This window comes from Bidens hawaiensis, unplaced genomic scaffold, assembly GCF_021521415.1.
Source record: "Bidens hawaiensis isolate Kalapana, Puna unplaced genomic scaffold, B.hawaiensis_p1.1 tig00008556_1, whole genome shotgun sequence".
Classification (NCBI taxonomy): domain Eukaryota; kingdom Viridiplantae; phylum Streptophyta; class Magnoliopsida; order Asterales; family Asteraceae; genus Bidens; species Bidens hawaiensis.
This window is the reverse complement of record NW_027491615.1, coordinates 202,740-274,828: the sequence shown is the minus strand read 5'-3', so window position 1 is coordinate 274,828 and position 72,089 is coordinate 202,740. Positions and strand designations below refer to the sequence as shown.

Sequence of the window (72,089 nt, the reverse complement as noted above, 5' to 3'; positions counted from 1 at the left end):
TTGCGTGCGGGATGTTAGGATACATTATGACAGATAGAATTATGTATCGTATGGTATGATGTGTGTATCACCTAGACGGTAATGAAATACGAGATAATGTAATTTTGAAGTATATTAATGCATTCAGTTTTCTTTATAAACAATGTGGTTGATATCAGAGGTGTCTGTCGCATCCCGTTTACGTTTCCGCTGCGGTTGCGGGGTGTTACACATTTTGAGGTTTTGTGTGGAGCCCTAGGTTATGACCCTTCATTGTTGAGTTTTCGCCGTTTCTTTCGCTTAGCGAAGAACGGCGATTGGTACACATTTGAACATACTAAGGTCGATACGTTTTTGGTTTCCTCGGCGGTTACAACCCTCGGTTCTTGGAAGGACCGTTTTTTTTTGTTTCCGATTCTATCCTTCCGTTCAAGCTCGTTTGGAGACAACCCGAGGCTGTTGTAAATGAACCGGAACCAGCCGAGTCGGAGTTGAATGAGGCTTTTTTGAAGTCGATTAGGAAATGTCCATCGCGTCTTCGTCCTTTTCCCGAACACCTTCTTTTGTTGTTAGGAATTAGCAAACTTTGGGATAAGCCTAATCGGGATCCTGTGCTTATGAGGGATAATAAGGGTATGCATTTGTTTATCCCGCATTTGCTTTATCTTGTTGATATGTTTGTTAATGGGTTTCTTTTGTGTTTGCAATCATGTCGGCTTTGGACTTCTTAAAGAGCGATGATACTTCTGACGTTGGTTTTACTGATGATGCGGCTGTTGTTGGGGATGCTTCGGTGGCTCGGGGGAAGGAGGGTCGATTTGAGGACGTTGAGTATGTTGGGGTTGCAAACGTTAAAGGGTTCACCAAGACCGTTGTTCCGAAGTCTTCTACTCGTCGTTCCACACGACGTTTGCTGAATTCTGTTGGCACCTCATCTTCTCATGAACCGGTTGAGGTTAGTGATGACATTCAAGTTTCCGAAGACCAAGGTCCAACTGTGGAGGGTGAAAAGGAGCAGGGGTTGGTGGTTTCCAAGAAGAAGAAGTCGACTAGCAAGAAGGTTGTGATGCCGATCGTTCAAGGGTTGGATGGGAATGCAGTTTATGTGCCAGAGTGGAATGCCAAGGTTGGGGATAGTTTCAAAGATCCCGAAGTTTGTGCTGATGTGTTAGCCAATTTTGCTCCTCCGGGGGTTCGTGATACTATCTCCAAGATGGAGGGTGATTCCCTGTTGTCCAGGTTGATCTTGAACTCTTGTAACTTTTCTTCCCTTTTGGCATAGGGTGTTACTCGCTTTCGAAAAGGGATGGAGGAGTATGATGAATTATGAAGACGAAGGAAAAGATGAAGGCCTCTATGGCGGCCATGAAGAAGGAGGCTGAAGGTTTTTCAGAGAAGGAAAAGGTGTATGTGAAGAGGATTGACGAGTTGTCTCGTGGCCATGAGATTGAGATGGCAGGGTTGAAGAAAGCCATGGAGGCTGACAGGGCCAAGTTGGATGCTGACCGGGAAGCCTTTGAGGTGCAGAGGAAGGCCTTTGAGATGGAGAAGGAAGGCTTGAAGGCTTCGGTCACTCAGACCTCTGACGACAACAAGTGGCTGATTGAGCACGGATTCCAACAGGTTGTGACTTACTTGCTTCATTCTAACGAATTTAACTCGGTGTTGGGCGGTGTGTATACGAAGCTGTTGGCCCATGGTAAGCATTTGGGCTTCGTTGCCGGCTGTAGTTATCACGAGTCTGGCCAACCTTTGGAGAAGTCACCCCTGTTCAACCGTGAAGCTTACAAGCTTTTCATGGATTCAGTTCGTGCCATGGAGAGGCTCACTTACCCTTATGTGGGTGAAGTGTCGTCATGCTTTGGTAAGCCCATTTCTATGTTGCAGGGTTTGAAACCAGCCGGCCTTGATGAGAAAGTTGCTAAAGAGGTGCTCGAGTCTTTGTCGAAGAAACACTCCCGTTCTAGTGATAGTGAAGAGACTTTATCTGGGGGCAGCGACGGATCTCATGTGGCAAGCCTCGAAGGCTCGGCTGTTGCTGATGTTGGCCCGCAAGTCAAGAAGTCCAAGAAGGCTAAAGGTGGTAAGGATAGTACTTCAAAGCCTGTTTCTGATGTTTAAATACTTAATTCGTAGCTTTCTTAGCATCTTTAAACAATATTATGTACTTTGAATAATTTAGGTTGGGCATGAAACTCTAAAAGTTTCTGCCTTATGGTTGTCGTTGGCCTTGTTGGCCGTTTATACACTTTTATGGGAATCTTCATGATTTCCTTGTCTAGCCTTAATTGGCTTATTATGAATGTTGTAGTTATGGCCTTGGAATGGCCTTGTTTATAAATCGTATGCTCTATGTATTGTGTTATGGTTACTTGTCTTGTTAGTTTGATGTGTTTTTAGCTAATCTTCCTTAAGAAGTTTTAGTGATGCAGTCACTTTGGCTTCAAGGCTTCATTAGGTAAAAATCACATGTTGATTATCCTTTGTATCACTACTTAGTGTATGTTTTTGTTTCATAAACTTTTTCTGAGTTTAAGGAACGAATTGGTGTAGGCTGTTCAGACCCGTCTATGAGACAAGTTTTAGTTGAAAATTTTTCTAAGTCTCATGGAGTTGGATTGATATAGGAACTCACCCCTTATATAGGTCCATTTAACCCTTGAACCTATTGAGCGATGTGGCCTGGGAGCTCATCCCCTTACATGGCCCTTGCCATGGAGTTTCTTGCTAGGTTCTTAACCTAATTATAGGATTGTAAAGACAAGTTATGACAAAAACTTTATCATTCATTCAAGAGGTCGTTGTTCACAAAAAGGAGAATTATACATCTCTTGAAATACATATTTTGACTAGGCATGGAACCTTTTAAGGGTTTTGCCGTTCCAGTGTCTTGGAAGCTTTTTGCCTTCTGTGTCGGCCAGCTTGTAGGATCCACCCTTGTGAGCTTCTAGGATTGTGTATGGTCCTTCCCATTTTGGGCCAAGTTTTCCTTGATTTTCTTTCTTGCTGGCCTCATTGTTTCGGAGTACAAGGTCTCCAGGCTTGAAACGTTCATGTTTTACTCTTGCATTGTAATAAGCTTCCATTTTTTGCTTGTACTTAGCCTCTTGTATTGTGGCTTGATCACGAATTTCTTCAAGGAGTTGCAAATTCAACATGGTCTCATTGTTGTTTGATTCGAGGTCCATGTTGAGTGTTCTTTAAGTCATAACTCCGACTTCGGCTGGGATTACAGCTTCCGATCCGAACACTAGGCTGTAAGGCGTTCGTTTGTGGCTTGTTTTTTCGGTTGTTCTTATTGCCCATAGAACATTTGGAAGTTCTTCAAGCCAATTGTTGTTGTGCCTTCCTAGCCTTGCTTTGATTCCTTCAACGATGGTTCTGTTTGTTCTTTCAACTTGGTCGTTGGATTGTGGGTATGCAACTGAGCTGAACACTTGAGTGATTCTGAATTCTTTGCACCATGTGCTAAAAGGCTTCTCAGCAAATTGTTTCCCATTATCCGTGACCAACACTCCTGGCAACCCATAGAGACAAATGATGCTTTCCCATACGAAGTCAATGACTTGTTTGCCCGTTATTTTTGCATGTGGTTTGACTTCAGGCCACTTGGTGAAATAGTCCACGGCTACTAACAAAAATTTTACCCCACCCTTGGCTGGTGGGAATGGACCAACAATATCCATTCCCCACTTGTGAAAGGGCCAAGCCGAGGAGATGGGGACTAGATCGTGTCTAGGGCTTTTGGGAACCGGTGCATGAATTTGACAAGCTTCACATTTCTTGAGTTGTTCCTTTGCATCTCGGTGCATTGTGGGCCAGAAGTATCCGAGGTTCATCAGTTTTGCAACCACCGTTCTTGGTCCAAAATGAGCTCCACATATCCCCTCGTGAACCTCTTTGATCAGATATTGACTTTGTTCGGGGCCCACACATCTCAGTAGTGGTGCAAGGTAGGCCTTTTTATAAAGGATTTCTCCTTGCAAGACATACTGTCTGGATTTGATTCGAACCCTTTCAGCCTCCGTCTGGTCCAAAGGTAACTCACCATTTTTGAGGAACTTTTCTATGGGAGTTATCCAATTGGGACCTTCTTCAGTGATTACATCTTGAACCTCCAATTTTTGAATTGAAGGAGTTTTCATCACTTTCACCAAAACCTTCTTGGTGAGGTGTGCAAATGTGAGGGATGCTAGTTTGCTTAGGGCATCGACTCTTTTGTTTTGTGATCTTGGGACTTGTTTGATGGTGCATTCTTGAAACGCGGTTATCAACCCTTTTGCCTTTTCACGGTACTTCCTCATGTTGGGCTCGTTGGCTTCATAGCTATCTGATGACCATCGTTTGAGTCAATCAAAAACCTAATTATTCTAAATAGTTAGAGCAAGTAGGGTATCGTATCACAAGGAGTATGTGGTCAATGCAATTCGTGTAACAGATTTAATATTATTAAGTAAATGGTTTTAGTGCTGATCACACAAGCAATAGTTTAAATTAAGAGAACTAGGCAATGAACAAGTAAACGAGTATTAAGCAGTTAACAAAGCAAACCACACCCGGGAATTCAAGTAAGCAACCAAAAAGTATCTCATGCAACCTAACAGATTGATTATTAACGATTAACTGAAAAGTGATCAACCAGACAAAACCTTAGACGTCAACAATTACTTTACACACGGCACGGGTTATCAAACAGTCCTTGCCAGTGTGACTCAGTTAAGGGTAATTGTACGTTTTATCGTATTCAATATAACCAAACAGTTATATGACTAATTATCTAGCAACTGGTAACAGATCGTTCAGACCAACGTAAACCTAAACCGACCGAACACACAGAAATACTAAACATCAATAATCATATATCAATCTTCAATAACAAAACATAAGTATTCTTAATCACATGAGAAAAACTGTAAATGGTTACAAACTATACATCCCGGGTGCGATTCTAGGAGATTAGCTGAGCCGTGACATCATCAAATCTTCGATACGGATGATATGGATCATGTGGAAGGTCTTGGCACAAGCTATAATGGTGGAAATCGCCTCTTGGAGCTGCTGGAATCGCCTATGGTTCGTCAAAAAGGAGTTAGGATTTTCCAAGATGAAAAATACAATATAAACCAAAAATCTCGTCTGCACCTCCCGTCGCGGTACGCGACGGGGTCTTCTAAGGCCTATCGCGTACCGCGATTGACCATAAAGTCAACATATCATTTATCTCCCATCACGGTACGCTATGGGGACTTCAGCAAACCCATCGCGTACCGCGGTGGGACTCTGCTACAGCAAACTCCATTATTTTCCTCGTTTTGCGTGCCGGACATCCTGGGTCTTCATTCCGTGTCACAACAGGTCCATACTGAGTACTTTAAGGCCTATGACCTGAAATCCAATAAAACACGTATGAAGTATCGATAGTTCTAGAATAAACAGTTAAAACTAAATAATAAACAAACTAAAACATATACAAATTAACCGACCATCACATCCCCACACTTATCTTTTGCTTGCCCTCAAGCAAAACTCTAAAGCAAACATCGACCTCCATCATAGGTTTATAGATTATCGCCATTAATACTAGTAAGGTTTAAGGTCATACCCAGTTTCCCAGACTGTCACTGTTTTTAGATTGACATCTCACAAATACGGTTAAATGCTTTAATAAAAACAATAGAGCCGCCCAGACTGGTGTACTTTGTTTCCGGTTAAGGCACACATGCTCATACCACTCGTAATATAACATCTCTCCTCTCGGTTTAATATATGGACTAGCAAAAGATGTGCCAGTATCACTCAGCTCTCAATATCACTCATAAGTACATATTAATCCATCAACCTGCTTTGGCACAAATGCAAATCAAGAGGTCTTTAAAAGGGTTGTAATGGGGCCAGGTGTAAGGGTATGTAAGGGAAATATTTAAGTAGCTCAAACGATCCGACCCGGCTTATTACAAAACATCTAAGTAAACGAAACTACTATACAACTAACTGACTAATTATATACATCTAAATAAGCAAACTATCAACATACTGATTGCACACCATTTTTTTAAAGCATAATAACATGATTCTTAACAATGAGATAAGTACAAATACAAAAAAAAAGCAAATACAATTACAGTTACAAATAAACCTAGTAAGCCGGATCGTCTCGTAACATAATGTCGGGGTTAAACAAACGAAAAATAAGTCCAATAAATGTTTTCTAAGGGACCCAACCCCCCGCCCCTCACATTAATCTCACCTCATATGTGTAATAATGAGGCCCCAACCCCCCCCCCCAGTACCCACACTCACACTCATCCATACGAGGCTTAACCTAGTTGCCTCTATCACTTTTGCATTTTGCCAACTGTGATCCCGTAATCCATGAACATCAGTGAAAGCACTCAAATGACATGTGTGTACTATATATTATATGTGTATTATATATATTTGGGTCAACTCACACACGTACCGGAGGAATAGGGCTGACGATATAAACATGTGTATCTGTCCCCATGACTCGTTATCCCCGCCTAAACGACCCCATTTTCAACTTCTCGTTATAAAAACATTTGTAAGTAAGACTAATGAGACGCTGAAAAACTAACCATGACTAGAAACCTATGACTTGGTATTAATGGCAATAATTAACAGTTAACAACTTTGGTTTCTGAACACTCTTCGAGGTATTATCGGGTTAAAAATTTTCAAATTTCCCCCATCCCCACACTTGAGGTTTGCATTGTCCTCAATGTAAGAACACATAACATTATCCTCAAAGTTAAAAATGATAGAACGATTAATAAACATTTGAGGGACGGGTTTGAAATTGACTTTTTGACTATTAAGCAATTTTAAAATTTCGGGGCTCATGTGTGGCGGTTCTACTAACAATTATACAATTACACTTTTAACGTTTAAAATAATAAACAAAATAAAATTATGAAACTGAAATCACCTGATATCAACGTGGCTGGAGAAGGATCAGTCGACTCGTGAACTCTCAAAAACACTCGTGTACTCTCGTCTCATCCAATTACCAAACTGACAATCAAACCTGCAAAATCTCGAGATGTGTAGAAGCAAGCTTCTCATAAGTGTAAGACATAGGTCTTTTAAGAGTTATGAAAATGAATATTTTTTAATTTTATTAAACCAATTACCGAGCCAAATTAATTCGTTTCATGATAAAATCTGTTAAGTTAGTTAAAAACGTTAAAAGACCTAACTCACTTTCGTAGGAATCACGATTGCATTTAGCGTATGCAACAAGCCCTGTAAACCCCCCGGTAGCCCGGGAGGACGAGTGGGTCTCGTGAGGGTTTACAGTGATATACACCCACAAAGTTCGATTACAACAAAATATACAAATAAAATCAAACACAGTAGCAATCAAAAGATATATGAACATATAAGCCCAACCAGTTACCCAAACATGATTCCCCAAAATATAATATAATATAATACAGATCATGATACTAATAAAAACAAAATAAAGTGAAAAAGGGTAACCAAAAAGCCGCTGTACTGGTGGATCATCATCTGCCTCGTCCTGCGGATCCACCGGCGGGTCCACTGCAATGAACAATGACGGAGGGAGCGGTACCTGTGAAGCAACAAACAATAAACGAAAATACTCATCATATTGGGCCCAGCGGGCCCTCTGCTCCTCCTGGATCTCCAACTGCCGCTGATAAATCATATCCAATGTGACTGGCTGCTGCGGCTGGCGTGAGGAAGATGCTGAAGCCTCTCGGAGCGGATGCTGCTGCTGCGGTAGCTCGATATGTGGAGTCGGATGACGCTCCCTACGTATCGGAATACCTCTTTGAAGAGAAACTGCAGCCTCCGATCCCTCTGGTGGTGGTACCTGTGGACCCTGTCGGACCGGGACCAAAGCTACTGGATCCTGCTCCTCAACAATCCCGGCCCAACGGGCCTCCGATATCCCAAAAACACCTGTATCTGGCCCGCGTAAAATATCAGTCGGATAACGCTCAAAAACCCCAAGCTTCTCGGCGACACTCGTAATATAAGGCCCTAAAGGTAAGCGTGTCGAGGATCCCTGAAGTCTGTTACCCCGATCGAATGACGTGAGCAGGAGCATCGCCACATTGGCTGGTCGCTGGCCAAGGATGGAATATAAGCACAACAGATCTAAGTTGTTGCACTTCTCGTGGCCTGAATGACGGCCTACAAGCGTACAGGCAACGATCCCGTGAATGTAGCGATGGACGGGGTCCCTATTAGACGACTCCACAACAACACTGGAGTGGGCCCCGTCGGCGATCTCCGCCCAATACTGGCCGAGCTGGGTCTCCGTGAGCCAGTGCTCACGGGGCGCCTGAGCATGTATGGTGTAACCTCGTATACTCTGCAGAAATGCAGGTGCCTGAACCTCGTCGGCCGTATAAAATCCAGTGGCCACGGCAAAATCTGGGACTGACATCTCGTATAGCTGTCGTCCCAGTAAGAATGACACCGCGCGTGGCCCACTGAAGTCCGTGGGCGTAAAGTCAAAGGTCGAGTAGAACTCACGTGTGAGCTCGACATATGAACGCGAGTCACACGCGAGTACAGCTGCCCACGGACCTGTCAATAAATCACGTACCTGGTCGTGAATCCCCAACTGACGCAGCAATGTCCAATCAAATGAACGGTGGTGAAGAAGCTGCATCTGTCGGATCCGCTGTAGTTTGGTATACTCCTCTGATGTGAAGTCGAATCGAAGAACCTGATGAGGTATACGTCCATCTCCCATAATATCCGGTGGCTCGATGCCAGGGACAATCTGGACCTCGTCACTGTCATAGCGGATGACACGAGGGTCAGTCCGCTGCCTCTTGCGCCGTACAGGCGCTGGTGCATCAGCCATATCTGCAAACTCAAGCAAACAAGTTAGATATGCTAATATGGCGACGACCGTATAGCATTTCGGTCGCAGTCGTCCCATATAATAAAATAATATTAAAATATTAATTAAATATTAAAATAAAAAATAAATAAAGACAAAAAATTCGGGGACACCCTTTGCGTATATCTAAAAACCAGATTAATCCGCCCGAATGGAGATTGAGTACGGGCGGGTAATCAATTAGCAATTCAAACTGTCAAGGTATCCCCGAGACTCGTTTAACAAAACACAAGCAAACGTGACTCGACACAACTCGATTAACCACACACAACCAAACAAAACAAAAGACAAACTAACAAACTTGACACAAACTGACCAACTGTCTCGAAAAACATGCACAGCTAACAATTAATATGTCGAGTTGGATTTTGAAGTATTAATAAAATAATTTAAAAATACGTTCACATAAATCATTTAATTACGAACAAACACTATCATTTATTTTATAATAAAATAATGATTTTTAAATGTGTAAATCAAAACCCGACCCGAGATATTGAACAATTCCGATTACTCAACCAAATAACCAACCCAACCAACCCGACAACCATAATCCCAAAGTAACAACTAATAATCTGCCCATAACCCGGTAACTCAACCATGTTCATAATTTCCATATCGATCCGAAAATCCCACCACCTACTTTAACAAAGTAACACACGAACCCAAACTACCTAACTTCAACGTCGATCCCATAACCCGAATTTGTAAACCCAACCATCCCGCAATTACAACTCAATAAACCGACGAAAACTAATATAATAATAATAACCACTTACCTCGATGTCGGATCGGAAAGCCAAAAATAGTAATAATAATAGCGGAGACGTCGGTGGCGGTGTGGCTGTGGTGGCTGTAATTGTTACAGGGAACACGGCAGGGTGGATGGAAGTAGATGGGGGTGGTGGTGGTTATTAGGGCAGTGGTGGAGGCTGGTGGGAGATGGCGGTGGTTGTCGGAGATGGCGGTGGTGGGTGTTCAGAGATGGGAGGAGGGTGGACGGGTAGGTGTTGGTGGTGGGTGGTCGGAGATGGGAGGATGGTGCGGGGGTAGGTGTAAGTGGTGGGTGGTCGGAGATGGGAGGATGGTGCGGGGGTGGTGAGGGTGGTTGACAAGGGTTAGACGGCGGTGAGTATGTGGTGGTGGAAGAGTGGTGGTGACGGAGAAGGTTATGGTATATGTTCGCCAGAGAAGAAGGAGAGACGGGAAGAGAGAGATGACCGGAGAAGAAAATAAGTGAAAGAGAAGAAGAAGGGTTTTTAAACAACCGGGTCAGGCGTTTCTCCATGACCCATAGCGGTACGCGATGGGGTGTTATGCCAAGCCCATCGCGTACCGCGATGGGTTTAGAATTCAGATTTGAAATTTTTTGAAAACGCACCTGTTTTGGCATCCCGACATCACCCTGGACACGTTCAAAAGTGAAAATACCTTTACATACCTGGAATGACGTGTACTAAACTAATGCTTACCAAATTTCTCTAATTTATCATTCTTCAACAAGCTTCCCCACACTTGGCGTTTACTGCACAAAATTCGAGACGACACTAAGTACAAGATTCAATAAAACTAAAAATAAAACTGGACAGACAATTACAAACCCCGGGTTGCCTCCCGTAAGCGCTGAATTTAAAGTCTACAGCTCGACAGTGCCTCGAACTCAGTTATCTTCATAAACCGGTGAAGTCACAATAAAATTCACCGATTCCTTGTCCAGCTCGTGTACGTCCTTCATCTCCAAATATGGCTTCAGTCTATAGCCATTTACCACTTGCCTCAAATGATCATCGAAATCCTCAATCTCGTACTGACCATGATTTCCGACCCTTATAATCAAATACGGGCCCGTCCACTTACTTTTCAACTTACCTGGGAAGATTTTCATCCTCGTGTTGTACAACCACACTCGTTAACCAACTTCAAAATTCTTCAACCGGATATTAGCATCATGAACTCTCTTCATTTTCGCCTTGTAAGCGGACACGCAATCGTACGCCTCGTCTCTCAACTCCTCGATCTCGCACAAAGCCAATTTTCTCGCTTTACCTGCATCATCATAATCCATATTGACCTGTTTAGTAGCCTAGAACGCTCTTTGTGCAATTTCAACTGGTAAATGGCAATCCTTTCCATACACAAGTCTATAAGGAGTGGTTCCAATTGGCGTTTTATAAGCGGTTCGGTAGGCCCATAAGGCATCGGTCAACTTAGTTGACCAATCCTTTTGGTCCGTCCGAACAGTTTTCTGTAAAATCTGTTTAATTTGCCTATTGGACACCTCAACTTGTCTACTCGTTTGTGGATGGTAAGTAGTTGCAACCTATGATTAACACCATATCGTTTAAGCAATTTCCCGAATTTAAAATTCTTAAAATGAGATCCCCCATCACTTATGATGGTTCGGGGGACTCCAAATCTCGAAAAAATATTACTTTGAACAAAATTGCAAATGACTATGTGATCATTTGTCCTAGTGGCTATCGCTTCAACCCATTTAGAAACGTAATCGACAGCCACTAGGATATACAAATTACCGTGTGAATTTGGAAATGGGCCCATGAAATCAATCCCCCAGACATCAAAAATGTCAACAACTAGGATCGGGTTCAAGGGCATCTCGTCCCGCTTGGAAATACTCCCGAGTTGTTGACACTTGAAACAGTGTGTCGCGAACTCGTGAGCATCCTTAAACAATGAAAGCCAAAAGAAACCACTCGTTAAAACTTTTCTAGCGGTTTTCTGGCCACTGAAATGACCACCACACGCAGATGAATGTGCGTGTTCCAAAACTGATCTGACATCCTCTTCGGGTATGCATCGTCTGATCATCTGATTTGCACCAATTTTAAACAAATCCGGATCGTCTCAGATATACTGTTTAGCTTGGGTCATCAATTGTTTCTTCTTTCTCCTTGGCCAATGCTTTGGTAAATCACCTGCAACTTTAAAATTAACAATGTGAGCAAACCAAGGATTTGGTGAAACTGCCAGGATAAGTTCATCCGGGAAGGACTCGTTAATGGGCCCATCAGTGTTCCCATTTTCCACCATAATTCGGGAAAAGTGACCTGCAATAACATTTTCACTCCCTTTCTTGTCCCGAATCTCTAAATCAAATTCCTGTAACAACAAAACCCATCTGATAAGCCTCGGTTTTGTATCCTTTTTATCCATGAGGTACCTGACAGCAGAATGGCCAGAATATATAATAACTTTACAACCCCAATTATAAGACCGGAATTTATCTAGAGCATATACTACTACTAGTAACTCCTTCTCGGTTGTGGTATAATTTAATTGAGCATCCGAGAGGGTTTTACTTGCATAGTATATAGCAACGGGTTTCTTGTCAACCCGTTGACCCAAAACAGCCCCGACCGCATAATCACTTGCATCACACATTATTTCAAAAGGTAAACTCCATTCGGGTGATTGCAAGATCGGGGCTTCAACTAATTTCAATTTCAAAATGTCAAAGGCCTTAGCACATTCATCGTTAAAGTCAAACGGGGCATCCTTAAGCAATAAATTACATAAAGGTTTGGTAATGTCACTAAAACCCTTAATAAACCGTCTATAAAACCCGGCATGCCCCGGAAATGATCTAATGCCTTTAACATTTGTAGGATGAGGTAAAGTGGAAATAACTTGGACCTTAGCCCGGTCCACCTCAATCCCTCGACTCGAAACAACATGGCCCAATACAATTCCCTCTTGGACCATAAAATGGCTCTTTTCCCAACTAAGAACCAAATTCATTTCGACACATATTTTCAAAACTTTTTCGAGTTGGTTTAAACATGACTCGAAAGATGTGCCGAAAATCGAAAAATCATCCATGAAAATTTCCAAAGACTTCCCCACCATATCTGAAAAGATACTCATCCTTCACCTCTGAAAGGTGGCGGAAGCATTACATAACCCGAATGGCATTCACCTAAACGCGAATGTGCCATACGGCCACGTAAACGTGGTCTTTTCCTGATCTTCAGGATGAATAGCTATTTGGTTGTAACCAGAATACCCATCTAAAATATAATAAAATTTTTGACCAGATAGCTTTTTGACAATTTGATCGATAAACGGAAGCGGAAAATGATCTTTTGATGTTGCTGTGTTCAGTTTACGATAATCAATACAAATGCGCCACCCGGTTACCGGCCGGGTGGCGACCTCGTTACCTGAGTCGTCCTTGACGACTTGGATGCCCGCTTTTTTCGGTACTGTCTGTGTCGGACTCACCCACGTGCTGTTTGATATGGCAAAGATAATGCCAGCATCTAACCACTTCAGCACTTCCTTCTTCACCACTTCCCTCATGTTTGGGTTCAACCTCCGCTGAGCATCGTGCGCGGGTTTGACAGCCAGGTCTGTTAAAATTTTGTGCATCACAATTGAGGGACTGTTTCCCTTCAAATCCGCTACCGTCCACCCGATTGCTTCTTTATTCGCAACCAGCACCTCCATCAAAGCATTTTCCTGTTCAACAGATAAGTTAGAAGCTATAATAACAGGCAATGTATTATTCTTACTAAGAAAAGCATATTTTAAATGCTTTGGGAGCTCTTTCAGCTCGATTTCGGTGCTTCCAGCATTGACGGTTTCAACCCAGTATCAATCTTCTCAGGAAGCGGTTCCACCTGAACTGACCATAGTGGACGGTCTCCTCGCACAGCTGCGATCTCCATCTGTCTTTCCTCATCTTCTAGCAACTTGTCTGTTTCCACCTGTAACCTGTCAAACAAAAAACACGTCTCCGCTGTTCCATCCAAACTGACGACAGATTCGTATAGCGGAATGCACTCGTCAATGGCATCGGCCATAAAGCACTCGTCATCGACCGGAGAGTTATCTCCACGTGTGAAAACATTAATTCTCAACTTACGGTTACCGAATGCCATGTCGACAGTACCATTTCTACAATTAATGTTGGCATTTGCGGTAGCCAAAAATGGTCTACCGAGGATAATCGTAGGCTGTTTAGTCATCTCGCCCGAAACATAATTGAGAACTAAAAAGTCATCTGGAAAGTAAAAGTTTTCCACCTTGACAATAACGTCGGTCAATATTCCTCGGGGCAGTTTCGGTGTCTGGTCAGCCAGAACAACCGTGGTGGCAGCCGCACGAAGCGGGCCAAAATCGTACTGGTCGTATAAACTACCCGGGAGAATACTGATGCTAGCTCTAGGATCTAGAAGCGCTCGAGTCATTTTAAAATCACCCACTTGAATGGGTATAATGGGCGTTCCCGGATCTTGTAGCTTGGGTGGAAGAGCACCCGAAAGAATTGCACTCACATTGTCGGTAAAATCAATCTGTTTAGGAATCTTATGACTCATTTTCTGTGTGCACAGGCGGGAATTTGTTTTATGGCATCTAAAAGAGGAATGTTAATTTTTACTTGTTTAAACGTTTCCCACATTTCTTTTTGTTGAGGGCCTCGTTTTGATGCCATCTTCGCCTTTGATGGCGCCAACAAAGCATCGGGATATGGAACGGTTTTCACCATTTCCTTATCCTTAGATTTGTTGGTGTCATCCTTCGGAACTGATTTGTTATTTTTAGTTTCAATTTTGTTAGGTTTATTTAATTCAATCAGTTCCGGCTCGTTGTCACTGACGAGATTTTCTTCAATCTCTTCCACCACCCCATCAACCAAATGTGGTGGACCCCCAACCTTATTATCATACTTCTTACCATTACGTAAAATACTTACCTGAATGACGTTCTTTTTCGAACTTGAACTGTGATGATTCAGGTTGACTGTGGTGTCGCTCGGAAGTTGGCCCGCATTCTTTTGTAATTTTGCCATATCTGAAGCGAGCTGACCAATTCGCTTCATTATTGCCTCCGATGATTTATCCCGTAACTCGAACTGTTGCTTCGTCTCGGCCTTTTGATCAGTCATGGCTTTCAATAACGCATCCAACTTCGAGTGTACTGACTCATCCGAATTACCCGAGGACCGTTTCTGCTGATCCTGATTGCCCGAAAATTCCCCCCGGTTACAGTCTTTGTTATATCCCCGATTCTGATTACTCGAGCCCTGCTGATAACCGCTTTGGCGATAATTACCCTGCGATATGTTCTGACTCGATCCATGAAAGTTCGGGTTCAGCTGAGAAGACGCGTTCCCGTCACGCCCGGGTGATATGTGTTTGAATTGAACCATTGACCTTTGGAATCCCTGTAAGCATAATTAACTTCCTCGATGTCATCCTCCTCATCATCATCATCATAATACTCGAGGCAATTTGTCATAGGGATTTTAGTTCCCTTTCTTTCGGTTGGGGCTGTTGCCTCGCCAACTAGGAGCTCTTTTTCGCAGCTCTTTGAAATCAACGGCCTCTTCACCTCGAATATGAGCCTCAGCTCGTTCAAGAGCTTCTTCAATGGTTTTAGGCAGGCACTTGTTAAAGTCCCTTGTGAGGTGTTTGGAGGTGATGACATTCATGAAGCCTGCCACCCTCATTTTTTCATCAGCCCCCACATATGTCAACCCTTCTTTTTTGTACCTTTCGATGAAATCTCGAAGGCTCTCGTCATCCTTTTGTTTTATCTGGAAAATGACAGTGGCATCCTTGACGTACCTTCTTTGTTGTGAAAAGTTGGCCAAGAAGCCTTTGCTCAGATCGTCGAAGCTTCGAACGCTTTGAGTAGGAAGGTCATTGAACCATATCCTGGCTGATCCAACTAACGTTTGCATGAACATCAAACAACATTCAGCATGGGACCATTTTTCGATTCTGGCCGCCCCAGTGAAGACCTGGAGGTGGTCTTCGGGAGCCTCATTCCCATCATACGTTCTTATATGGGGTGGCATCTTGATTTTTGTTTGAAAGTCATAATCGGCGATTTGTTGAGAGAAACAAGATAGTTTACCGGGTTTGTAAGGTTTTGCTAGATCTTCGTCTAGCCTGGTAATGGGATTATGACTTGTCGTTCCTTGGTGGGTACCCAGCGCTTGGTTGATGATTTGGTTCCAAGGAAAGTGTGCCATCATTTGAGCCATCATCTGAGGCATGAGGTTAAAGCATTGATGGATTTCAGAGGTTGCTGCTGTTTGACTTGTTCCTATGGGAGTGCTCGTTGCTGCACTTCGAGCCAAGGGCAAAACCGACATGGCCTGCTCCCATGTAGTGGTTGTGGGAGGAACACTTGAAGCTGGTGACTGCCATATTTGGTCGAGAGTGGTCTCGTGTCTAAGGGATTGTGAAGTGAACAGAGGGAAAGCCATTGAGCTTGGTCTCCCATAGGTGTAAGGAGACGGGTTAAAGGGTTGGCAGGTTACACTTGGACCAGCTTCTAAATGAGAAGCAGCAGGTCGTGAGCTAGTTAGAGGGGAAGGTGGACGCCCAAGCGACAATGAGGGCACCGATTTGTCATACTCCAGCCTTATTCTTATCCCCTTTTCTCTTTCTTGGCTCACGTGTTGATTAAGAATGTGTCTTAGTTGCAAATGCCGAGACACTCCTTCCATCGTTAAGTCTACACGCTCCGGGGTGTTTACGACTCCTGCATGAGAAGAGGGAACTCCGGATCGTGAAGGGGTTGGAGTTCGAAAAGGTGAAAACTCGAGGAACAAAGGTTTCGTCGAAGTTCCTCCCAGGGTGGAAAACAGTGAGGTGGTCGCCGGAGTTTCTTGGTCGGCACTTGGTGTCGGTGTTCTTGACACTTGGTTGACTTCACCGGGAGATCCACCTTCTGACATGGTGATGGAGCTACACTACTGGTCTTTATGATAAAGTAAGCGGCGTAGCCCCACGGTGGGCGCCAACTTGTTGCTACAACAAAGATAAGACCAATGATAGTGAATGAGCTGGTTAGGCTAACAGGCTTCAAGGGTTCAGGTTAACCTAACGCAGGTCGTGGTGTCTCTCTACGTTTGCAAAACGTAGAAGGATGTTCACTAGTTTGTTGTTTTATCGTTACAGTTTACCAAGGATCCGGAACCGTGATGTTTGGAATCGGTTTTAGGATGATGTTCTTGGTGAAGCTATGAAGTTATTGAAGTAAGAAAGAAATAAGCTAAGAGCATATTTCTCAAGGAAGGAGAGAAGATTAGGGAGAGTATGATAACTGCCCAGATCTTGTTCTGTTTATGTTTGTGGCTAAGTCTTACATATATAGTAGAAGAGACTTAAGCCTTTCGTCCAGTTGTAACTAAACTAGTTCCCCTCCAGTTTGCCTAGAGAGTTGACCTTTGTGGGCGGGAAGCTTTGGACCGCTGGTCTATAATTAAAATAATAATACTTTATCTGAGCATGTCCTTTGCTCAGAGGGGACAAGGATGTGAACAGTGAGTTGACATCGTACTGTAGCACGTGGGTACTTGTTTACATAAGTTTGGGCGGGAAATGAAGCTTTTAACCTTTTAACCTTTTTAGCGTTAATGTGTTCCAGCCATTTTATTATTTCCTTGGGCTACCGCCGTCATCAGTACCAAACTTCTTAATTATTATATATAATTTTTGAAATGAATTGATACTTTTTATAATAACATATTTTAACCTGATAACCTTTCTGTTGATAGATTATGTAATATGTTTAAATTAAAAGGAAATTAGATATACTATTGACATTTTTTAACCTTTTTTATATCAAGAAAAGAATGATATTTTACGGTGTAAAAGCTCATTTAAAAAATTACGGTGTAAAAGAAGCAGCTTTTCATTTTAAGTTTTTGTTGTGAAGCAAGCCTAATAGCTAAATAATAAGAGATGGACTTGTAAGGAGAAAGGGAAAGATTTCATTAATAAGATATATTACAATTAGATACAATATGATATTATATAAGGATGGGAAAACTTGGAGAATAAGCCAAACCTATTTTAGGTGTTGATAACCATATTATAATTATTCATAATACTCCCCCTTGGTTATCAACTTCATACGCTTGGAGATGTTGCCTCATTAAAAACCTTGCTAGGAAAACCCAGTGGGACAAAACCATAGCTAAGGGAAAAAGAGTGAAACGCGTATTATCTCCCCCTGATTTAGATATCCGTTCAAATGATAAATATTGATCTTCTGTGAAAGTTGTCCAAAACTTTTGTAGTCAATCATTTGCATCTTCAGCCATTTACTTGCGAATCCTTAGGTTGAATAACGTTTCATGATCTTCATTTGAAAACTTCTATTGCATCATCTCGTAAACATATACCACTGTATTGATAACCCTGTTGTGTTTTTCTGCATCGACAATACTAGCCAAACTTGTTTTGATGAGTTAGTAAAATATAAGTACATATCTTTCATACCTGAAATATATATATTTTAACCCATTCTAATGTCTCCTAGCTATACACATGCTGATAAATATAAATAAAAGATATAGAAATCATGTATAGTTAGCAATAAATAATAATGTGCATATGCATTTAATTGTGATACTTTTGAACCCATAATATTTCATATTGTGATAGGAAATGATATAGAGTGCATTGTTGGGAATCCTTTAACGTACTCAAAGTATGAATCTTGTCTTTGGTAAATTGTCTCAACATTTTCATATGTACTTTGATAGATTGATAAACATATAATTACATATATACTCAAACCGCAAGTTGAGAAATAATCACGTACATCGTGTCAAGGTATTTCAAAAATTCTCCTTCTAAAAGTTCTGCAGTTTCTCTCGATGATGTGTACATCATCACTATAAACTGTGATTATATGAACTTTAAGAGTAAAATTTTGATCAAATTAGGACTAATGACATCCTACTTATCCCCCTCCTTATCAAAATAATTATTGAGTGTACCATGCTCAATCCGACTATATCAGTCCATACGCAATAAGCACAACTCTATGCATTTTCCAATCTATCATGAACTTCTTTCCAACTTGACAAATTATGCATGTGTATTCACTTTTCTAGGATTTTTGCTGCATAAACTTGCTCATTTAACACATCAATTTTGTATCACATATCAAAAGTCCATATTGTACCATTTCTTTGTTTATTGAGATATTGTACTCATCATATAGATTCTCTTCTATGTGTATGCTTATTAATGCACAGAATCAATTAATCTTTCAAGTATTCAGTTATCTTAGGAAACTCAGTAGGAGTTCCATTTATGTTTAACATAATCAATAATCGTAAAGTATTCAAATATGACTATATACACAACAATCATTATGTTCTCGAGAACTTACTTTACATGATTTGATAATTTAAATCCTTCATAGATTTTCTTGTAAAATCTCAGTATCAACTGAATAACAATATTTATTGGACGCATATCAATTCTCTCTTTATATTACCAGACTGTTTAGTTATTGGAAAATCATTGCTTCCACCATTGGAGAATGTGTCTCCTCATAATTAATCATGGGTCTTTGCAAAATTTATAGTACCATCAATTTTTGCCTTATATCATTAGATAAATTTTCATAACTCATATACAATACCCATTTGTATCTAACACATCTAACACATTTTACAACTTTAGTTGTACGGACTACTGGTCCAACAAACTTTCCGTTATTTAGAGAATTCAACTTTGCCATGTTTGCGTCTTTCCACTTTGGCCAATCATTTTATAGGCAGATTTAGAATCTTGATCCTCATCATCATCATTTCAAGCGCTAATTATACATATATATAAAAGTATAACGACGTCGACTTTATTTCGATTCCATATATCTTTGTAGACATGATACAATATAATTTATTGAGAGCTCTTTGTTTTCAGGTATCTAAGGTTCGTCAAGAACCATCATGTCTAATCTCTTTCAAGAGACCTTTTACTGCACCTCGACTTGACCATCTTTATTACTTGCTCCAATTTTCGAGGATATTTTAACTTTGGAACCGATCAATCTACCACGCTACAAGCGTGCATTAGAATTATTATCAATATGTGTTTGTCCTTCCTGAACATTTTGTAATTGGAGCATTAGCAGTTCGTATAGGTGTCTTAGTTAGACACTCTCTTTTGGTCAGTGAATCGTCTGGTAATTCATTCGTTAATCTTTATTCATGAATTATCCTTTGAACTTTTAGTTCATATAATTTAGTTTGAGGATCAATGATAATTCATTCCAACTAAATTTGTTTTCCAACTGCTTTATATCTCCCCCTAATGTTGGGAATGTTGATTCACTAAAGTGAAAACTAATGAGCCATAAGCAAATATCTCGTTAGTGGCTCTAAGTATATAATCATAAATAATATTTAATACCGACATAAATTCCCAACTTCCTTTGTGACCTCATCTTTGTGTTTTATGGTGGATTAATTTCAGTATATAACACACACTAAATATTAGATGAGAAATGCTTGGTTACTGACCAAAAACCAATTATAATGGGGAGGAAGTATCCTAACTTGTTGGCTTGATGTGAATTAGTTTCTAAGACATGTAACATCATATGTACTCAAATTCAAACATGAACCTTTGTTCTTGTGATATTGCCTTTGCAACAAATTGTAGACGTTGAGTAATCGTCTTTAACAAAACAATTTACGTAAGAACATAATCTGTTATGATGCTCAATACTTATTCCAATGATCATTATTAACGTGGGAATCGAATTAATTATTATAACCGAATGTAAAAATACCAATCTGGAATAATATGCTTGCTATCTTATTAGCTAAGTCATAGATCATGCTAACATCAAGTTGCAATCTTGATAACCATTTAGACGATGCATCGATTTTCAAAACACTAAATGGTATCATGTTAGGATATGTGTATCATTTTTTCAATTCCATATCTAGGGATTCACACCCTCCTTCAGTTGGTAAATAAATGGTTTCCCTTGAGAGCAATATTACATGTATAATTATTATGAAGAATTTTTTGATTTCTCAATAAATTTCACATCATTGACTCGGTATGGTCTAACCGATTATACCATCTAATTGAATAATCATTACTCATAAACTTCTGGTTGATGATCGTATATGTGTTATGCTTATTTAACACATGATAGAAAATACGATAGACCAATTTGCTATCATTTTGAACGATTACGTTCTATCACTTTATATCTCCATATTTTCTTCTCATATATGAGCAATCCGTTTTGCCACTTCTTGTGGTTGATCTCATTATTTGCAAGACCATCATTATAATTTCGATGGTCGATCTCAATATTAGTATAATCACTGTTATAATTTTCTCAGTTATGTCCATGATCACGACGATCAATACATTGTCACATTTACCTCATGGACTTGAGTAAACCCTGACAATTTCATGGTTTTATTTTATTATTTTGTTGGACTCACCAAGATGAATACATCTAAAATACTTCATATTCTTTTGATTGACAAGCAATCTTCTCATCATATAACAAGTATTGAGTAGTAGTTACATGAATGAGTCATGTAAGATTTATTAGCTAATATTTGATAACCTTCAATAATGAGATTTATGGAGAATATCACACTTCATGTATCATATTATTTTAAATAAATAGGTGGATCTTTTATTATAATCCAAACGTGATTATAACACTTCATAATTCTTGTAATAAATCACAATTTTGGTTTAACTGTTCTATTCAATATTATCAATATAAACAAATGATAACATATCAAATATACAATATTATCTGTATAAATAAACAATATCATATAAAAATAAAAGTTATACAGTACATGATATTATAACATCTCATCATACAAAGCGATTTTTTTCATAAAACGATAAGATTTTTCATCACTTAAAATCAAATATATATGTATATATTATGTATTTCTATCACAATATAACCATCACACAAGATATACTGTATTATATAAAAAACTAGTCACTAAATAAAAAAAAAGCAAATATCTTTATCAAGATTCCATATATGATATTCTAATGACATATGATTTTTTTTTACTTTTTTTATAAGCTTTTATTTATAATCATTTATGTGCCATATGAATTTAACAATATTGAATATTGATTGCGTGATATGTGTAACTTTTCAAAAATTTAACTTTTATATTATATGAAGTCCAAATATAACTCAAATGAAATAATAATCAAATCAATCATATGAAAAATAATACACACCTTGAGATCTTGATAGTAAACAAGAGAATATCTAAATTTTAAATTTACTTAAAGATGTTATAATGTTTTTGTCGTCACACGACATTCAAAATTAAGGATTTTCTATTTTCTTAACATATTACATACGCTACTTATTTTATAAGACCAATAAAAATAATAGTAATAAACTTGATTCAAATCTGAGTGTGTACCAATTCAGTGACAAAAATTGTATAGAAGTATCAAGTATCAAACAATTTTTTCGTATCACAAATGTCAAATCGTTAAATCTTTAACTAATTTAAATAATTTTCATCTCAAATCTTTGTTAGTAAACAAATCATGCAAGGTTTTCGTTCATTGGCAACTTAACTTTCATCTCAAATCTTTAAATAATTTAATAAAGGAAAATATTCATGGTTTGGTTCCCTCATAATTTACATTCATTAATCATTAGTTTAGATGGATCAATTAAAAACGTAACCAACAAATCATCTTTATATCAAACAATTTTCTTTATCATCTTAATTTAGAAGAAACTAATATTAAGTATTAAAACTGTTTAGTTTAATAAAATCAAATAAATTATTAAAAAAATGAAAGATTTATGAATAATTCTTTTACGTGCTTTATATAAATATATATATTGTTAACTTATATAAAATAAACTATTATAAAACCGTTACTTATTTTATGCATAAAAAACATAGTGGCCCAAAATTGAAGAACTTATATGCATTGGTTTCTGTAATATGATTTAGACTTCAATCTATTGTCAAACATAAATAAACTATATACTAGAAAGAGTGATTTAGAGTACCTGATATGGCTTATTAAAAATCTCAGGTTAAGATCCACTGCGATCAATGTTTTACGGAGTTTCTTTAGTATTAAATCAATCCACAATTTCCTTCTTTGAGCAAACAAATCGTGATCCGTTGCTGGTGTTGGTGACGAGCACTTTCGTGCTGATAACGTGTTGTGAAACAATTCTAATAGCTAAATAATAAGAGATTGACTTGTAAGGAGAAAGGGAAAGATTTCATTAATAAGATATATTACAATGAGATACAATATGATATTATATAAGGGTGAGAAAACTTGAAGAATAAGCCAAACCTATTTTAGGTGGTGATAATCATATTATAATTATTCATAATAGTTTTAACATTTTCAACCGGTCCACAAGTATAATTGTTTCTCAAAAGTCCTTTTTCTCTTCATACTTTAACAAATGAAATTATTAAAAACTAATAAACGATTCATATTACCGTTAAATTCTGTTGACTATTGCATTACATTATTTCCATATATACACACACACACAAAACCCCCTCATACATTCACAATCACATTATCCTTTTAGTGTAAACATGGTGATCAAGAACCAAAAAGTCAACATTGTGATCTTAATGCTTATTGCAAGTCAACTCTCACTTGCAATTGAATCAAACTCATGGGTTGGTTCTAAGTTTTTTTTTTTTTTTTTTGGAACGCAAATTTCATTAAAAACGAAAACAGCAAACCTCTATCTCCAAGATGGAGAAAGAAGCATACAACTCAACAGCCCAACCTATCACTTAAAACTCAAAACTACACCACTTTGACCATTCTATAGTACCTTTTTTGAATCTATGTCTATACCATAAAAAACCCAAAGTCTTCACCTCCATAATGATCTCCACCACATTTAAATCTTTACCTCCAAAAATCTTTTCATTCCGCGCTTTCCACACTCTCCAACTCGTAATGACTATAATACCATGGATAAGAGATTTTTTCACCTTGGAACCCTCAACATAGTTATATAGCTGAGCTAAATCTTTCACATCAAAAGCATATATATACGGTATCCTACACCACTTAGAAATACCTAGCCAAACCCCGGTAGTAAAAACAAACTCCGTCAGTAAATGATCTGTTGTCTCGTCCCTATCTTCGCAGTAAACACACAAACTATCCTCCACATAAATATTCCTTCTTCTTAACGCCATTTTCGTAGGGATTCGATCAATCACCGCCCTCCACATAAATACATTACATTTGCTCGGAATCCATTTGCACCATGTGTACCTCGACCCGCTTTTATCCTCTACCTTACCCAAGATCCACCTCTTTGCCGAAGCCACCGAAAAGCTTGTTTCATCCTCCAAGTTCCACTTCCATTTATCCTCTTCGTTAGACCTCCGAATTCCACCCAACAAATTAAGACATTCTGTGAGTTCTTGGTGTTCCACCTCCGTTTCTATCTCTCTACTCCATTCCCACCGCCCTGGCTTATCCCCATTACTGTTTCCAAGGCGATCTATCACAAAACAACATTTACTTTTTTCAAGACTAAACAGATTTGGGAATTTGTTTTTTAAAGGTTCTTGGCATATCCACAAGTCCAACCAGAACCGAATTGCATCACCTTTGCCGACCGATCCCCGCAATAGATTTTGAACTCCCACACCGTCCACTTTGAGCTTACAACTACTTGTTACCAAGTTCTTCCACACCCCCGTGAACCGTTTGATAACTGGAACGATCCCCCAACTTCTGATAGACCCATGTAACACATCGACTACTTTCCTCCACAGCGCATGCGGCTCGGTTTTATATCTCCATATCCATTTCAACAGTAAGGCTTCGTTACAAACATCTAGTTTAGATAAACCTAGACCTCCGTCGTTTTTCGAACGTGTAACTTGGAGTACCAAATCCAATGCACAATGTGTGCTGCTTGTGATAACCCATGCAACCAACCCATCATGTCTCCACCACCACCACCGCCGCGGCCACCACCACCTACATCAATTAACTGCCCACCACCGCCTACTCCGCCTAGCTCCAGCAGCAGCGGCTACTATAATCCACCACCAACAACTTACTACACGTACCCACCACCGGCACCGTACAACGACTACCCTACCCCACAACCACCCAACCCAATTATGCCTTACTTCCCATACTATTATTACAGATCACCACCGGCGCCATCAGCCGCCGCCCTCTTCCGCCGTGGATCCACCATTCTGTTGTTACTCAACTTTATTTTTCTTTTTCTTTTTCGGAATTAAGTGTTTAGAAATAGAATATTAATGATTAAATAATAGTAATTTTTCACAATTGCTGTTAGAGTTCAATCTGCTATATTGATTATTGCAATTTAGTTTTCATGGTTTTAATAACTATTTGCCAAGTTCTTGAAGTCATTTAATTTTATGTATCGGTGATTGAGCTAATTCAATTATTCTTAGTATCGACTAAATTTCATATCAAAGTTTGATAAAGTTTCTGTGTACAATACATATTGCTTCATAGTTCTACATAGAAGTTATAATGTTTGTGTGTGTATGTTTTATTATGTATGTAACGGGTCGAGCTAGTGAAAGAAAATCTCACCCATAACATATTTGTCTAGTGGTATGGTGTCTCTTTTATAATTGTGAGGTTGTGAGTTTAAATCGTTGAAAATGTAAGATATAAGTGGAATTTTGTTGTTAAAGAAAAAAATGTAAAACAAAAGAATTGAAATTTGATCAAGTCAAATTGATCTCTAAGATGACACGACACCAATTTCAATTTTTAGTCAATTATGGTTAACGGGAGCAATGGCCACAATTATTGAAAATGTTAATTCAATTATTCATTGTATAAATTTATTTTAGGAGGGCACAGCCACAGGCCCTTTGATTCTTTTTCAAATGTAAAAACATAGGCCCATATTCTTCATGGGCTTTAAGATAAACCCTGATTTATTATCCAACCCAAGCGTCCAAGGCTGTTTCCCAAGAACGCGATCTTTGAAGAAATAGGGAGGTGACGGTGGTGGTGCCGGTTATGGTCAGGTGGCGGTGGTAGCGCTGGTGGTAAGGTGGTGGTGGTGTTGAGAAAGTAGGGCGAGGGAGGAATAGAATGAAAAAAAGGAGGGTGAGAAGGAATGATTTTGATGGAATGGGATTCCATGTGTAATGGATGATTTCATTCCATTGAGTAACTAAACACCACTTTCTTCATTCCCACGTAATGAATCATTTCATTTCCCTTGTCATTCATGCATACCAAACGCTACCTAAATAAACAATGTCTAATCTATATGTGACACGTGTGAAACAATTATTGTGTAATGAAGAAAACTATTGATGGCTACAATGGACGAAAATAGTGAAGAACAATGCAAGAGTCGTGTTGCAAACGACACCCTAATTTGTGTTGGAAGTTAGGCATGATGGCTTCATAACTTTTCATTTATGATGGTGATAAGAACATGCTAGCGTAGCCCATAGATGACAACACTTCCTATATATACCACAGTACAATAATGTTTTCTAGCATGTGACGAATGAAGCAATTTATATGGTAATATAGCCCGTTCGTGTAAATTAAGGTTTGCGACACAAGGCAAGTAAGATTCTTAGTTCTCAACAACAACGTATACAAATCGTAGTTCACTAATTTACTTTTATAAAATATGACATATTTTCTTCTGAATTTGTTATCACTTGTAGAGTATAGTACAAGATGAGGATACGTTAAAGGGCTTGACACAATAATAGAGGTGTAACCAGGGTGTTATTCGGTTTGTATTTTCGGGTTCCGGGTCAGGTTCCTCGGGTTTGAAAAATTTATTTCCAGTACTCGTACCCGACCCTAACTCATATGGGTACGTTATTCGGCTAGGGTTGTTCGCATTTGGGTTTTATGATATGGGTTAATCGGGTTTCGAGTATTTGACCTAAAAAAACTATAAACACACACACACACACATATATATATATATGCTAAAAGTTAAGCAAATTTACATTCTTCAAATTTTAACTAGAGTGAATAACAAACCACATAACCCAAATACACAATCCTTTAACAAGTGAAATTAAAAGGTCCAATGACGACATGTGCTTGAAAAACCGTACGATCAATTGATTGGTGATAGAATTAAAAAAGGTTGGAATAGTAATCGATAGATGGGCTTGGAATTGGAATCTGAACGGAATAGGCAAAGTAAAAGAGAAATTGGATAGGCAACGATATTCATTGAATATGCTAAGGCGACATAATAATAATTGAATAGAAGACATAGTCGAACGGATTTTTCGGGTTTACCCAAAAGCCATTAAAAAATGCTCGGTACTAGACTCATATTAGTTCGGGTTGTATTCGGTTTTGCTAGATCCGGGTTCGGGTTTCATAAGTACGGTTACTTTCGGGTTCGGGCTAATAGTTATTTGGGTTGGGTTTTCGGGTTGCAGATAAAAATGACAACCCTAGGTGTAATAGATCTGAGTTGTTCATAAATTTCGCGAGATCGGCTTGTTAAAATCTCGAATCTATCCGAGCTTGGGCCCAACATCGAGCTTTTATTAAGGATCACTTAATTATCGAGGTTGAGCCCAAACTTCACATATCGAGCTAAAACCGGCTCGTGAGTCTAAACGAGTGTTTTATTTATATATTTATATAATATCTAATATTATATATATATACATATGATAAAATTAATTACAAAATATATACTGTATTATACATAAAATTTATTAATATGAATATATATGTAAATAGTTATATATAAACAATATAAATTAAATAATTAATAAATAAATAATATACGAGATGAGCTCAAACTTGATAAATTATTCACGAGCTGAGCTCAGGCTCTAACCCTTTTTAATTAAAAATACACCGAGCTTGAGCCCTACACAATATAGCAATCAACCTAGACCAATTAATAAATACCTTTATGCTTAAGAATAGTAAACTCTACTCTTTGACCAAACAATTATCATAAAAGAAACTAATATAAACATCCTAGAACATTAAGATCAATCCATTACAACACAAACAATATAAACATGTTATTAAACAAATAAAATTTGCATAGAGATACCTAAACACTAAGTCAAAAGGATATTCCATAATCTAAAACATAAAAAAAAAATTGTGAGTCACGAAGACCAATATGAGAATGAAAGTACAAATATGGTTAAAGGTCGTCCTCTAGATCGCCCAAAGTTGAGGAGGGCCATTATCCTTCTCCAACATAAGTACTCTTCCCTTTATGTTTTGAAAAGCACGTCTTCCTAACCAAAAACACTGGGACAGTCTGATGGAATCATTTTGATGCAATTAATAAAATTCTAAAACTTAATGAGACACCCTTGATTCCATAAGGCTTTTGCAACCAAAAAACAAAAGGAAAAGAGCAATACTAAATGTTTTCTTTTTACTAGCGATGTTAATGTAGCAACCAGAAGGTTGAGGGCTCGTGTCTCACTTGCGATGGAGATGGAAACAAGTGTGAAGAAACACGGATCCTCTCCCCGGGTATGGGTCCTGGATCCGATGAGTCAAGAGGGTAGGATACGGTTAACTGCCAAACGATATGAACCTAATTGCCTAAAGTCCAGTGACGAACACCTGCAAAACAGACACCGTGAGCTCGTTACGGGAAGGACAAGAGGGGGGGGGGGTCTTCCCGTAACCACCCTCCGGCGTGAGAATAAGTACTGTTCTGTAGAAGATAAGCACTTAAGTAAATTGAGAGAGTACAGTGGGAGTGAATGAATACCTCATGATGGTTGAGAGAGTATTTATAGCCGAAGGGTGTGGCAAGGTGATTGGGGCCAGCTGTCCTTTAAGAAGATGCCTGCATAACCGTCTGGACACATGTCCTTATGTGATAGGTTCCTCCTATACGTTGCATGTGCATGCATAACAACCTGGACACGTGTCTTTTTCCCATTGACTAATGGGGGAATATTGGCCATATGTACGGTTATAACGTCCTTGCCACTTGTCATCAATTGACTGGCCGGGGGCTCACGTATTGCCCAAGAAAGCATCTTGGTAAATCTTCTAAAAGGCAATCATGTGTTGACAGCTGTCCCGGAGCATTTACCTCGTGGTTATTTACGCGGAAGGATAGCTCTTCCCGCGGATGACCTTTGAGGGTGCTGTGGTGTTTCCGCATGCGCTATGAGGGTGTTTCTTCCTCAGATGATTATGCGGATGGTTTATATGTCCCGCGGGTGACTTATGAGGGACTTCTGATTGACCCGCGGGTAGTCCTTAAGGGTATTTGGGTCTTTTTGGTACCCTACCTCTATAAGTCCCCCCAGTCCAGTGTTTCTTCCGTGTGAAGTATTTTATGCGGGTGAAATTCTGGACTTATTGTGGATTTGGGGGGTTTTTGACTTGCCAGCTGGTGAAAATTATCTTTTGTTTGTTGTGGATAATGATAAAAAGGACAAGTTGGCCACTCGCAGGCACGTGTGCAGGTGACAGGACGTTTATGACGGCTGTAACTGTACCCGACAGTTCAATTTTTTCCCTTTTTCGAATTTCCCGCGTGACGTGGCAGTTATCTACTGGGTTGCCTTTTCTCTCTCTACTGTCTGTATCCCCTCGCATTAATTGCGGTGGGTATAAATACGTGGAGTTAACTTCTTTTGGAAGTTTAATCGTCTTTGCATTCTGATTATGTGGAGTTAAGACCAATGCGGGTGCTTCCTGAGGAGGCCCTTGTCTGGGCGGGAATGAGCCGTCTATGGCCTGCTCCCGATATGGAGCCTGTTTTCATCGAACCGAATGGTCGTATGTTTTATTGGTTTTCTTTATGTGATCTTCCAAAGTTTCTGTTACTTTAATTCTTACATTTGTTTTTCAGATTTCGGATCTATGCTTAACGTCTTGTATGACGACAAGGGGTGTGTTGGGAAAACTATCCGTGACGTTAAGCAAGTGTCTGTCATGGAGAGGAATGCCAAATATTTCCTCTTTCCTGTGAGTGTGCGGGCCGAGCCAGTTGTCTCGGATAATATCTTTGAAACAGGTGCGTACATCTTGAACCCTCCGCCTCTTAATATGCTGACCTCCGATGGGATAATCGTCATTCCAAGTGACGATTCTAATATTCTTGAGGGGGAAAGCTCAGATGATGCCACTGAAGTTTCATCTGTCTCTCATATGTTGGTAGAACTCTACCGGAAGAGGTCCTTTTATGCTTCGCAGGCGAGTGACGCGGGTACTAGCGCTGCGGACGCCGGGAAGGAGCCGAAAACAAAGAAATGCCGGACACATCGTCTGAGGAAACCACTACCACCCAGCCTTAGCGACTGGGGACCGTGACCGGTAAGTTCGTATATGTTAGCTTTTGTTATATAAGACAATGAGATCTGACTGTGATTATGCTATTCAGATCCGTCCATCGTTAAGGGTCACGCGTTTGGTATGCTATCAACGCCGAAACCAAATGTTGAAAAGCAACAGTTGCCTCCTCCGGAGAAAGAAACAGAGAAGTTTGTTACCCCTCCTGTTGGAATGACTGTGGAGGAGTCTAGCGTTCAACCGGCGACTACTGGGCCATTAGATTACCTTTTTCAAGGTGGGGATGTTTCTATTTTTCAACATGATAACCCTGAGGTTACCGCTGAGGGCTCCAGGGTTAATGAATCTCCCCTCCGATATGCCTCTCAATTTTATTCTACTTCTTCGCCTTTTATGTCGGGTGAGGAAGGAGAATTCCATTTTGGACCATCTGTCCATGAGATTGGGGGAGGTTCTTCGCAGAATATTCCCCCGCAGACTTCCTCCTCCCCTATCCGTCTTGGGACTTCAAGTTCTCAATTTTTTGGGAATGTTCTATTAGGAGGAGACTATGATTTGTTTGTCCCGCCTTGGGACATTGTCAATGGGTCGCGAGTTACGGACCCAAAAATTTGTATGAGTTTTGTCGAACACTGCATGCCACCCGCTGAGATAGCGTATCAGAAGACTCGCTCCCGCCAAGATCTTCATACTAACTTAGCCGTTTCTTTGACTAACAGCTTAGCTTGTAGTCAGGAGATCTTGCGGGAGCGGAGAACAATGGGTGGGAGGCTTGGTTCGGCTTCCGAGGCCGTGAAGGCTGCGGAAAGAGAAGCTGAGGAGCAGCGGAAGGCATCGGTTGCGGCAAAATGGAAGCAGGTCGATGCTGAGGCTGCACTCAAGCTAGAGAAAGACCGAAGTGCTGCTGCTGCCAAGAGTTGGAAAGAGGCCTGTGAAAGGTCTAATGCCACTCTTGAAGCTTCCCGAGCTGAGACTCAAAGGAAGAAGGACAAATTGTCGAGGGCACAGGATGAATTGTCTCAACAAAATGTCCGAATCCAAGAGCTCGAGGAAGCTTTGAAATTGCAAGGGGAGCAGGCTGAGTTGAAAGATAAGACGATTGTTGACATGCAGTCTGCGTATGATTACCTCTTGCAATCTCAAGCTGAGACAGAGAACCGCGCTTCCACCGAAATGCAAGAACTTCGCAACAGGGTGGAACGCGCAGAGCGGGAGAGGCAATATTTCCTTGACTGTGGCCTTGACTCTGTAAGTGTTCTTCACGTACATTTTATTTTGTGTGTGTTTGATCTTATGATGTTAACAAGTCTCGTTCGTAGGTCATCCGCCATATCAAGAGGAGTACGGAGCTTACCGATTGCTTCGTGAACCTGACTACTGATTCGGAAGGCGTTGGCCGGGTGAAAGGTTTTGATGAGGGATTGGCGTTTGCCCAATCCGGACAACCTATCGAGAGTCACCCGCTCTATGGCCTCGACGCGAAGCAGGAGTTGGATATGCGGGTTCAAGAGTATGTTAACCTTGTCTTCCCGTTACAGAATATGCTTCCGTAATTTGCTTCATCCGAAGACGGTGTGAAGCAATTACGGGTATACATTGATGACGAATCTGATGATGACAAGGCGGAAGACGAGACTCATACTACTAACCCTTAAGTTATGTGTAGGCGCTAGAATTTACACTTGTAATTTCTTTTCATGTTTTTGTAATCACTGTTTTTTGATATTAATGAAAAGAATTTCATGCACGCATTATCTCTTGTGGAATATTTTTCTTTGAATTTTGAATTTGTGCAAGTTGGGTAGATAATACTGATGACGTGGGGGAGAGAGGTTTTTAGCCGGTGGCTGACAGGACGTGTAAAACCCCTGTTTTGACAGCCTGTAAGCACTTGTTTTCGAATCTCCCGCCTGACGTGTCAGTCATCCTGTGGCCCAGAATTTCTCTTTCTTCTGTTAGTCTGACAGTCGTATTAATTGCGATGGGTATAAATAGGCCTTGAAGTCTTCGATCCATTCTTATCACTTACATATTTTCTCTCTTACTCATATCAAAGAACTTCTTCTTTCTGATATCTGTTTTACATATTTTCCATAAAAATGGCTGCCCAGAAGAAAAATCCTCCCTCTATTACTGAAGTCGGGTGTGATATCAAAGAGAAAGACTTCGAGGACGTACAAAACGTGTATGGCTTCCCTCCGGAATGGGAAGCCGAACGTCCGTCACGAGGGGCTATTGCAACGGAGCCCCCGGCGAAGAAAATGGCCGTCTACGTGGACCATTTTACCACAGGTAACTTTTGCTTGTCTGTGACGAAGTTCGTTCGATCTATAATGAGGGCCTATGGGCTCCATCTGTCCCAGATTCACCCATTTGGGATGTTGAGGATTCGTCATTTCGAGTTCTGTTGTCAATCTCACAACTATGACCCATCAGTTAATATGTTCGCCGTTTTCTACAAGATGACATACCGTGAAGGGTGGTATAGTTTCGCTACCACCGGTAAAGGTTCCGTTGGCTTTGAGTGGCTCCGGAGCCTTCATGGGTGGAAATCCAAATTCTTTTGGATTCGCGAGGACACCATTCCCTTTGCCATGACCCGACGGAAGACGGAAGATGCGGCCCCTGAGATTCCGGCTATTGAATATGAGGGTCAAAGATGGTTTGACACTTTGACCAAGACGTCGACGCCCATGCTCCCTATTCATGAAGGGGAGATGGTTTATGCGAGGATGAGTCAGTTGTGGCCGTTTCCTGCTTTGGAACCCTACTATGAGAACACTGCTGGAGGTAAGTTGATACTTGTGCTTATCGGGGCTTTTTCGTTCTGTTATTTAAACTTTTACACTGGTTGCAGGTGAAGATATAGTTTTGTCCACTTTGTTGGACAAGGTGGGGGCATGATGATGCGCCGCCCCATTGCCCGACATGACGTGTCATTTTTAGAGCGCACGCGGGACAACTTCCTGTTTCCACCACCCTCACCCCGGAGCCCATTGTCTCTGAGGCAATGTATGCACAAGGTGAGGAATTTGTCAAGAAGTGCGAAGGTATTTCCCAACCTCGCCCTGTAACCGCCGTTACTTCAAGCGGAGTGATCGTATTTTTGTCATCTAGCGAAGAGTCGTCACTCTGTGAAGGAGGGTTACCACTTAGTGCTACTAATCCTTCTCCCTCTTCTGCAGGTTTGACCCGCAAGCCAGATTTGAAGGCCACCACCGACCCAGCAACTGGTGAGGGAGGTGGTCCTCAGACCGTTGAGGGCGAACCTCTGGTAACGGAGGCGAAGGGCTCTAAGGCTGCTGGTAAGCGAAAAGCGCAGCCTGCCGACGTCGCGCATCCTAAAAAGAAGAAGATGAAGGAAAAGAAAACCGAGGTTCTGGACCTAGGTGCCCGCCTTCGGGAACTTGCTGCCCGAGATGTTTCTAAGGGTAACTTGGAGGATTTTGTTGCTACCAAACCCCTAACTCCACCGACCTCACCGATCAATTTGTCAGATTCTTCTCCGATTAGGGAGAAAGAGGTTGGTGGGGTTGATCAATTCCACGCATCTCCACCCCACGATGAGCATGATTTCCAAAAACAGGGTGGGGTTAATGTGTTTAGAAATAGAGGGAAAACTTCCTCTTCTCAAGTAGGTGAAGACACTACTCCGCATCATCCCCGATGGACGTTACGGCGGAACTCGGTGCTGAATGATGCGGACGTTTTCCAGGAATATCTCGACGAGAGTCTTCCCCCTGCAGAGAAGGAACGACAACGTCGCCGCGTCCGCAAAGATCTGTTCGACTCCAACTCTTATCACATGGCGAACGCTGTGTCTACCAACCAGGAACTTCGCCGGGATTGGTTAGCTATGAATGATGAGTTGGAGGAAACCAAGCGGAACTTACTTGATGTCAAGAAGGAGGCTCTCAAAGCATTAACTGATGCTTGAGACAGTCATCGATCTATGGAAGTGGCGAAGGCCGAACAACTTGCTGCTGAGAAAGCTAAGGTCGCTCTTCAGAAACAGCTGGATGACCAAGCTGAGCTGAATAGGACCCTTCAAGCCGATTCAGCAGCTAAGGACAAGCGCTTATCTGAACTTAATGCTAAGAGTCGAGACCAAGCACTGGAGTGTGCTAAGCACAAAATGGATCTTATCCGGGCTCAGGTGGATAAGAAGTGGCTTCTGTCCACAGCTATTCCCAAGGTACGAAGTCTGTTTGACTTAATCAGTTCAGATGTGTATGAGCTTACATCTGTTTGTTGTGCTTAACAGGTTATTGCTGACATTCGGAACAGTGATGATCTCGGGAATTGCGTTGTGATACTCCTCCGTGCTTTCGAGCAAGCAGGCCGACAAATGGGCTTTGAAGAAGGATATGAATTTGGCTCTGCGGGCCGGATTCCGGAGGAGCATGTGTTAGCCGGCAAGGATACTGCCTCTATCCTTATCGAGAAAACCACGGAGTTTGATACTCTGAAATTTTCCCTCTCCGACCATATATCGGAGCTTGCGGACAAAGAAGATGCTATAGATCAATTAAAGAATTTGTTGAACCTTGATGAGGGAGAAGCGGAAGCTGATGCCACCCCGGAAGAAGATGCTACCCCATAGGTGTATAGGTTCTTATTGTAAATCCTCTTTCTGCTTGTAATCTCATTTGACTATCCGATAAGAAGTCTTGTTTTCTTCGGGTGCACTTTGTTTTATGTACCATAATATAAGTGTCTATTCGGGACTTCGTTTGCGTCAATAAAAGATTACAACTTATCAAAATAGTGCATAACTATCATAAGTTTCTTACTAGGCATAGGCCGTCAAAGAAAATTATACAATTACTGAACTATGTGGGCGCGCAGGCCGAAAATAAAAGACAACTAGGAGCACTACATGTAGCATTTCCTTAATTGTGCTGGATTCCACATCCGAGGAATTTCGGTCCCATCTAATTTCTCCAACTTGTAGGCACCTTTGCATAGCACTTGCTTGATTTTATAAGGTCCTTCCCAAGTTGGGGCTAACTTGCCCGGAGGCTCCTATCCGGATGCCTCGTTGTTGCGGAAGACAAAATCTCCCGCATCGAATTCGCATATTTGGACCCGCGAGTTGTAGTATTTTTGAAGCTGTCTTTTGTAATTGTGCTCGCGAATCGATGCTAATTCTCGTCTTTCCTCGAGCAAATCGAGATTCATCCAGAGTTCACGGTCGTTATCGTTGATTAACAGGACCCTCGTGGATGGGATCCCGATTTCTGCCGGAATCATGGCTTCAGTGCCATAGGTTAGGCTAAACGGCGTTTCTGAATTACAAGAGTTTTTCTGGGTGCGGAAGGCCCAAAGTACATGGGGTAACTCGTCAACCCAACCAGTCCGTTTAGTACCCAACCTCGCCTTAATTCCTTCCTTGATAGTTCGGTTGGTCCTTTCGACTTGACCATTTGCTTGCGGGTGAGCTACAGATGTGAAGACTTGGGTTACCTGAAGTTCTCTTAACCATTCTTGTAGTCCGCTATCAGCAAATTGGGTCCCATTGTCACTTACCAACTGTTACGGGAGGCCAAACCGGCAAATGATGAATTCCCACGGGAATTTCTTAACATTTGATGCCGTTATTGAGGCGACTGGTTTGGCTTCTACCCACTTGGTGAAGTAATCAATGGCCACTATCAGGAACTTAACTCATCCCGGGGCTTCTGGGAAAGGTCCCATAATATCAATAGCCCATTTTTGGAACGGCCAGGCAGAAGTGACCGGGATCAGTTCGTTTTTAGGACGCAAGGTATTGGGGGCATGGCGTTGGCAAGAATCGCACTTTCTGATTTCTTGTACAGCGTCCAAATGCATGTCGGACCAATAGTATCCCGCGTTCATAATTTTCGCAACTGTCATTCTTGGCCCCGCGTGTAGTCCGCAGATACCCTCGTGAATTTCTCGAATTAGGTAATTTGCATCCTCTGCGTCTACACATCGTAACAGCAGGCGTAAGAATGATCTCCGGTACAAAATGCCATCAGTCATCTGGTAGTTTAAAGCTTTGTGCTTGATCTTCCGAGCCTTAGCTTTTCCTGCTGAGAGTGCTCCGGAAGATAAGTAAGCTTTGATGGGTGTCATCCAGGACTCGACACCGGTCTGGATTACCAAGACTTGATTTTGTTGAACGGATGGATGATCCAAGACTTCTACCCGAATATCTTTAGCGAAATGCTCGAAATTCGTTGAAGCTAGTTTACTAAGGGTGTCCGCCGATTTGTTTTGGCTCCTCTTAATAGGACAAATAGGAGGCCATAACGTCGTTCTTGGCTTCATATATTCCATTTATTTGTCCCGCAATTAGCATGGAATCCACCCGCGCTTCCAAATGTTTTGCCCTGAGCTTTTTGGCTATCCGCAGGCCTGCCAAGAAGGCTTCGTACTCCGCCTCATTGTTGGTGCTTTTGAAGTCCAACTTGATGGCGTATGTAGATTCATGCCCCTCGGGGTTGACCAGCCTTAAGCCTGCGCCCGATCCTTCACTGCTTGAAGCTCCGTCCGTAAACAATGACCAGACTTGTCCTTGTTCCGGAGGTGCTTGGGGTTGTTGTTCGATCATACATTCTTGTTCTTTGTGTTACGGACTTCTGTGACGAAGTCCGCCAGCACTTGCCCCTTGATTGCCGGTCTTGGTTTATACTCGATTGAATATTCACCTAATTCAATGGCCCACTTTGCCAGCCGACCGGACAATTCAGGCTTATTCAACACGTTCTTGAGTTTGTACCCGGTTAACACATTTATAGGGTGACCCTGGAAATATCTGTGGAGTCGTCTGGCTGCATAGATCAGCGCCAATACCAGCTTTTCCAACATTGAATATCTTGTTTCCGGGTCCGATAATGTTCTACTAACGTAATAGATTGGAGTTTGGACATTTTTCCTATCTGTTAATAGAACAGCCCCCACAGCAATGTCAGATGCCGACAAGTATAGTGTTAATGGTTCACCCGCGTGTGGAGCAGTTAACGTGGGTAATTCTATTAAACACTTCTTGACTTCTTGGAACGCTTGCTCTGCTTCCGGGGTCCATCTGAACTGTGCCTTTTTAAGGCAATTTCTCAGAGTTGAAATGAACGGATAAGATTTAGCAGCGTGGTTTGCCAGAAACCTATTTAATGCTACTAATCTCCCGTTAAGTGTTTGGACCTCTTTGAGGGATGCGGGGGATAGCATGCGAGCTACTGCTTGTATCTTGTCTGGATTAGCTTTGAAACCCGTGCTTGTAACGATTACCCCGAGGAACTTCCCTTCCTCCATTCCGAAGGAACATTTTGCCGAATTGAGTTTCATGTTGATACTTCTCAGTGTTTCGAAAGTTTCCTCTATGTCCCTCCGCATTTGATCTTCTTCGATGCTTTTGATTACTAAATCGTCCATGTAAACTTCAAGATTTCGACTTATCTGACCTTTGAAGGCTTGATCCATCAGCCTTTGATACGTGGCCCCCGCGTTTTTAAATCCGAAAGGCATCATTCTGTAGTAGAATGTGCCTTGGTTAGTGCGGAACGCTGTCTTGTCTTCGTCACCAGCCGCCATATGAATCTGGTGATACCCTTTGTAGGCATCAAGGAAGCACTTGAATTTGAATGGGGCCATCACATCTACCTTTAAGTCAATTTCCGGAAGTGGGTAACAATCTTTCGGACATGCCTTGTTTAGATCTTTGTAATCTATACACATCCTCCACATTCCATTACTTTTTGGGACCATTACCGGGTTAGCCACCCATGTTTGGTACTTTATTTCTCGGATGATTCAGGCGTGAAGAAGGTCTTGTACTTGCTCGTTCATGGCTTTTGTCTGTTCGGGGCCCATTTTTCGCTTCTTTTGCACAATTGGGGTAATTAACGGATTCACCTTCAATTTGTGTTCTGAAATGTTCCGCGGGACACCAGTCATGTCCGCGGGTTGCCATGCGAAAATGTCGATATTCTTTGTCAATAATTGTTTCAGAAAAGTTCGGACGATTTCGGAGATAGCCGGAGCAATTACTACGGTTTGGTCGGGAAATTTCTTGTTGATGATCCACTTCTAGGGTTCAGTCCTCTGGCTTTGTTTGGAAACTTTGCTCGGTCTTGAACTTTCAGCTGTGTAGCAATGTCAGTTAACATGGATTATTGCTACGCTAGTGCGGGTTGGGACCCCTACTGCTCTGTGAGCTGTGGACGGATGTGCATTGAAGTCACCAATTGCCTCCCGTCCGAGGATAATATCCTGCTTGGACCTTGCTGGTAAAACTAAGAATTCAACCTCTTCGGTTCGAGAGTGAATTCTATCACTAAGTGTAACCGGGAAAGTAATACACCCCGCGGGTGCATTATTTCCCCACCAAACCCAGAGACGGGTGCGTGAATAGTCGTAATAGTTCTTTATCCTCTTCTTCAAGCTGTTCAAAGCACTGTTCATACATAATATCGGATGTACTACCGGTGTCGAAGAACACATATTGCGACCGGTAGTGTCCGAACAAGGCAGTAATTATCAAAGGGTTCTTGTTACATGGTCCTCCTTTGATACGAGGAAAAATGACTGGCTCATTTTTCCACTCTTCGTCCTCAAATTCTTTTCTCTTCCCGTTGGTCTGCTAACCTCCGTGAATCATATGAACGTTCAGATCCTTTATTTGCCTTTTTGACGGGTCCTGGTTATCCTTTGCGAGAGGTTTGCCACCCCCTGCCTTTGCGCCTTTGACCAAGTGTTCCAATTTTCCATTTCTCACTGCTGCCACGATTTCGTTTCTTAAGGCTACACATTCATTTGTGTTGTGTCCAATGTCTTCATGATATGAGCAGTGTTTGTTTTTGTCGAGAAATGACTTCCTCGGTATTGGTTGAGGTTTGCGGAAGGTTAGGTTCTCGGTCGTGAGGATTTCTGATGGAGATTTTGACAGCTGAGTCCAACTGTTATTGGAAGAACGTGCGGGAAAGTTGCGTTTGTTCTTATTGCTAATCAATGATCTCGCATCAAAATGCTTTGGTGCTTCTGTACTTGGTTGTAGTCTAGACCAAATTGGCCCCTTGGCCTGTCTATTTGGTCTTGAGGTTTGGAATTCGACTCTTGGCACTTGTTTTTGAGTAACGGATCCCAAGGTTTTCTCAGTTCTTGCGAATAGCTTGGCTGACGTCATGATTTCGTCCCAAGATTTGGGCATACCATCTCTTCCGATTAGAGTACGAATCAGGGCGTCACTATTTACATTCTTTCGGAATGCTCCTCTCAGCATGTCTTCACTGACTTCGCCAATATTAAGGCTCTCATTATTGAAACGAATAATGAAATCCTCAATGGATTCGTTATTTCGCCTGACTACATCAAGTATTACAGACGGGTCATGAGTGTGTTTCTTTTGTTGACTAAAGTGTTGGGAAAACTTTGCTACGAAGTCTTTCCAACTCTTAATGTGTCCGCAAGGCAATTTTTCAAACCATTCTCGCGCAGCTCCAGTAAATGTCAATGCGAACATATGGCACCAGTACGGAAGAGTCCAACCACTGACTCCTTCAACCGCTTCGAACCTTAGCAAGTGATCACTGGGGTCCGTCATCCCGTTATATGTCCCAACGGATGTTGGTATTTTCGCGTTTATCGGGAACGGAGCTGTCGCGATGGCCGGAATGAACTTGGATTTTTCTGCGAATGACTCTGGGCGGTATGGTTTGGAGAAGTCGTGTTCCGCATTGCTGTAATACTCTGCGTGGCGAATAGCCGATCGCGGGTAACTAGCCTCTCCAAATGGAAGAAAACGGCTGTCTCCGCTGTAATAACTACCTCCTGGATGATATGTTGAGTCGTGTCCGTCTAGTTCTTCTTCGTAAGATGGTACTCGCATATTTATGCGGGGACGAGGACGTAACCTCGGGATTTCCTTCTGGTATTGCTCTTCTGGATGACTGTACTGAATATGACTTCCTCTTATTGGAGGAGAAATAGATCTCCTAGGAGGGTCATCATAACTTGTCATAACTTAGGGTACGGGCGTGAAGTCGCTCATTCCGTACCCTTCATCCATATTCAGCGGCCAGACTCTCTTGTTGAATACGGAACCACTCATCCGGAGACAAGAGTTCCTCAGATATGTGGCTTGTTGTATGAGTTTTCCTCAGGGCTGAGTCACCTGAATTTTCTTCGAGGTCTAATTCTGGGTGAGTCCGGCGACTTTCTCTCATAGTTCGCTCAAGATCTCCCAAATTGGAACCTCTCTGAGCTGTAACCCCTCCCAGATCGTTGGGCGAGGTACCAGCTGGTGTTACTACATTTCTTGTACCCACTGGAGCAGCGTCTGCCAGTGGGGTACGATGCTTTCGAGTTGATGAACCACCCAAAGTAAAACCTCCATGTGTCACAACATCATCTTACTCATCGGGAGTAAGATTCTGAGCAAACAATGACGTTGCTCTCTCACGTGTTTCTAGGTTAGTAACACGTGGGATTTGTTCTGAGGTCCCCGTCGGCCCTTTAGGAATTTGATTCATATCGTGACTTCGAAAACAAAATTTGCTGTTCTACGGATGGCGCCAATGAAGAAACACGGATCCTCTCCCTGGGTATGGGTCCTGGATCCGATGAGTCAAGAGGGTAGGATACGGTTAACTGCCAAATGATATGAATCTAATTGCCTAAAGTCCAGTTACGAACACCTGCAAAACAGACACCATGAGCTCGTTACGGGAAGGACAAGGGGGGGTCTTCCCGTAACCACCCTCCGGCGTGAGAATAAGTACTGTTCTGTAGAAGATAAGCACTTAAGTAAATTGAGAGAGTACAGTGGGAGTGAATGAATACCTCATGATGGTTGAGAGAGTATTTATAGCCGAAGGGTGTGGGATTGTGATTGGGGCCAGCTGTCCTTTAAGAAGATGCCTGCATAACCGTCTGGACACGTGTCCTTATGTGATAGGTTCATCCTATACGTTGCATGTGCATGCATAACAACCTGGACACGTGTCTTTTTCCCATTGACTAATGGGGGAATATTGGCCATGTGCACGATTATAACGTCCTTGCCACTTGTCATCAATTGACTGGCCGGGGGCTCACGTATTGCCCAAGAAAGCATCTTGGTAAATCTTCTAGAAGACAATCATGTGTTGACAGCTGTCCCGGAGCATTTACCTCGTGGTTATTTACACGGAATGATAGCTCTTCCCGCGGATGACCTTTGAGGGTGCTGTGGTGTTTCCGCATGCGCTATGAGGGTGTTTCTTCCTCAGATGATTATGCGGATGGTTTATATGTCCCGCGGGTGACTTATGAGGGACTTCTGATTGACCCGCGGGTAGTCCTTAAGGGTATTTGGGTCTTTTTAGTACCCTACCTCTATAAAGTGTGATAAGTGTGTTATATGCGCCTGTTTGTTGTTAACAAAACCAATATTTAAAATGATTGGATAACATTTGTTTAATTAGCTTGACATTTAAATGACTCGGATTTAAGAGCCATGAATGATTATTATTAAGTGGTCCAGTATAAAGATAAAAGAAATACTTATATTGGTACGTGGACGAATAGTTCGGCCATAAAGCCTCCATGTTGGACAAGACACGAGAGAAAGAGCCAAATAAAAGTTTTGAATACACCTTACCTTTATGACACGTATCAAGAAATGACTTAAATGTAAAAAAAAAAAAAAAACACAAATTTTGGTCACCACCTGCTAATCACGGTCACCACAGTTAGGGATGAGCACATTCGATACTGGTACTAAATCGGTACCAAATTTTGGGTTTTCAGTACTGGTACAGTGCGGCACCGGTATTTCTCGAATTTTGTCTTTAATACCAGTGCTGTCCTGGTACCAAAAAAATTGCGATTTTCAGTACCGGTACAGTACTGATCTCATTCCTAACCATTGTCACCACAACTGCCTCTCCCAAGAACGGGCCACCCCCACCTACGTACTACCGCTCCTCTCTCACAAGTGCCACCACCTCTCCCAAAAACTTATTTACCAAATTTAAAAGGATTTATTTTAAAACGAGTGTGTTTCAGAAAAACTCTTTATCGAAACCAATTTGATACCTTTCTAAAACTGTTTGAACTTTGAACAAGCACAACGTGACTCTACTCAATTCGACTCAAACTCATCTTGAGCAGTTATTCAACCCGACTCCGACCCAACCCGGCTTGCATGTTTTCTAAGGCTTGCTAGACAGCGACATGATATCTAAAAACCAATTGCTCACAACTCACAAGAAACATGTAAGATGTTGGCCGTAGACCTTGACAAACGGACACAATGTCAATGAGCTTTACTAAACATACCATGTCAAATAATGATTATTAGTTGAACATATTCACAATATCATATAAAATCAAATTTGTACACTTATTCATGCATTAGTTGAAAATTAGTAAACAAATATTGCTCATTATTGATGCTGAAAGCAACTCAACGACCACCATGTCATAATCACACATTATAATATGCTAATTAAATCATTTTAATTAAAAAAATGGAATATAACCACCATTAGACTACCAACAAAACTAAAACATAATCATTAAATTTCACCAAACAAAATTAGAAGTTCAATCAAAGAACAATACATCTTAATCTTCACTCTTTGATGCTTCACCATTAGACAAAAAAACCCTAATTAATTTTTTTTCTTAATTAAGCAAAAACAGAACCACAAGATAAAGCCATTAATAAAAATGCAGCTTGTTCTACTTCACCAAGCCTCCTTCTGCGCTTCGTGATCCTCGATCTCGGTCTCTGCAAAACCACATCCGATCCAAGCGCCATTAATCTCTTCTTCAAACAAAAACTATCTGTGTTGCCCGTGGTTAAACCGCTATTTGGACTGCTATTTTGGCTATCACCACCGGAGGTTGTAGCTGCAGCCGCAGCCTTGGCGGCGGCTTTCTTGGCTTTCTTTTCCTCTTTTGTCATTCCCAAAAGTGCCCTTCTCCTCTTCCTGCTTCTAATCCCACAAGCATTGCAGAGAGACTGTAATAATAATAATAATAGTTATTGTATAAATATTAATCCATAAAATAATCAAATGAAACCAAGATTCTTGTTTATTGATTCATGATCAGTATGAAAAAAAATTTCTTGATAATCTATTATCAAAAAGCTCTCATTTTTCTGTTGAAATACAAAAAATATTTTTTTGATAAAAATCATGAAGCTGTTTTAAACAAAAAAATTATAATTTTTTTTTGGAAAACATTAAACCAAAATTCTTGATTTTTTATAACTTATTTTTATCATACAGATGATCAAAAAATTTGTGTCATTAAAAACCATCATTTTCTTATTAATAAACAAGATCATTTTTTTATAATTATTTTTTAAAAAAATTATAAAAACTATAAAGCCAGTTTTAATTAGAAAGATTATAACAAACTATTATAAAACCTTATAAAACAAATAATAATAATAATAATAATAATAATAATAATAATAATAACAAAACAAGCTTCTTGAGTTTTTTATAAAAAAATTATCCTCTGTTTATTATCAGGAAAATGAGAGTTTTTCAATAGCAAATTATTAAGGTTTCAAATTAAAAATAAAAAAAACTTAATTTTTAAAATTAAATAAAAAGAAAAAACGAAAATAACACCTTAGGGCCAGCTGGGCCGCCACGCCAGAGAGGAGTTTTGGTGGTCCCACAATCGGCACATGTTTTGATGGAATCACTTCCACCGTCCGATGATTCCGATCCCGGACTACTCCTTTTCACCTTCATCATATCTTCACACTCCGAACCCTTACAACACACACACAAATTATTAATTCATAAAATAATAATAATAATAACTTTAAAATCAAACAACAAAATAATCATCACCTTATCACTTAAATCCCCCATATCCAAACCAATTCAAATTAATCGATCGATGAAATCACTGATCCGTACTAGACGATCGCCACCGAATCAAGCGATCAAAGTCGATTTGACTGAAATGAAGACCAAGCCAGCTGATCAATAACGAATTCGAGCTAATCGAGTGATAAATCTTGAAACTTGAAGCAAACCCAGATGGTGAAAACTGAAAACAGATCGATATTATTATAAGTTGCAGGTGATTGATCACTTGACGGTTTTGCAGACAAATATAAATATATAGAGAGAGAAGTTGAGGATGAATATGAAGGAGTGATAGCGGCAAAATGAAATGAAATGAATTTAACGGCTCAGAAAGAAAAAACCCTAATGTTTAAATGACCAAACTGCCCCTTGTCTCGCTTAACTCCATGTTTTTTGGACGTTACTTGTATATACATACCCTTACCCCGCCCAAAATTAAAAGACCGCCAAAAAATTTATATAAATAAAGTGGAAATAATTAGGGGCATAAGGGAAAATTACTAAGTTAGATTTGAGTCGTTTTGTAGTCGTCTACGTTTTTTTAAATATACATATTTTTTTTAAATTATGTGAATGAGGAATGAGAATTCCATTATAATTTATAAATGCTCATAGTCAGCTAATTCAGCTAGTGCACATAAGCTCGTCGGCTCCACATATATCGAGTCGGGTTAGCAGCCTTTTATATGATATATTTCTGTTGTAACTTTAGATTTAGTATTTAGTAACATTGATAAAAGAAATCATTAGCTTCAAATGGGAATGACTGTGAAATGGCACGCTAATTTGTGTGACTATTTGTAAAAGTCAACATGTCTATTTTGGTTTGGTAATTATATATATATAACAATTTCAAAGATTTTGATGCATCATAGTTTGTACAAGATGCTATTGGGTTAGCTGGTGTTTCGTCAGGTGTTAATATTTTGGACTTTCTATACATTTCAAACCCACTTAATTGACCATACACTTCCACCGTTCAATTCATCTCTATCTCTAGATTTCTTTGTAGCTTCTCAGACGACACGAGGTAGATTGTTGGCCACCTTACATGGATCACATTGGAAAGTAAGGGCTAATTTAGATCATAAATGATTTGGAAGTTTGCTGATTCGTGTGACTGTAGAAGTTCCAGTTATATGTGATGATTATTACAAAAGTCTCATAAATGACTTTATATACTGACAAATTTAGATCATTATCATTGCCCGGTTATGATTTGGAACTCTTGGTGCGTTGGGAGTCATGGTGGTCGTAGGTTGTTTATTTGCTGATTGTTGTCTATCGCTTACTGGCTCACGGCTTCATGGCATTATGGTTGTTTGGTCAGATTGGTTGCTATGTGGTATATCGTTTAGTGGGGTCTTTATGGTCACCCTGTGGTCGGTTTGATTGCTATTGGCTATGATGATCATGTATCTGAGCCTATGATGATTATCATCAATCTTTGTCGGGTTCCGATTCAAAACCAGGAAATCATTGGATTAGGCAACAAGTTAGGCCCATAGTGAATAAATTTAGGGTGTCTTCTGCGAATTCTATGAGCTTAAGTCAATTTGTTCATGGTTTCTTCAATTTTAATCAGTTCTTTTGTGGTTAGTATTTAGTAGTACGAGTCTTTTAAGGTTCCTACTTCATGATTACTGCTAATTTGAGTTTTTATATGTCAGTTCAAGGTTTCTGCAAATTTTGTGTTTTTGAAAATGTTCATGTTTATTTAGATTGAGTTTGTATAAGGTTGGTTGATGATTACAACTTTTGACCTTTTTAAGTTGTTAGTTCATGGTTTTGGAAACCTTTAATTTTAGGATTGTTTATGGTTGTTGTAAATGGGTTTCACATATTGCAAGTTGTGACATGCTATACGTTTTAGATTTTTCGACTAATTATATTTCGTTACGTTCAAATCGACCGCCACCTCCCTCCCCCATAACGCGGGGGGTCAAAACACTAGTTTTCATATACAAAAGTTAACTACTCAGTTATTAGTCTGTTAAAAACTCTTAGCGACCAGAGTTAGACTAGAGGCGTATATACTTATCTTAAATTGGTTACGAACCTAAATTTGTCTATTATTTATCTAACTATAATAAATTTTGTTTTATATAATAATTGTATAATTTCATGAAGGGTGTCCAGTATTGGGTTGAAACCAATTATAAGCTTAATCGAAGGTTAAAATCAAATCGAATTACAAATTCTATTGTCAATATGTTTGAGACCGAAACAAAATTGGCTTTTTGGTTCTAAGATCCTTATTTCAATTCAAACTGAATAAAATAATTTATTTTAACGACCATTCGGATCAATGATCTACCCCGATCACCTACATTTCATCATCGCAAAAAACCCACTATAGATGAGAAAACTTCGTAGCCTAATCTGAAACCCCATATTTTATCTCAAGTGAGACCTCGATCCAAACCTCTTTTCTTTACAATAAAGTCTCTGTTTGACTTATCTCAAGTTCTCAACCATCTAGACCTAGATGAGGAATATTGGCCCCAATATCACTTTTCTAATATTAGTGCCTAGGTTTACCCTAATAAGCCAATACCCATGTTTAGTTTAGCCCGATATTACTTTTCTAATTTTAGTAATTTATTTTCACTTTCCCCTTATTTTAATTGTCTAGTTTTAAATGGTTTTTCGTGTTTTGTATGTTTTGTTTTAACAATATCATGTTCGTTTTAGACTATGTTTAAAGATTGTGTTGTTTGTACTTATTGCCCCGAAACGGAAACCGAAATTGGATTTAAAAATTTCAGGTGTTGAATTTGGTTAAGTCGGTTGAAACTGAAAACCGAATCAAATGTTAATTTAGTTTCCAGCTCAGTTTTGAAGTTTGGACTATCTGAATTCAGTTCAGTTTTAGGTATCAACCGAAGAAATTCAAACAGAAGCGTTGACTGCCCTTATTTTATTACATAAAAAGTATAATAAATGACTAAAAAAATATACTTACTATAAATCTAAATTGTAATTATGCATGTCTGATACTACTTATAAATAAAATAACTAAATACTTGATAAGTAATAATACTAAAACTAGTTAAATTAAATACTTAATAAAGAATAAAAGTCAAAATCAAGTTTTTTTTTTCTCCTTAACGACGTCAAACTCGGGTTTAACTTTTAAGTTCATGCCCGATCTCATGCTCGATGGTTTCTATATATGTTTTGGGTTGGAAAGATCCTAGCCTTTCATATATCCTTCAACTTACGGTTTTGATAATTATCATCATAATTAAGTTTTATGTCCCCTCTAATTAAATCTAATAGTGGAGTGGTTTTATAAATAGATAATAAATAAAGCAGTTTAATCTTTTAATATAAAATGTATTTAAATATAGTTTATATACTTCTTTTAAAATTAAATTATTAAAGTGGTCAAAGTCAAAGGAAACATACTTCTCACTTTTGAATTATTTGTTAAAGGTGCAATTAGAAATAAATTAGCTAATGCAAGAAACAAAATGTACTTAAAACTTTTATTTATTGATACTGTTTCAGAATTGATCATAGATACCAAGCCTATATGTTCTGGGCTAAGTAAAAGTGCATAGCGACTCGACATGTTAATCACGTAGACATTAGTTTTAACTAAATCATTCTTTAACTATCACGTTATAGACTAACTAGAGATTAAAAAAAAAATAAAAGAAAAACTTTGATTGGGCATTTGGAAATGGTCACACTATATGTTGCATCTAAAGTTTTAATGTGTTAACTAACCCCCTTTTGCTTGGATCGGGGTGGTGTTTCAAGCGTTAACATACCTACATGGCATGAAAACGCCTTGGTTGTCTTTCCACAACAAGAAACCTAATCTATCAGTGTTTTCAAAGTTGATCAAAAGGTATGTCGGATGAGCGGCGCCGCTAGTTTGTTGCCTTTTGTATCGATGTAAACACTACATTTTAATGAAATTAGTTAATAAAATTTATTCTTATATTACAAATAATATAGGTCTTTGGCCAATTTATTTATCATTCAATTTGATTTTTCACCAATAACTTGCTTTCGTTAGCTATACGATCGCCGGTACCATGACGTACAAGTATCGTTATTGATTCAAAACATGAGCTAATCTTCTTTTTTGGATACATCACATTTTTATTTTTGAGCTTTCTCTATCCATTATTGTAGCAAGACCTTAACAAACTGAACTGATACATACCGAATTCTATCAAGTCCCAGCTGCAACGTGCACGCTTCAACGACTGATTTTGTTAAACGTGGTCAAGAAGAGCAAAGGGTGGATAGAGCATAGAGGGATAGCTGGTGGTGGGACTACGGTGGTATGATACAGACGGTTTTTTAAAGTGTGGGGGGATTGGCAGACTATTAGATTTTTTATTCAATTATTGTTATTATTTTTGTATTTTATCAATTAGTACAATATCAATTTTATAAGACCAATTTTATAATTAATATAACTTTTTTTTGTGAAAAACTATTGTATATATATTTTTATCGTAACCAATTATTAAAAAAATATATTGATGTGTGATTACATTTTGAATTATATGGTATCGTTTAATTTATTCTATCGTTGTGATATAATAAATTATAAATTTTGACATGATTTTTTTGCTTTATTATTATGTATTATATAAAAACAAGGGGCAAGTAAATCGCTAGTCATCAAAACAAAAATATACAAACTTACACTATTATTCCAATTGACACAATTTTATTTTATTTTTGATCTTTAGCCCACTCAAAGAAAAGTTGAGATTTTTATCTCTTCTACCATCTTGTTTGAGCTCATGCTAAAACCATTCAAAATTTCCATAAACACCACAACGTGACCCGGGAAATTGCTTGGATTATCTTGTTTATCATTGACCACAGTTATCAAGTGATCCACCATCTCGTAAAATTTTGTCATTACTAGTTTTCCATAGACACATCGTCGAGCCAACATGTGTGTTCCTTCTCAAGAGAGCAACCCGGGTGGCAATTTTTTCCAGTTAAGCTTTCCAACAAATTATTTCGTATTTTTGGGGACCCAATTGACCCACTCGTATGCACTTTCATTATTCACAATGCAATGTTTTTACAAGGCCTAGTACTTCCTGAGTACTTGCTGCAAGGTATGTCGCCGATGCGGATTTCTTTAACTCCACATGTTGCGGCAAATGCTTAAAGCATTCTTCTGTTACGCAATAAACATTTCGTGAAGTCATGTCTTCAACAACAGTTTTTAACACTTCAACACATAGACAATAAACACATAAACTTTACCATTACAATATGGTCAATATATAGATTCAAAGAACATATGAATATACACTGACTGACTCATACAAAAAACAAATGCGCTGACCGACTCCATACACAATATCCCCCTCGAACATTGTTCCAAAACATTCAACGTCTCGAGGTATAAAAAAGAAACACACAAATTGCCCCACCCATGACCCACCCGACCCCAAACCATGAACCCCACTTGTTTATTGACCTGACCCGACTACACTTGACCAGACTTCATCTTTGACCCACCCGACACCTTTCTGCAAAACCCCTGCACATACCCGAATAATCTAATTATCATTTTCCTTACAAGTTCTAGATTTAACCTGATTCGAAAAATAATAAAAATATCATGATTCACCTTCAGCCGTTGAAGTTAAAGCCGCCTTGCGGAACTTGAACACTGGACGCACCAAAGTTGAAACCAGCTTGTGCACCGTCACCAACAGGCTCCTCTTCTTCTTCCAACCAATAAGTCTCGAGAATCTTAACAGCTTTTTCATATATTTCATTGTTGTCATGAGACTGTAAATTCTCAATCTTTTCTAAACCTTCCGCGTCGTCTATCAGCTGAGCAAAATAATTAACTTCTCCAGTATTACCCAAATTCTTCTCCGCTTCACCCACCTTCAATATGTTCTCGAGTCCTTCTAAACTCACAGTAACAATCCTTGGATCGGGACATACAAGAAGATCACTCAATGGTTTGATACAACCCTGACTCACCAAGTACCTACAAATCATCATACATTATTATTATATAGTTTTGTAATGATAGATAACACTTTTAATATTAACAATTATAAATTTATAACATACTTGATTTGTTCATTAGTGCCACCAGAAGTCGCGTTCGATATGGCCCACGCCGCTTCTTTCTTTATATCAAATTCAGCAGTTTGGAGGAGATGAACCAGGGGAGCTATTAACCCAGCCTCAATTACAGACTACAAATAAATATTTTTTTATTTCATTATAACTTGTGATTAAAATTATGAAAATATATAGCTGCAAGATATATATATATATATATATATATATATATATATATATATATATATATAGGGTTAGTATCATTTAAGAACTCTAAAAAAGTTAATAACTCTCAGGAACTCTAAACAACAAAACATTTTTTAAATTTTTTTTACATCTTAACATTTTTTAAGATTAGTTTTATCATATTTTATATAAAAAATTTTATTTACATATATTAATCACAAGTTTACATGTGTAAACTTTATGTACTAACAATTTACATAGATGTAAAACAAAACATAGATATGTATAAAAACTAATTTTCAAAATTGTAATCGTGCATATAGATATAAAAAAAATGATAAAACTACATTCAAATAACATTAACATACAAATTTTTTTATAAAAAACGTTAGTTTTCAAGGGTTCCTTCAAGTTCTTAAATAATTTAACAGTTCTGTAATGATACTCATCCTATATACATATACTAGACGAATGCCCGCGCGATGCAGCGGGGAATACAAACCTTGATAATCATGTAATAGATTTATGGGTGTTCACTGTTCAGTGTTCCGTTTTAAACCGTGAAACTGTTTATTGGTATAGGTAGATTAGTAATTCTTATTTTAAACTCAATTTAGTATCGAAGTACAAACGAAACCGGAACCTAACCATTGCTAATGGTTTGGTTTTGTTGAGTTAAATTTTCAACGGTCCGGTTTTAATTCTCGACGACAAAAGCGTTATTAACAGCTTGGCTCACAGTTTAGTTTAAAACCATCAAAAACGAACCACAAATACATATACGTAAAATGTTATTTTTAACTAAAAAAAACTATGACAATATCATACTCAAATTAAAGAGAATTAAATGCTCGTTTTAATGGTGCAATTTAAAAAAAATATATTAACGTACGAAAAATTTATGACCGTTTAAAAATCGCGGGTGAATTTGGGTTAAAAGTGAAAACATAAAGAATATATGCATAAAAGATGAAGAATCAAAATTGTAACTATTCTTTAATTTTACAAAAGTTAAGGGGTAAATATTGTAAATGTTTTGGAAAATTATGGAAAGCACGTGAGTTTTTATGTTAAAAAGACTACTTTGTCCTTCTTTATACTTGTACCCTATGCTTAAAAATTTGTAATTCCCTTAAAACCCTTCACTGCCACATTATATATAGTATATAGATGTGCGTATAGGATCAGGATCTCTTTAGAACTTCCAAATAGTTTAAGAAATCTTAACAAACAATCACTTTATTTATTTATTTTTTATCATTAATATTACTTTTGAGGGTAGTTTTGTAAGTAATTTTATGATTACATATATGTAGATTTGTGATTACATATAGGTAACCAGAAAATTACATTTAATAAATGACAAAACTAGTCTCCAATTAAATTAAATATAACCAAATAAATAAATATAACAATAAATTATTGGTTGTTAACAGTTCTTGAAGTTTTTATATTTTTTACAGTTCTGAAGAGATCCAAACCCTATAAATAATATATGTGCGTGTGTTTGTATTACCTGAATTTGTTCTTTGTTTCCAGCGGTGATGTTTGAGATAGTCCAGCAGGCTTCTTTCTTGATGCTCTTTTTGTGGTTATTGGTCAACAAGCTCAGCAGGCATGGGAGTGCACCATGCTCAATAATACACTGATTAAAATAATAATAATAATAATAATAACTGTTATTTAAAACGCACATTCGCATATTTTGGTTTAATAATAAAGGCAACATAAATCGACCAACAACTCTAGATACCATGTTCAAAACAAATAATCCACGTGAAAAATTGTAACAATATAAACAACCACAAGTTCGGATACATACGGTCTCATGCAACATATAATTATTCATTATATACAAAGTTCGGTACAAGTCTTGTACCTGAGTTTGGAGATCATCACCAGTCACAATGTTACCGACAGTTCGAAGTGCAGGAATGAGGACCGAAGGAGACGGGTGCCTGGAATATTATGTTACATAAACTGCTGTCAAAATCTGAATTATTTTGATAATAACTGACAACAAAAAAATGACTCACTGGAGGAGCTCAACAAGACGCCTGCATACACCCGCTTCAATGACAGCTTGAATTTTGTCATTTGTACCATCAGACAGATAAGATAGAGCCCAGCATGCATCAGTTAAAACCTCCTCATCATTTGAATGAACAAGTCGTTCAAGTGCAGGCAATGCTGGTTTTGTCTGCAAGTTAGTTAGAAGTTCAGACTTCAGATTGTTGTAATACTATAAAGTAACTAAAAAACAAGGCAAATGCATAGGCGTGAAAACGAACCAAAACTTCAGCAAACCATTATTGAACTGTTCGCCGTGAAGTCCGTTTATTTTGCGCATTTATGCTGGTGTACGTTCGTTTATGTTCATCATTTTAAGTTTGTCCATTTTCGTTCTTTTACATTCATCAATATATACATTGAAATCTTTAGGCTCATTGCAATTTACCGATTTAGACTAGTTTTAATAACTTTTTAGACCCAACACATTGCTGTTTACGTTTACCTTTAATTGGTTTTAACTCAGTTATGTTCGTTTACGCTTGTGAACTGTTTGTTTTAATTGTTAACAAACGAACAGGAACATGCTGCGTTCGTGTTCATTTGGTTCATTTACAGGCCTAAAAATAGGCCAATCGGGCCATTTGATTTAATACTGAATACCAAAATGACTGGTAAACAACCTCTTCAAAAGGTGGTTGCGGTTTTCCGCGACAGAAATTTGATAATGTCCAGGTGGCATTTCTCAGCATAGAAAGCTTAGCATGCTCATTTAACTGAGCCAGCAGTGGAAGCAAAGCACCTTGACCGAGAACAAGATCGCGACACCTTGGTGAGTCACCAGCCACATTTCCCAATGCCCATACAGCCTACATAACAAAAACATGGTTATCAACAAGAAACATTTATATTCATTTTGTATAAATAACATTACTATATTATTCACATGTTACCTGTTCACGAACATCATCACTTGGAGAAGCAAGAAGCTTAACAAATATCGGGACCGCCCCATGATCGATTACAACCTTCGTATTCTCGGAAGTACCAGAAGCAATGTTTGTCAGGGCCCACGCGGCTTCGAACTATCAATGTTTTATGAGCTCATAAGAGAATATTAAAACACAAATAATCAAACAAACAGATAATATAATGCTGACCTGGAGCTGTGGGAAATCTTCTCTCATCAAGAACTCAACGAAGCGAGGCACCACACCAGATTGTATAACTTCCTCTATCGGTGGGCTCCGTTCTGTGAAATAAAGTTTAATGGTCAATAATAAATAATAAAAAATAAATAATATGTCTTGAAATAAAATATAAATTTGAAGCAAAAATTGTACCAATAGAGAGCAATTTTCGAAATTGAGTAGTTGCTTCCAGCTGCATATTGTTATCATTTGAATAGACCCCAGCAACCATAGAAGGAAGACTTTCTAACTGCAATTTCATCATCATTTTTTAACAGTTTAAACGGCAACAATCATGTAATGGTAATTGGAACCTTATTTGCATATCATGATACTCAATTGATGCATGGCAACTTGATCTTTATAGCAGGGTAGGCATGGGTATATAATAATATGAATGAACTACAGAACGAGAAAGACAATTACCAATCCAACCAACAAATACTAAATCTTCTCCTAAAGTTACGTACTAGCTAAATATCTTCAGTGAAGAAGTGAAACAAAGATGGGTCTAATGCAGTAAAGCATCCAAATTTGTTAAAGCCTAATGAACAAATTAGTGTGGGATATATACAACCACTGTATATATTCAGCCAAGTAACGCAAAATGAATAAAATTACTTTAAAAAACTTTCTTCATTCAGCTTCATCCACCTTCCTAAAACCTAAACAAAAGAATCACAATTGCCCTAATACAAGATCTACACATAAGAAACAGCTTTGTTGTAAGCTTACCCATAACACATCTATTTTAACCTAACTACATTGCAAAATTAACTTCTATTCATAAAAACGGTAAAACTGAAAGCCCCGTCACAATATACACATCCATGTTACTATTTTAAATCTTGTTTTGGATTTGCATGGATTGTGTATTTCGTGCAAGGGTTTTCATATTATAGTTTTTCATGGACATGGATAAAGGTTACATTCACAATAGGTAGTGTAATTAGTTTAAAACTATCAGTTTATGGATAAGTCTTATAACATAGCTGATACCAATGCACAAGTTTTGTATGAGGGTATTGGTGTGGTTCTTGGCTTCTTTCTTTTAGGTTTTGGGGATGAAAATTTTTCAGGTAATTTTATCCATCTAGCCTTACTTGGCTGGATATCTTCAATGATTGTATATCCGCAGTGGTTTGTTCATTATGTTTTAAAAAAAATTGAATAACTATATGCACTAGACCCGTATTTGTTTCACTTCTCACTAGAGATTTTTGGTGTGTGTGTATATACATAGATACACTAAGCGTATGAAGGATTCAAGACGCAACACATGTACTTTCAAGTGATATGTGCCCATTAAACTACAAGTGGTTTGATGCATAGTTGTAATCGCATAGTTCGTTCTTGAGTAAGACATGGATTCACGTATGTAATGTTAAATGCACCATTGTCTCAAGATAGGACATTAGACTTTTGTAAAAAAATATTTTTTTCCAAAACACACACACACAACAACAAATATTGTACTCAAATTAAGAACTTGATTCTACCGTAAAGATTTTTAAATAAAACAATTAAGTATGTAAGCTACTTGAGTTTTCAAAATAGGTGGAACTAGATCAAAACCAAATAAGTCAAAGTTGGCTTCAAACTCCTCTTTTCGCCCTTTAAGCCATTTTTTAATTCTTATCTATTTTTACCTTACTATCGCCTCAATTTACTGAATTAATGTGATCAATTGTCCATAATCCTTCCTACATATTTTTTCTACTTGACATATATATAAACAGGCTTTAAATTTATATGAGAAGCAAAACAAGTGTACAAAAAATCTCACAACTTCAAGTGTCATTACCCATGCCTATCCAATCATATCAAATTAATTATAACTTCTAATTATATATTTAGGAGCTCTAATTCAATGAAAAAACAAAAGAGATTAATGCTCTTGGTTATAACTTATACATCTATATATATAAAACACAAATGAAAATACATACGAAACCTATAAATCACTATTCACTAACAATCAATGCACCTTCAAGTAGCATAAACACAAATGTAAACAACTGCAAAACTTAGAAACCTATTCAAGAATATTCCATGCCATTCACACACAAGGGTAAAATTAACGCACACCATGATCCTTCAACCAGTTATACATAATCATACACAATAATAGTTCATTCAAATTTTTATATCGGTTAACCAGCTACACATAATCATACAAACTAATGAACATTGTAAAACCCTAACCTAATTTATGCACATCACGACTACAAAACTTCCAACCTAGAAATTATGCACTCAATCCCCACAGCTATTGATTCATTAACAATATCTAATGTTACTACTATTCAAATTAGGGGTGTGCACGAAATCAAAAAACCAAACCAAATTAAAAGTGAACAGTTTGGTTTTGTGAAAAAATCGAACCAAACCATAAAACTTGATTTATTGAATAACTTTTTTGTTGAATCGTTTATGTTCTATAAACTTGGATATTTGTTTTATTTTCAACATTAATCGGTTATGTTTTGTCGAATTGGATGAGATTAAATCATTTAAATGTAAGTATCTTTTAATAGCCCTTAATATTTAAGACCAAAATGTACAATATTCCATAAATTATTAAATTTTAAAAAAAAAATATTAGACCCAATTTCAAAACATCATGGGTCAAATTTCTTTGGCACAAAATTACTAGCTCGATTAGCAAAACCAAAAGAACCCAAATCCAAAACCGAAACTTTATTCTTTTGGTTCGGTTTTAGCCCAAAACCGCACCAACCCACATCTCAAATACTTCTAATCAATCAATTCTTCCAACAAAATCAGGTAAAAAAATACAAGGCCAATTTCAAAACATCACGGGTCAAACTTCTTTGGCTCGAAAATTACTAGTCCGATTAGCAAAACCGAAAAACCCAAATCAAAAACCAAATTGAACCCGGAAACCAAAAAAACCGAAACTTTATTCTTTTAGTTCAGTTTATCCCAAACCCGCACCAACCCGCATCTCAGATACTCCTAATCAATCAATTCTGATCCTACAATCACAAACCAGATACCTTCTTTTCGGTGGAAGTCGGAATCTGAACACCCGAAGCCAACGGCTGTGCGGCGGGCACAACTTGACGCTTCTTAAGCAAGTTCTCCTCCCTCTTACTCTTCCGGATCTCCACCATGTTATCCTCCCTCCGCCGCCGTCCTTCCTCCGCATCCACCGCCACTTTGTACCGGTTCCGGCGAACCTCCGTCCTGGCGTTTGGCCTCAGAGACATGACTGATGATCTGATAAATCAAACCCTAGGTTAATTAATTTATAATCATTACTGAAAAATACTTTAGAGGAAAATGAAGTGGGTGTGTGTAGAGTATAGATACATACCTGTGTGAGAGAATATAGAGAGATTTGATTATTGAGATGGGGTTTGGATTATTTGAGTCTCTTGTTTTCTTAAGCACTTGAAAGACTTGATTGATAATAATATTATTAATTATTAATTATTAATGTGATTAAAGAAGAGTTTTAGAGTTTCTACTTGAAATGTTTGGTTCTTATGCTTTGTGAATGTTTACAAACTAGGAAGATTCCACAAGCGTTATGCCGGATTAATGTTATTGGCAGTCGTACTCATACAATTTATCAAGTCGTGCAGTGCTTCTGTGAGTCAAGATGAATCAATCGGGTTACGAAACTAGTAATAAACCCCATCCACCCCTATAAAAAATTTAAAAAAAAACTAAAGTAAAAATACAGTAAATTAACATAACAAAACATGTGTTGCGGTTACGATCGATGACACTTCGGTTGGTATCTGGTTACATCCCAAAAAATAAAGCAAACCATAAATTCGTCCACACCTATATGCAATAATTTAATATATTAAATATAAAAAACTGGCGAACAAAAAAATCACGCGTGTTGCAGTTGCGAACTGATATGAATTTATTGATTCTGGAATCGGGGGACATAAAAAAAAACCCATGCGGTGCGTTTGCGAGCTAACACGAATTCAGTCGAAAGCGAAGTTGTTGGCAATAAATCATACATAGAAAACCATGTGGTGTCGTGGTGAATCGACACAAGTTCGGTCGGTATCAAGTTACGACACCGAAATTAAAACAGTTGGTTAATTCGTCTATACTCAAAATACAATAAATTAACATATTTACATAAAAAAACGTGGCGAAAACCGAAAATATGCGCACGTTGTGGCCGTGACCTAACACGAATTCGTCCAGAGTCGATAGACAAAAAAACTCGCATGGAAAAAAACTTAGGTTGTGACCGCGAGCTGACGCGAATTTAAAATCAAAAAACAAATTAAAAATAAATATAAATCGACCAACCACCTGAACCAATCACGCGGTTGAGTCGAAAAACTTCTTAATTATTATATATAATAATAATACAATAATGTGGTCTATAGTTTAGTGGCTCTTTTTGTTATTTTTTTTAATTATACTTAAAAATTAAATTAATTTATATTCAAATGGTTGGTGTGTCGGTGACAAATTTTAGTCACTTTTTTTTTCTCTCTTTTTCTTACAATGGTATATTTCTTTTTATTTTTATTATACGTGAGATTTAAATTTAATACCTCATCTTATAAACTCTTATGTTTAAAAATTTGTCTTTATTAACTGATCACCACTACGGCACCACCGCCCCCATGGGTTTTTCTCTTTCTTTACATATTTTGTTTTGTGTATATTATAATTTTTATTTAATAATACTTAAGATTTAAAAATTCCAAACTGAACATTTTATTTTATTTTTTAAATTTTAATAAATTTATTATAAGATGAGTTGTATTAAAAAAGAAACTATCTCGTAATAGAAATAGTTTGATATGTATTTTAGATTGGGTGAGCTTTTTTATTCTGTTTCTTGTTGTTTTCGGCTCCTTATTGAGTTGTTTTCGTTTTCGTGGTTATAGAAAGTTGGTTTTGTTGGTCAGAAAGAAGGAAAAAATATAGTGAATTTTTCTTATTTAAAGTTTATTCCTTTTAATTTATTTTAAATATATTACAGTTTTTCTTTTTCTAATTTTAGGTAGTTAGTGGACTACTAAAATGACATTATAGATGTAAGAAAAATAAAGCTTTTGCGATGCAATTCTTTGGCTTCATTTGTTACAATTGTTGCACCGACATAGAGACTGGATGCAGAGCACCAATAGAGAGTGTAGTTTGTCTGACAGCCATAGAAAGTAAAGAGAGGAAATTGTGAGGACGGTAGATGAGAGAAAGTGGAGCGTCCGTGAGGTTTGATCGATTCGTGTGGCTTGATAATTTGCAGATGCTCTGGAGCAAACCAGTTTTGACAGGTAAAATTGATGGGCTTTATATATTTTACTAGGTTATATCCCGTGTGTCACACCGGTTAAAAAAATAAATTTTTACCATATTAATAAATATGATCTATAAAATTCTAAAAAAATCAAATTAACATGTAACCAAGTAACTTATATACGACATAAAAGATGGAAAAACATTTAAAAAGTTATTACAAATTTCTAAAATCTTTTTTGTATAAAACATTTAATGCCATATTTAAAATATTACCATCATAGGCTTACTAAAAAAAGAAAAAAGTGGTAAAAAATTGGTCATTTCCTTAACTTACATAATTAAGAAATAAATTATTGTCACCCAACATTCTTTAATACATCCAGTTACATATGAACATGGTTTACAAGTGGTTGAGGTCAAAACTGGCTTGTAAAAGAACCTTTTCTCCATCAACAATCACCCAAATGTTATTCTTTCATTCCTTGCTGTTTCTCTACCTGAGTAATTCAAATGCAAGTTAAACTCAGTTTTATCTAAAAATAACACAATTACTAAATTTTAAACAAATTATTTTCCTAAACTTAAAACTCAAAATCGTTATGAAACTAAACTAACTTATAGCCCACGGCCTCATATGTCACATTGCATAAGAGGAAAATAAAAATAACACAAACTTTGATATTGTACGTGCCAAAAAGTTAAAAGTTAAATAGAACATCAAATAATATCACGCATAAGACACTTCACAACCAGGGTTGCAATCACAGCTGATTTCAGGGATTTTAACTTAGGTTTAAAAATATGAAATTGTAAACAACTGATACAGCTCAGTCTGACACAAACTTTGACTAAATAAAGTCAGCTTTGCACTTTTAATCTAATTTCTGAAAATTACATACGGTCGTTTATTTAATGTTGACATGGGCATTTTTGATAGATTTATATAGCAAATCAGTAGCTACGGATAACTTTTGAGAGTCAAAGTAAAAAAGTGCAGATTCTCAACACTTAAAGAGGGCTTTTTCGGTATTTTCATGATATGTTGTTGTTGGCTTCATATTATTGCAGAAATTTTATTAACTATTTGATTCAAAACTGGTGCAAGTATATTACATATCCATATTATAAGTTTCTTTTAAGTTTGGGAAAATTATTTTTTGGTATTATTTTGAAAAATATAATATTTATTTTAAGTTTTTAATTTAAAGCATGTTCTGACTTTTTAATCAAAATTGTCAAAGTTCACATTTCAAAAATCAGTATGGTTTCTTCACAAATTTCACTTTAGTGTAGAGTCAAGAAAAAGACATTACTATTTACCTGTTTCTTATGAAAATTTAAATAACTCATAAAGATTGGTGGTGAGGTCAACATTTGAAAGTAAGCTAAGCTAAGCTATTCGGGAAGAGAAATTGGCGGCGAGCTTCAAATGAAATATGAGTTAAATAGGCTGTCGTAATTATTGAATATTAAATAAATGGAAAGTGAACCTAGTTATGCGAACACCCAAACGTCTAGAGAAAATTGTTCTATGAAATGAAGATATAACAGTTCAAAATTTATTATTATTAATCATGATTATTATTAATAATGATAAAATTGAAAAGTCATGTAAACCTGAATCATTGAGTCAGACTTGTAATGAAAACTCATGTGTGAAGAAGACTGATGCAAACCTGAATCAACAGCATTTCTTCCAAATTCCTTAAACACACCTGATTCCCCTCCATACAAGTTCAAATCATCACTCGGCTTCAATATCTTCATATTTAATTAACAAAAAATAACAGAACAATAAATAGTGATCGTGAAACAAATCAGTGACCTCAGTAGCTCTAGCGACATATTTAGTAGTCTTCATAGTTCATAACAAATGAAAACTTTGACAATTAAACTATAAATTTTTTAACAGAATACCTAAATAACAAAATAGAATATTAAATTTTATTAAAAATCATACCTCGAGCTATACGTACTCTAATGAATAATAAATATTAGTCATATTGGTTGCAAAAAAGTGATTTATATATGTTCTCAAACTGCGTTAAACCAGATTTATATTTTTAACACTATAACATAAAAAAATCACCTTGCAAACATTTTCATTGTTAAGCTTCACGCATACGCATAGGTTTTAAACTCCAACTACAGAAGAAAAACAAATGTTTAAAAATATATTACTTAACTACTAAGAATATAATAATATCCAAACCATATAATTGTGTACCTTGATTCTTTAATTTTACTTCATAGTATCAAACTTGTCATCCATTGTTCTTTGCTATAACCAATAATAATAATAATAATAATAATAAAAATGAAAAAAAAAAGACAGTAAGTAAACCTGTCATACATAAGTTGGTTCATAATAAGTAAACTGTTACCATAAAGGATTGTAGAGTTGACTCTTTACATTGTGCAATACTTCAAGAAGAAGTTGCATATAAATCACAAGGTACACATTAAACCTTAAAAGGCATATCATGTCTTCGTGTCTAAGATCAGTAGTAAGAATTTTCACCTTTGAAACATAAAATTAGAAATCTAATTAAAGATTTTGAATCATATAATATGTGTTGTTAAGAAATCCTATGGTTTTAGATTAACATAACACTAAAATCAATTAGCCGCATACAATCTAGTATTAGTAACATGGCCAAGATATGGAATATCATGATTTGTTTAAAAAGCAAAGAATGGATTAGTATAATTTGTTGGCAATAATGATGCAATATTGTTGGCAGTAACAACAGTTTAAACCAGAAGATGATGATGGTTATTGTTGACTCTGTTGAACGGAAACTGTAAAGCAAAGTTAGGGTTATTACTTGATTTGTTCACGATGATAGACGATTGTTGAATGCGATGCATATGAATATGATTGTAATACCTGTGTTTGCTCAAGATGATAGACAGATTTTCATTGAAGCTATTATTGTATTGTGGTAGAAGAATCAGGAGTTATATCGGGGTTTTTTAAATAATAAAATGAAATAAGTCCACGTGTACAAACAAAGACTCCTGGTGAAAAATAATTGGAATCCACTTGTTAATTAAAAAATACAGGTAACTTTTTTTATAGGATAAACAAAAATAAACGAACTTCAATCTTTTTTCAAATAGTAAGATATATTCATTTTTGTTCTTTCTCATCCATCTATTTTATTTTCTATTCCATCATCATATTCATATTATTATTATGCACACATAAAAGTTTGGGAGAAAACCAGAACAGAGAAAGTCAAAAAAACAAAGGTGATAAAGATGGTGAATGGATCAACAAATCATCTTGGCGTCTAGTTCTTGTCAAATCAGTTCTAGACGCGTTACCCGTTTATTTCTTCTCGTTGTACAAAGCCTCCTCCCTGATCATTGATCGGCTCGAGAGGATTCGGAGAGACTTTATATGGGGAAGTACTATGGAAAAAAGGAAAATCCATTGGGTGATCTGGGAACGCGTGGTGGCTGATAAAAAATTTGGGGGTCTCAGTCTCGGATCGTTAAGAGAGATTAATTTTAGTCTTCTTGCCAAATGGTGGTGGAGGTACAAAACGGAACCGGATAAACTATGGCGGAGAGTGGTTAACGGTATCCACTTTGACGAGAGAGGCTTTAATCCGATACCCTCGAAATCCATTATAACGGGAGTTTGGAATAATATTTCAAAAATAGACAAGGTGTTAACAGGCCAAAATTCTTCTTTTAACAATCTGATCAAGGCCAAGTTGGGTAATGGAAACCAAATTTTATTTTGGCTTGATACTTGGGTTGGAGAGACATCTTTAGCCAAACAGTTCCCCTCATTATTTAATCTTGAAAGGAATAAAAGGTGCTCTATCAGAGACAAAACAGAAGCTGGGTCATCAGTTGAAGGTTGGGTTTGGACTTGGATTCGAGAACTAGCCTCCTTTGTGGAAGTGCAAGAACTTTGGGATTGCATTATGTTGTTGCCAGGTATTGTTTTGGCAGAAACAGAAGATACTTGGTATTGGATACTAGAGGGGGATGGTAATTTCACAACTAAGTCATGTCGTTTACAACTCCAAAGCCATATCAAACAGCCGGTATTCACTATGGAATTGAATAAGTGGGTTCCTTTAAAGGTTAATCTTTTCGGATGGAAGGCGGAAATGGGTAGAATTGCAACTTCGGACGCGCTTTGTAAAAGGAAGGTTCTTAATGAAACTAATTGGTGTCCGCTTTGTGAAGGAGAAAGGGAGTCGGCTAAACACATTCTTGTATCTTGTTTTGTGGCTTCGGTAATATGGCAATTTATTAGTAGTTGGTGTGGAATCCCTCCGATTTATGCACCACGGGAAAAATAAAAGAAAAGCAATCTATTCGGTGATCCTCACGGCGTGTTGGTGTGTTTGGAAGGCTCGAAATGAAGCCCTCTTCAATAAAAAAAAGGTTTCGATGGGTAGACTTATATAAGACATTAAAAGAGTTAGTTTTCTTTGGGTGAAAAACAGGGGAAATTAGTGGGGGTAGATTGGGAAACTTGGTGTTCCTTTTCTTTTTGTTTATAATCGTGTACTCGGGTGTTTTGGTGTTTGGTTGGCTAGTTTCTTGCTAGTCCTTGGCTTTCAATAAAATTGGCTGTTCAAAAAAAAAAGGTAACTTTTTTTATAAGAAAGGATCCACTCTGGTGGGAAGTATTCATGTATGGATGATGCGGGTTTGTTTGTGAAGCCATCTAGCTTTTGTTACCCCCATTGTATCATTTTGATAGAACTATTATTTATGAGAGGTAATTTTAAATAACTTATTTTAACATAAAAATTCAGCCCAAATCACAAGGAAATGAGGGGCAATTAATTAATTAGGGCCGGCTTTTAAGAGCTATTTACGGTTGTACCGCACTTAAAATTTGGAAAGCAGCCACACTTACATGTACAAGCTAGTTTTCATATAACGGCGACCTTTTTTTTTCGTGTGTGTGTTCCAGTTTGAAGAGTTTTGTTGTCTCATTGGTCAGACTTTGTTATATTAACAAAACCCATGTTGGTTTCAGAGTTTGTCTGGGCGTTCCCTCAGGAAACCATACCACCGACTGTCATTTGACAGTCGTTGTGTCGCAACAAGAGTAGAACTCTCTGCGTAACACACGGTGGGACAAAAACACGAATGGGCTCGGGATTCGACTGGCAACCTCACAAGGTCTAGCCAAATCTTTCATTGTCAATATCCATCCAAAATGACATGAGTATGGATCTGTAACATCCTAAATTTGTAATAATAAATAAAAGAAGTCTATGATTTAGAAACATGTTAATATTTAATTAATATTAAATAAAGAAAGAAGTATGGACTTGGATAATAGAGATGAGATAAAAGGATGAGATGGGCCTTAGGTTCATGGGCTTTAAGGAGTATAAATACTCCCTTAAGCCACCCTAAAACCCTAAATCCTCATTCCATCTTTCCATAATCTCTACACACCCAAAACACACACACACACACCTTACTATAAACGGCCGAGAGAAAGAAAGAGAAGAGAAGCGAGATCGAACGTTGAATATTAATAGATCTTCCATATACAAGATAGATACAAGTTTCAAGGTTCCTAACCAAGCTAACCGGGACCAAACGAACACGGGTATGTCCTTTATATTAAAGTTCAAGTTTTTATAAACGGTTAGTCTTGAGACTTAAACCTAAAGTAGATCGGATCTAAACGAAACATAAAGTTGTAAACTTGATGTTAAAAATGAACTTAACGAACTTATAACCATGAACGGCTCTTTTAAAATAAACCCTAAATATGATATTGGAAGTTTTAAAGCCTAAAGATTCAAACTTTATGATCTTTCGGGTCAAGTTTTGGCAAAGAATGTGACCGGGAACGATTATGGATTAGTGCCAACTCATAACGAAGTGTTATGGACAAAACGAGTGGCTCTAACGCGGATAAAGGATCGAAACCGTGACCCATTTGTGCAGACCAGTCGATTACATTAGGGTCGCACACAAGGAGTTCGATTACAAGGTGTTCGCATACACCCAAACTCGATTTCCCTTAGAACTCGAATACAACATGGTCGCATACATTGATCAGTCGCTTACATGAGCTATCGATCACAACCAGACTCGATTACAAATCAGGATTCGATTGCATTTTCGAATACATATATGATCGGTTTCAAAGTATAACTTGATTACAAGTTAGCTTCGATTACAAAGGAACCATCGATTATAATGCCTTGTTAGAGTACATGGAGAATTCATGTATACTCGCGTACAACTTAAGACTCGCATACAATCGACTAGACCTTAAACTCGATTAAACTATGGAGACTCGCACACAATGGGGTCAACCGATTACATTGAAACAGTTCGAATACAAAGCGAGTTGCCTGCATGGTTTAATTCGCATACATAGATGTATTCACATAAAATGATAGAAGTCGCATACCCTATACTTGATCAAATACATCAAAGACTTGGATACAAATATAGATTTGATTACATTAAAATCGCTCACTTTGAATATCGATTACAATTAGACGCGAATATACACTGGACTCGATTACAATTGTTGTAATCGACTACAGCTCGTACGAATACAAAGACACTCGCTTACACAACCCGTAGATTCGCTTAAATATGAAACTCGAACACAATGTATTCGTTTACACCTAAAACTCGATTACAATGAACTTATATATCGATTACAAAAGGATTCGCTTACAATGGGAACCCATTGGTTACATCCTTACTCGAATACAAACCCTTAATCAGAATACAATAATATACTCGATCACTAGCATATCTCGCTTACAATCATGGATACAAGTGTTACTCGCATACACCTTGAACCAATTATGGCCTAATATATAATAGGATTCGGTTACACCCTATATTCGGTCAAACTAGTTGAAATCGAAAGTATACACATATAAAGATATACTCGCTTACATATGTGTGAGAATACACTTGGAAACCCGCATGCATTGTGTGTAACCCGTGTTATATATATATATACATATATATAAATATACACATGATGATATGCGTTACATGAACATAAAGAGATAAATAGGGGATGGTAAGGAAAGACTGAATACCTTGTATTCAAACACCTTAGGGTAAGGAGTAAGATATTCTAAGTAGAAAGTAATCTAGTACAAAAAGCCTTGGAATAAATACAAGAATACATAGCATCATAAAATATACTAAGTATAATGTAATCTAAAACAGAACCATTAGATTACATCAGACTTAGCCATTTTGGCTTAATTACAAACGGGGCAAGTATTGATACGTATAACTTATATACAGTTAGCAGAGCTCAACTAAAGAAGGGAATAACGGTTAACGGAGAAAGAAACAGAATCCAAGTGAGTTTCTAGCCCCATTCTTCAATGGTGATGGATGATGATGATGATGACCTCCAAGGCGTCAAACTCTCCACAATATCTTCAATAAGAGTGCAATGTGGGTGTTTTTATTAGTGAAACTCGTATAAAATGTTTTCTTCAAGCACACCAAATGAGTGCAACATGCTACACTATTTATAGGCTGTCTGGGCAAGCAGGCACGACCCGTGCCTTATGAGGCACGCCCCCCGTGTCCAGCTGTCCTCTCGCATTTAATGCTCTGTCCGGTCGTACATGATGACTCACCACGGGGGCGTGCTTCCTGAGGCACGACCCCGTGTTTTTGGGTGTCTGTTATATCTTCTTTTGTCTTTTCTGAAAGGTGACCACGGCCCCATGTCCTCTGAAGCACGACCCTGTGTCAAGCTGTCCAGTATTTTGTCTTTTCTTACAGATTTTTGTTTTTTCTGAAAGGTGAGCACGGCCTCGTGTGAAGCACATCCCCATGTTTCTCTGAAGCACGACCCCATGTTTTCTGAAACACCGCCCCATGTTTTGTTGTTTTCTTTGATTTTTCTTTGTCTTTTCATTCGTTTCTTCGTTTGAGGCTTGGATTTACCTTAAAATATCTTTTAACATGATAAGTAGTTATTTGAACTATATTATACGATAGAAGATGCAGTTTTTAGAGATTATTTAATTCTAAAAAGATGTGTACTTTTATATACATCAGTGTGTACAAACTTAAACCACATGAGTTTTTTTTTACCTAAATTTAAATCTAAATTATATTTTAAACTCAATGGCTGAAAAAAATAAATTTATTATATGAATACTTAAATTTCTAAAATATTAATATAAAAAAATAACACTTTTTTTTGATAAATTGGTTCATGCTTGTGTCAACCCACGAATACACGAGTGGGGTCACATTCGGGTTTACAAGAGATACACGATATTCAAGTCTCCGTTGTGTTCATGTAAAACCTTTGTGTTCGTTTCAGACTGCCAACCAGTGAACTGTACTTGTTCAGCAGCTCTAGATTAGATTAGTTCATCTAAGGCCTCATTTTAAAATATTGATATAAAAAAAATTTGAATTAACATTTATTTGGATAAGATGGTCCATGTTCGTGTCAACCACGAATATATGGGCGGGGTCACGTTCGGGTTCAGAAGTGATACATGATTAACAAGTCTATGTTGTGTTCATGTAAAACCTTTGTGTTCGTTCTAGATTGCCAACCAGAGAACCAGACTCGCTCCGTAGCTCTAGTTTAGATTAGTTCATCTAAGGCCTCTCAATATCAGCATCATCATAATCCAAGCGGTGGGAAATTTGACCCGTTCACTTATAAATGAGTGATTTAAGTTATGTTCCATCTTTAAAAGGTCAAATGGGTAAAATAGAAAATGTACCTTAAAAGAAGTGACTCAAAGTGTAACTTTTATTGAATTAAGCGTTTAAAACCCTTTTTATTCATGTATTTCTCACCTATGGGTTTCTCACATTATTCTACCATTGGCGACCATCTCCAAACCGAAAGAAAACCTAGAAGGTGTTTGGGTGAGCTTCTAAAACTTGCTTATTTGCTATTTGTTTGTTAAAAAGAAAAAGCTGTTTGGTAAAACAACTCCAAAAGCTTCAAAATAGAGTTTTTCAAAAGTTACTTTCGCTTTTCAAAAAGTAAATAAACAAAAAAGCAAAATTATAAGCTCACCCAAACACCCCTATCTATAAAATCACATCCAACCATCTAATGCAAATGGATCCACCCCTATGCCTTCACCTTAATTCGCGTTCCTTAGACAACCCCAACAAGCAACTACAATAAATCACATGGCTCACCTAGTTTCATCTCCGTTGCCATTAGTAGCAAACATCCCCTTTCTTTTTTTTCTTTTCTACATCATAAATTCATAATCATTCTTCTATTGAAATAGCAATCCGTTATCTAGGCCTTCCGTAGTGGCACGTTATGGTCGGCTTTATGGTGGATAACACCGGGGGCACACCGCCCCTCCTCCCCGGCGTTTTGTTTTTGTTTTTTGTTTTTTTTTGGTGGCGTTTTGTAGATAACGCAGGTGGAATGCACGAGAATTAAAAAAAAACAAACATCAACAATTATGGTCTACTTTATGACTACACCATATTTTTGTAAAAAAACCATAACTCTGACTGACGCCCAGAGGTGGGGCTTTATGACTACACATTTTTTTCGAACTATAACTTTTATAAACACCACCGAAAAAACAAACACCGAACACCCCTCTCCAAAACAGAGAGAGGCCAAACACACCAAAATTACATCAGATTAAAAGAACACCAATCTAACCATGAGGTTGTTCTACATTTTGACCTATACTTGAACCAAAGGAATCCCCACGATTTTACTTCTCCAATAATGCCATCAATCTTGATATCTTTACCTCGAAACCTGTTCTCGTTCCTGGCTTTCCAAATACTCCAACAGGTAGGGCTGTTACTTTTACCTGAAACCCAACCCGAGAAAACACGTATCCGAACTCGAACTAACCCGACCCGAAAAACCCGAACCGAAGTAATTCGGGTTGGTTCTCGGGTTTGATTTATAAGTTCCGGGTCAACCCGAATAACCCGAACAAACTTTTAGTTTTGAAATTGAATATATATTTATATAATACGCTTAGTCTTAGCCACTAAAGTTCTCAAAATCTAGTCATAATCGATTGTTATCATTACAACTATTATAGATCGATTGTTTATTGTTAATTTATGTTTTCCGTTTATTACTAATAGCAACTGTAATCAAACAACTAAATCACGCCCGATTGAAAGCGATTATTGTTCGAGTTAGTTTTACTCTTCTTTTAGATTGTTTTATCATGTTATGTTGATTTATTATTTGATTATTTGTTTACTACCAATGAATAATATGTTATTTTAATTTTAGCATTGTAGTTTTTAAAATTTTTTTGTTTATTGTTTTGTTTTTGAGGATACTCGAAACCCGATTAACCCAACCCGAAAAAACCCGAACCCGAAAAACCCGTAAGAGATTCGGGTTGGGTTTCGGGTCAAGATTTAAAACATTGAAACCCGAAGAACTCGACCCGATTAACCCGAAACCCGAAAAACAAACCCGAAGAACACCCCTACCAACAGGTTATAACCGCAATCCCTTGAAAAGCCTCTTTCTCGACTTTCCCAAACCCACTTGATCATGAAGTGTCAGTAAATCTCTAACTGAAAAAGCTGCAATCATCGGCACCTGACACCAGTTGCTAACCCACCTCCAAACCTCCGAAGCCGCCGAGCACTCTAAAAAATATGGTCCACCGATTCAGGCGCCGAGCCACAAAGCCCACACCTACTCGGTTGAATTTGAACATTTCTCCTAATTAACGCATCTTGAGTAGGAATTATGTCCAATTTCGCCCTCCACACATGGATTTGACACTTAGACGGAACCCATTTACACCATTTCATAATAAAAATATTTCTCACGTCCATACTTGAGGTCATTAATTTCTTTACCGATTTTACCGAAAACTCGCCTGACTTATCTCCCAGCCACTTCCAAGAATCAATTCCAGTTTTTCAAACCGCCACCACTAACCGTTTCAGACAATCTTCCCATTCTTTTCTCTCAACATCGGATGTCGGTATATGAGACCAATCCCATTGCCAGACAAGCTGGTTGCCATACCACCAAAATCTCTCCTTAACTTTGTAAGACTTGTTCTTTTCCAACCTATAAATATTAGAAAATTCAACTTGAAATTTAGAGTTACCACACCAGATGTCCGACCAAAAACATATGGCCTCGCCATCCCCAAGTACTCCTCTAACAAAGTCATGAACTTTCAACCCATCCAAAGACAATTTATTCACCACATCGGCAATGTTCTTTCAAGTTCCGGTAATGCTTTTATGACTACACATTGTCTAAACTTTTCTAAATAAATGATTAATTAAAAATAAGTTAACGAAAATTAACTTTTTTTTTCTAACTCTATTTTTGGAAAAAAAAAAGAAAAGATCTGTTTATTGGTTTAGCCCCAAAAAGTCTGACTCATAAATACATGATCCTAGATATGTTGACTAATTTTTAAAAATTTTAAACACCACACATATTTTCACAGCCGTAGGATTTAAATTTTAAATCAAATGAGTTGAGAGAACAATCCGATACCGTGTACCGCGACACACCAGATTCATCTGTAATTTGAAATCACTCCCTCTTCAATAAAGAGACGTTATAGCTTTTTTGTCATTTTCCATTATTCTATTTCTTTCTTTATCATTTCAAAATTTAATAATAATAATAATAATAATAATAATAATAATAATAATAATTACATTAAATTAATAACCTAGCTTCTGATTGAAGATCATCAATGCCACCATTAAAGCTTCAGGCTTCTCTCAAAATCTCTGAAAATTCGATAATTGGAACCTGAATTGATGAACCCCAGTTGCCGATTTTGTTCGATTCGTGTTTAGGTAAAGTTTTTTGATCTTGGGTTTTTATATTTATATGTGGGTTTGCCAAAGATTTGATTTTTAACTTGGTTACATTAGGTATCTTTTTCATGTCGAACGGGTTGATCTTTAACTTCAAAATTAACAATAATCGGGTAGCCAGAATGTTAACTAGATTGATTATTAATAATAAAAATATTACGAAACAGAAACCCGCAAGGGTCTTGAATTGTTGGTGTAAAGTAGAGTTGGAGTAACATTTGCGGTTCACAAGTTTTTGACTTAATGAACAAATTCAACCATTTAATTATGTTTTTACCGAATCGGGCTTGGGTTTGTTTACGTTTGATGAGTTTGTGAGAATCTTCTGTTTTGGGTTCCGATTATTGTAAACCGGTTAACTGACCAGGTTTGAAACCGATTATGTAGAAACCGGTTTGGAACTGATTGAAACCGTAGGTTTGGAACCAGTTTGTAATTTTCTCCACCAAAACCAGTTTCAAACCGGTCAACTGAACCGAAACCGATCATAAAGCGGTTTTGGCTTTTATTGACCAAACCGAACCGGTTTCAATCCAAGTGGTTTTGAGTTTTAAACTGGTTTGCGCACCTCTATTATGATAAATTTGATTGTTATTAGTATCGGTACGCATATTATCAGAGCCCGGTTTACATTTCTATAGGTTGTAATCCCCTATTGGATGGAGTGAAATTCGGTCTTCCGTAATCTTATAATTTGTTAAGCAATATGCCGAAGGTGTAGTTTTTTTTCCGTTTATGATTGCTTGTTATGTGGTCAATTTGACTGTATTTGTGTGAAGTTAATGGTGAAGACTTTGAATGTATATCAGTATATATGTTTGTCGTGATTGCAAATGTATACAAGTTTACTCATTTCTGATAATTTGTTGGACATTCATTACATGTTCTGCAAATTGTCAAATAGTGGCTTCTAGTTAGTGTCAAACGAGTTAATCTTTAACTTCAAACTGACAATGATCACGTAGCTTTCAGCCATAAGATCGATCGCCCAAATTTCATCTAGATAAATTATTCCTAATAAAAAAAATTCAAGACAGAAATCCACAAGAGTTTATGCCACTTTTAAGTTTTTAAACACTAGTTTTGACTTTATGAACAAAAGTCAACCGTGTATGTGATGACAGTATTGAAATTCACAGGTGGACTTTGGTTTTTGTACAAAGTATTATCAGCAACCGCTCTTAAAGCGTACATAACGAGATGGGTGCTCATAAACATGGCTCAAAGGGTAGCGGTAGTGGCGGTTATGTTGGTGGTTTTCTCCATTTATTTGACTGGAATGCGAAATCTCGCAAGAAGTTATTTTCAAACAAATCAGAATCACCAGGTATACAATCAAGATCTCTAAAGTTGGCAAAATGGATGGGTCGAGTGGATTGACTAACGTTTGATCCGAAGCACCATTTCTCCAAATATTTGAACTTGTTTATGTAGTGTAAGGATCAAATACAAATGCTATTTATTGTGCAAAGCATACGAAATGAATGAGCAAAAACACACGGTGGCATTTCTGTAAATACCCTACGCTACAACAAAGCTGAACTAGAGTAATACTAATTGCGCTAGTTATAAATTGTAGCGTAGTTGTAAATACTCTAGCTCAGTTTTGTTGCAGAATAATTATTATTACTTTCACAACAAGATACAGTTAGAGTAATAATCATTACACACGTTGCGTAATTATTATTACTTTACTTGTATCTTGTTGTAGCGTAGTTACTCTATTCTGAGAATAGTTATGAAA

The 72,089-nt window shown here is 38.0% G+C and overlaps 3 protein-coding genes across 4 annotated transcripts in view; 1 reads left to right on the top strand and 2 right to left on the bottom strand.

Moving 5' to 3' along the window:
• Positions 1–42,460: 42,460 nt before the first annotated feature.
• Positions 42,461–44,063, bottom strand: LOC143529464 (GATA transcription factor 15-like). The gene is made up of 3 exons (XM_077025250.1): positions 43,791–44,063; positions 43,563–43,709; positions 42,461–42,940 (listed from the first exon to the last, which is right to left on the bottom strand). Exons 1-3 carry the CDS (start codon positions 43,809–43,811, stop codon positions 42,605–42,607), a joined length of 504 nt encoding a protein of 167 aa, XP_076881365.1. The 5' UTR covers positions 43,812–44,063; the 3' UTR covers positions 42,461–42,604.
• A 4,975-nt stretch (positions 44,064–49,038) lies between these two features.
• Positions 49,039–56,541, bottom strand: LOC143529481 (importin subunit alpha-2-like). The gene is made up of 11 exons (XM_077025264.1): positions 56,290–56,541; positions 53,423–53,519; positions 53,240–53,331; positions 53,033–53,164; positions 52,763–52,948; positions 52,106–52,269; positions 51,949–52,027; positions 51,586–51,714; positions 49,890–50,017; positions 49,432–49,803; positions 49,039–49,341 (listed from the first exon to the last, which is right to left on the bottom strand). Exons 1-10 carry the CDS (start codon positions 56,500–56,502, stop codon positions 49,434–49,436), a joined length of 1,590 nt encoding a protein of 529 aa, XP_076881379.1. The 5' UTR covers positions 56,503–56,541; the 3' UTR covers positions 49,039–49,341; positions 49,432–49,433.
• Positions 56,542–70,199: 13,658 nt separating this feature from the next.
• The window catches only part of LOC143529463 (uncharacterized), a 5,274-nt gene continuing 3,384 nt past the window's right edge, over positions 70,200–72,089 (top strand). The window contains exons 1-2 of one of the 2 annotated variants that reach the window (XM_077025249.1): positions 70,200–70,324; positions 71,485–71,672. In XM_077025249.1, coding sequence (XP_076881364.1) covers positions 71,546–71,672 — 127 coding nt within the window. In that variant the 5' untranslated portion in view covers positions 70,200–70,324; positions 71,485–71,545. Of the gene's footprint in view, positions 70,325–71,472; positions 71,673–72,089 lie in introns of those variants that run through there. The other variant, XM_077025248.1, reaches the window with a different exon arrangement.

What these genes read in the sequence shown, in the direction of transcription:
- LOC143529464 (XM_077025250.1), bottom strand. Translation starts at nt 43,811, where the DNA reads ATGGGGGATTTAAGTGATAAG. An exon ending in TGGGGGATTTAAGTGATAAG is followed by an intron (nt 43,710 to 43,790) that starts GTGATGATTATT and finishes GTGTGTTGTAAG; the next exon opens with GGTTCGGAGTGTGAAGATAT. An exon ending in GCGGCCCAGCTGGCCCTAAG is followed by an intron (nt 42,941 to 43,562) that starts GTGTTATTTTCG and finishes TTATTATTACAG; the next exon opens with TCTCTCTGCAATGCTTGTGG.
- LOC143529481 (XM_077025264.1), bottom strand. Translation starts at nt 56,502, where the DNA reads ATGTCTCTGAGGCCAAACGCCAGGACGGAGGTTCGCCGGAACCGGTAC. An exon ending in CGACTTCCACCGAAAAGAAG is followed by an intron (nt 53,520 to 56,289) that starts GTATCTGGTTTG and finishes ATGAAATTGCAG; the next exon opens with TTAGAAAGTCTTCCTTCTAT. An exon ending in GGCACTAATGAACAAATCAA is followed by an intron (nt 49,804 to 49,889) that starts GTATGTTATAAA and finishes GATGATTTGTAG; the next exon opens with GTACTTGGTGAGTCAGGGTT.